This window comes from Magnolia sinica, chromosome 7, assembly GCF_029962835.1.
Source record: "Magnolia sinica isolate HGM2019 chromosome 7, MsV1, whole genome shotgun sequence".
Classification (NCBI taxonomy): domain Eukaryota; kingdom Viridiplantae; phylum Streptophyta; class Magnoliopsida; order Magnoliales; family Magnoliaceae; genus Magnolia; species Magnolia sinica.
Window position 1 is genome coordinate 43,566,165 of NC_080579.1, and position 72,089 is coordinate 43,638,253.

The 72,089-nt window shown below is 39.6% G+C and overlaps 1 protein-coding gene and 1 long non-coding RNA gene across 17 annotated transcripts; both read left to right on the plus strand.

Annotated features, from left to right (window-relative positions):
• Positions 1-8,140: 8,140 nt before the first annotated feature.
• LOC131251312 (uncharacterized) lies at positions 8,141-43,625 on the plus strand. Of its 16 annotated transcripts, none has more exons than XR_009173738.1 (8): positions 37,613-37,745; positions 40,541-40,647; positions 41,997-42,084; positions 42,340-42,479; positions 42,563-42,623; positions 42,731-42,891; positions 43,284-43,382; positions 43,509-43,625. XR_009173738.1 is itself a non-coding variant. In XM_058251963.1 (4 exons), the coding sequence occupies exons 1-3, from the start codon at positions 8,267-8,269 to the stop codon at positions 42,868-42,870; spliced, it is 309 nt and encodes a 102-aa protein (XP_058107946.1). In that variant the 5' UTR covers positions 8,141-8,266; the 3' UTR covers positions 42,871-42,891; positions 43,286-43,499. The 16 variants fall into 16 exon arrangements, 3 of the variants coding, with proteins under 3 accessions (XP_058107946.1, XP_058107944.1, XP_058107945.1); XR_009173736.1 differs by lacking the exon at positions 37,613-37,745 and adding an exon at positions 39,184-39,980; XR_009173730.1 differs by lacking the exon at positions 37,613-37,745 and adding an exon at positions 39,198-39,976 and having other exon boundaries at positions 42,782-42,891.
• On the plus strand, positions 37,672-41,367 carry LOC131251313 (uncharacterized). Its single transcript, XR_009173742.1, has 2 exons — positions 37,672-37,749; positions 41,209-41,367. It is a non-coding gene; the product is annotated as an uncharacterized LOC131251313 (long non-coding RNA).
• Positions 43,626-72,089: the final 28,464 nt, after the last annotated feature.

The window sequence follows — 72,089 nt, forward strand, 5'->3', positions numbered from 1 at the left end:
TAAAAAAAAATTAGGATTAGGATTTCTTTTCCAAATCAAAATCAAAACAGGTTGAGTAGCATAGTAGAGAGGCAAATCGGTTTGTAGAGTTGTGGGAAAAGATCCTAACAACGATCCCCAAGAATCCCTCCTCCTTCCTTCTTCTTTTCTCTCCCCTTTCTCTCTCTCTCTCTCTCTCTCTCTCTCTCTCTCTCTCTCCTAGGATTTTTTTAGGAAATTCGTATGAGGGAGAGAAGGGGTGATTTAAGGGTTTTATATAGGCCCAGAATTGGTGTAAATGGCCCCAAGGCCATGGTATACTTAGGTTATAGCCAAAGGGAGTCTGTTTCTGATAAACGGAGCCCATCTGGAGGTCCATTACTTACCTACGGCGTAGGGTAAGTTCCCTGGCAATAGATCTAGGCCAGGTTAAGATTTCGGTCCGATCGGATTTATAGATCGACTGTGGAGGACTAGTTTCAATTCAACGGCTATTGTCGCTCGATCAGGGCCACAAGTACACTGATCTGTGTAGGAAAATTTTCTTGATCCAAGGGTGTAGTTGGGTCAGAATCTAACGGTCTGAAACCTTAAATTTGGCCCGCAAGCGAACAACCCAAATCACTCAAATCTGAGTTCATTTTCTAAAGATATTCGCGTTTCCCACACACTTCGCTCCGGGCTCAAGTTGTGCATTTCTAGATACTATTTGTACTCAATTCCCGTGATGGTTGTCAAGCCCAGTAAGGTGGTCATAACCTTATAGTTTCACGGTCATTGGACTTTTGACAAGCGGTCCAGGTCCAATATGGAGTTCCAATGTGCTCCTGTGAGCAATTGGGTTTTGAGATTGCTTCTAGGTTTTCAAGTAATGTTGAGTTAGTGATTTTAATGGTTTTGAGTCTTGTAGTTTGTATAGAAAGCGATTCAAGTTAGTTTAGTACTTAACTATGTGTCATCCAATTACAACAGACTAGGTTGCTCTATCAAAATCACCTATTTATTTTGTCAGATTCCATAAGACTAATGGCCCAAAACCCATTTTTATTTATATATTTACTATTATAGTAAATTTAAGTATTATTCTCTATCATTTAAATGTTAGGATTTGCATCTACTATGAAAGTACTTAGAAAAATGTGAAGAATAAGGTGGTGAAAGGTGAGATTTGTGAAGGAAATGGAAAAGGGGATTTGAGATTCTGGGATTGAGTTTTGAGAAGTCGATAAGGTTTTATGATAGACCCATTGCCCAAGGACGTCTAACTCCAAGTTGGCAAAAATCTGGGACGTTACATCCATGATGACCTAGAAGAAGAGATCTACATGCACCAACCAGAGGGGTTCGAAGTCAAAGGCAAAGTACATATGGTGTGTAGACTGAGGAAGAGCTTGTATGGGCTGAAACAAGCTCCACGGCAATGGTACAAGAAGTTTGACTCGTTTATGTTGAAGCATGGGTATGACAGAATGGAATCGGACCACTGTGTGTTCACGCGTAAGTTCTCAAATGGTGATTTCTTAGTTCTTCTGTTATACATTGATGATATGCTCATCATGGGAAAAGACATCAAGAAGATTGACAGACTAAAACAGGAGTTAGGCAAGTCGTTCACAATGAAAGATTTAGGCCCAGCTAAACAGATCCTAGGAATAGAGATAACCCATGACAGAAGCAGTAGGAGGCTTTGGCTGTCACAAAAGTGGTATATTAAGAAAGTCCTAGAGTGGTTCAATATGAATACTGCAAAGTCGGTCAGTACTCCACTAGATGGTCACTTCAGATTGAGCAACAAGCAGTGTCCCAAGATGAAGGCAGAGGTGGAAGAGATGCAGAAGATACCCTACACATTAGCTATAGGAAGTTTGATGTATGTTATGGTTTGTACACGCCCAAACATAGCATATGCGGTTGGTGTAGTCAGCCGGTATCTTGCCAATCCTGGCAAAGAGCATTGGGCAGTGGTAAAATGGATACTGCGGTATCTAAGAGGCTCATCCAGGTTGAGCCTATGCTATGGTGACGGAAAACCTGCGTTAGAGGACTAAACAGATGCAGATATGGCAGGCGACATAGATTCCAGGAAGTCTACATCGGGGTTTATGTTCACATTTGCAGGGGGAGCTGTTTTTTGGCAGAGCAAGCTACAGAAGGTCGTAGCATTGTCGATGACATAGGCCGGGTATATTGTAGTCATAAAGGCATGTAAAGAGATGCTTTAGATGAAGAGGTTCCTAAAGGAACTTAGCCCGAAGCAGGAGCAGTACGTGGTCTATTGAGATAGTCAAAGTGTTATACACTTGAGCAATAATCCAAGTCAGCACTCCAAGTCAAAGCACATAAAGATTCGGTATTAGTGGATCAGGGATACTTTGGAACAGAAGGTGTTACAGCTTGAGAAGGTCCACACGGACGTAATGGGTTAGACATGATGACCAAGGCTTTGCTCAAGGGCAAATTTGAGGTTTATAGAAACTAGGCTTGCTTGAGGAATGTGAATCCCTCTTAGGTCAGAAAGGGAAAATTTTGATGGGATTTCCTCCCAGGACTCGACCGGTCGTGAGCCTCGCTCGACCTGTCGTGGGTGGCACTCGACCGGTCGTGAGTGGCGCTCGACTCAAAGTCCAGCGACCATCTTATTATTTTCTCTGAGGCGATCGACCAGTCGAGGGAGGTGCTTAACCGGTCGAGTGGGCCGCTCGACCGGTTAAGGACCCTACTCGACCAATCGAGGTTACGCAAATTCGTTCTGCGATTTTATGCGGATTGTAGAATTTTGAGGCCCTTTCGTAAGGGATGCGAAAATGAGTTTCCTAAACTATAAATAGGAGGTGCCTAGGGCTTTCTAGGTAAGGCAAGAGGGTTTCCTAAAGCTTTGCAAGGGTTTACTAAAGGGTTTAGGGTTATCAAAGGTGTGAGAGAGAGAGAGAAAGAGAGAGAGAGGAAGCTTGTGGAAGGGAGGTTATGCTCGTAGAGGTGATCTACTATATCTTAGTGCTTCCACGTCCTCGTAATTAGTGAGATCTCTCCATTTTTCTTTTATTCTCTTATTGTTTATCCACTCCTGTGTGAGTGAAGAAGGTTGTAACATTCTACTCATAATGGATTGTTGATCTAAATGAGGTCCCATGGTTTTTACCTGTTTGAGGGTTTTCCAAATAAAAATCTCTTGTGTCATGTGGTTTATGCTTTGATTTATTTCCTTGCTTTATTATCCCATAATTCTGGTTTGTTTTGGAAGGCTAGATCCTAAGGTTTTGTGCAAGGCTCCCAACACATTCAACCAATACAAAAGCTAGAGATCAAAAGGATATAATCTTCCAATATGGGGGATATTGGTTGTATAGACCATCCACATAGGGACCAATCAAATCAATAGCTTGGGTAATTGAAACACAGGCCTCACGATGCATACAAGCCACACCTACACCAAAAGGGGGTCCTAAGATGGGCCGTACAAGTCACAATTGGCCAGTGGAAGGTCAGATCGAAATTAGTCATCTGACTACACTGCAGTGAGGCCTACAAATCCAATTGAATCACCAAAAGCAGCGATTGATTGGACTTTTTATGGCAATGTATGAACCATATGAGTGAAAGAGGGCTTTTGTACAAACAATACATTCCTAGGGCCATGCACTTGTAAAATTGGTCTTTGAGTAGTATTTGGACTCTTTTATTAGGTTTCGTTGTTTAAGCTTCTTCCCTTCTTTTTTGCATCTTTAAATAGGTTAAATGAGTGAAGGGAGTATGTGTGTCGACCAATAGGATTAGAGTATTCATTTTCACTTGTGTTTCTTGTATGAGTTATATGATACTAAGTGACACTCAAGTTAGCTGCCCAAATAGCTTATGAATGATTTGGATGGCAAATGAAGTCATTCTATTAAAAATTTTGTGGGCCACGAAATTTTTGGCTATGCCGATATTTGTGTTTTCCCTTGATATAGGTCTATGTGACCATATCAACAGGTTGATATCAAATAATCATTATAGTTGACCATATGAATCTTTTAATCATGGGCGTTCAATGACCCTTGTTTCTTGTGGTGTGGTTTATATATTGTGTTTGCTTCATTTTTGGGCTCATACCATAAAATTAGTTGGCAATGCATACAACATTGAGGTGGGCCCCATTGTCAGGGTACTAACCACCTCGCTGGTTCTAAGTCTTAACCGAATCAAGCCCATCTCCATCCACCCAAGTGGTGGTTTGGTGTTGTGTGGGGGCATTGTGGGGCTTCCCGTGATGTCTGTGTTTTATGTCCGCGTCGTCCATTTGTTATGCCAGCTCATTTTAGGGCATGAACCCAGAAATGAAGCAGATCCAAAGGTCAAGTGGACCGCACCACAAGAAACAGTGGGATATTGACGTTGACCATAGAAACCTTCCTAGCAGCGTAATGTTTATTTGCCATCCAACCTGTTGATAAGGTCACACCTAGATGACAAGAAAACACAAATATCAGCATGATCCAAAACTTGTGACCCCCATGAAGTTTTTAATGGTGGGCATTCAATCCCTGCTGTGTGGTCCACTTGAGATTTGGATTTACTTCATTTTTGGGACCATGCCCTAAAAGGAGCTGGAAAAACTGATGGATGACATGGATATACAACATACATCAAGGTGGGCCTTGCGATGCCTAACAAATCACCATACCACCGGGCAGGCTAAGCTTTGTCCAAGCCTAGCTCTCATTGTTAAATGAAGACTAGCCTGGAGATGTGATGGCAAAAATAATCCAACCCGAGTCTGGCCTTAACTCTTTTTTGTTAGCGAGAACCCCAGGGATAAAAATATTAGTTGGACACGTTAGGCCTACCATCATGATTATATGATGTCCGCTCTAATCAATAGACTCCAGACCAATATTTAGGTAAAAGGCCCAAAAGTCAAACCAACTTGTGATTCAAATGGGCTACACCAAGGGAAACAATTTGGAGGGTGGGGTTGCTTTGGACATTGTTTTCAATCATGTGGTCCAACTGAATCATAGATGGGGCTGGTTTTTGGGCCCTAGGCTTAAAATGAGTTGATGAGTGTATTTCACATAAACATTGCGGTCGATCCCACCCTTTTTGAAAGAGGTATCTATAAATATCATATTAATAATTATTTTGTAAAATTTCCTTTTTTAATTAAAGCTCGTGTGTATGATACGGGGCGTGCTTAGGCTTAAAATGCAGGCCCGTTTCCCAATCAGTTAGGACGTGGAACGTGTACTGTACAACCCAGCCCGAATGTGGCCCAACCCGCCTATGACCATGGTAAGGAGAGATCATATGATACAAAAGAAACTTATACCTGGGAGGGCCCCACCATGTTGTTTATGTTAAATCCACCCTAACCACCAAATGTGTCATCCTATTTTAGGTCCACGAACCAAAAATCAGCTCCATTCATTGTTAAGGTAAAACCACACAATTAGAGAAACAATATACAGGGCAACTTTCACCCTTCAAACTGTTTCTCTTGGTGTGGCCCCACCTAAATGACATGGGCCTAAATTTGGGTCAAAGGTCTAAGTTTTGGTGTAGCATCTAAATGGCTAGAATGGATTTTATATAATCATCATAGTGGCCCTATAAAAATCAAGGGTGGATGTCTCTCCCAACTCTTTCCGTGTGTGCCCTACCTTGGTTACAAGCCACCCTACTTTTTTAGCTCCATGCTTAAACGTGAGATTACATATCTAATGGTTTTCACGTATAACATAGTAGGCCTCGTCAGATATCAAGGATTACGTCTTGGCTATGACCCCAAACCAGCAATATGGGTGTGACCATGACTCTAGGGTCCTCCTAGATGTATTCAATACTATATCTAAGCCGTCCATCAGTTTGAAAGCTTATTTGAGGGCATGGTCCCAAAATTCAAGACGATACAAATTTCATGTAGACACACTGCAACCCCCCACCCCCCCAAAAAAAAAAAAAAAAATCTACTTAAAGCACTCTCCCACTCCGATTCCGAAGACCTTGATCCATATCAGTTTTGGATCAAGCTTATATTTGTTTTTCCCTTTTATCCAGGCTTGTGACCCTAGGAAAATTTTACAACTGTTCAATGACCACTATATCCTGTGGTGTGGTCTTCAAATTTGTATCCACTTCATTTTTGGGACCATGCCCTAAAATAACAAAGCAATGGACGACATGGATATACATCAAGGTGGGCCTACAGTTAGGGTCGCACCCACATAGCTGGTTCGAGGGGTTGCAGCCTGGTGGTGCTCAAAGTGAAGGTTGGCATAAGTAAAATTCCTTTTTAAGGGTTGTGGGGTTATGGTCCACCTAGTGGATAACTTCTAATTTATTAAGTGAATGGATCTCCTTGGATGTTGAACCAATGGTAAGTTTTTTTATGTATGAAAATCATACATATTCACTCATCAATGGCTATACATTGTTTTCTATGGTGATGGTCACTTTAGTGGATAGGTTGCCTCATGGTGGGGCAACTTATGGAGGATTGGGATTTGGCAAGCACTTAATTGGTAGGAGCTGTCTGCTTGGTGGACCTTAAACTATGGTCCAACCAATTGGACTCAAGACATTCTCTTTTTAATATATTAGTATAAACCACTATGGGACAAACACTCACCCTTGATTTCTTAGTGTCCGAGTACAATTAAGCAAAAATGAAGGTCCGTTAGACCCAGGTGCAAGGGATAGCTTGTGGCTGCTTCTTGAGGCAAAGGCCCACCTTTGGATGATGTCTACATCGGACTATCCTAACCACGGAATTGAGTCTAGTTAATTGGCATTTTGTTAGAGGAACAGGTTGTTCAAATGGGGAGAAATTCGGCATGGCCGATGTGATATGTCTCAACGGAGTAGTGAACATTAATTTATGATAGTTTCCTTGGTGCATAAGCCATTGCTAGACTTCTCACAAACATAACAGTGGGCCCACCTAGGTTCCAACACAGGGCGCACCTATTTTGTGAGCTCAGTTTAGGACATAAAGCCCAAAATGAGTCGAATTCAATACTCCAGTGGGCTGAAAGAGTGAGGATTGAACGTCCACCGTTGAAATATTTGTGGGGCTTCAGAAGATTTAAATAAGGCTAATATTTGTGTTTTCAGTTCATCCCAGTAGGAATGACGTTATGAATGGTATGGATGGCATGTAAACATTATTGACGACCTAGGGAGTTTCAACGGTAGGAATTTCCCTACCCACCTTTTCCTTTAGTGCGGCCTACTTGAGACTTGGATCCTATTCGATTTTGGTCTCAAGACCTAAAATGAGCCCACAAAACGGATGGATGGGGTGGATTTCCAACAAACATCGTGGTGGGCCCCACCTACGTTTCCAGCGCAGGAACTTCGTGGCTTTAGCCGGAAATCCGCGGAAGCGGATTACGTCCTACCCCGCTCGGACCAAAATCATTCAGGTTGGGGCTCTGTGGCCCCAAAGTGACGTAATGGTTTTATCCACGCTGTCCATCCATATTTGGAGATAATTTTACAGTATGAAACCAAAATTGAGGTGGAACCAAGGCTTAAGTGGACCACTAAGTGGGGAATGAATGTCCACCATTAAAAACTTCCTGGGTCTGCATAAGTTTCGGATCAAGCTGATTTTTTTATTTTTTTTCACTTCATCCAGGTCTACATGACCTTATGAGTACGTTAGATGGTAAAAACATGACCGTATGAGTAGGTTGGATGGTAAAAAAACATCACGTTGGCCCTTAGAGATGTTTCAACGGTGAGTGTCATTATAACTGCTGCTTCTTTTCGTGTAGTTCACTGGAGAATTATACCTTCCTCAATTTTTGGATAGTGTCATAAATTGATCTGAGAAAATATATGAACGGCTTGGATAAAAGTATTACGTCACGGTGGGCCCCACAGAGCCCTGCCCAGATGGATTATTGTCCGGGCAGGGTAGGACGCAATCCGCTTTCCAAATCCGCGTCCCTTACATCTCCATAAATGACGAAAATACGCTTAACGGTCATTTTCGCTTTTGCTTGCCGACTAAGCAACCTCTCTCTCTCTCTCTCTCTCTCTCTCTGAAAGCCACTCCTCTCTCTCCCTCTTTGAAAACCTCTCCTTCAATCTCTCTCTCTGAGAACCTCTCCTTCACTCTCTCTCTCTCTGAGAACCTTTCCTTCCTTCCCCCCCTGCTCTCTCTCCAAACCTCTCTCTCTCTCCCTCTGCCATGACTGCCGGCAACCTCGACGACGCGGGATGAAAAGGTGATGGCTCCAGCGTCATTGGAAATCCAAGGCTTCGGCCGTCAGCGATAGGATGCGAGTACAAGACGTCGATAATGGCTGATGGGCAAGAAAGAACGAGATGCAAGCCATCACCGACGCCTGCATCATCGAAAGATGATAATAGCTGCCGGCCTCTAACAATCACAGGTAAGACGAAGTAAAATTCCTAATGGGACTGAAATCCCCAAATATTCTGGATTTTAGGATTCAAATCCCCAATCTCCGATTTTGGGAATCGAAATTCCCATGGCCTGATTTGGGAATAATTAATCCGGAATTCCCAATTCTTAGATTTGAGATTCGATATTCCAATTCCTAAATTTAGAGTTTCGAAAATCTCTGATTTGGGGATCAAGGTCCCTGGTGTCTGAATTTGGAGATTAGAATCCCTAAAGTCTGGATTTAGGGATCGAAAACCCTAATTTATATTCTGGATGCCGAATTCCAGATGTGGGATTCAAAATCTCAGTTGTCTGTTTTGGGAGTGAAAATCCCTATGGCTGGATTTGAGATCCGAAATCCCAGTGTCTGGATTGGCTGGATTCGATCATCCATACCTATTGCACAGTGGCTCTGAAACCAACTGTAATATTTTCTTAATGCGGAATTGCCGATGGATCTTGCTGTGCATTAGATTTGGAGATCTGAGTGAATGGCTTACCTTGCTGTGATGCCATTGCTATAGATAGGGATGCTGAGGTCTTCCTTTCCTAACACCCTTTAGAGAAGATATGATAGGGCTCAACCTTCTGTCAATAGTGTTGGATTGGTTAGAGGGGTGAGGAGTTTGAAACCCATCAGAACTTCTCTCCCAAAGGCTCCACACGAATTGGTAATTCCTGTTCCTCTAAAACACTGTGTGTGTATCACAGTTGTAGCACTCCACCCCTTACATGAATTTCTGGATGTATCACAACGTAGTGGGGTCCGCTGGTGCACCCGATCACATTATCCAACCCTTAGGACAATCTAGACCGTTGATCAATAAGGCCCACCTTATAGAGTTCTTACAGGCCACACTGATTAGACCTGTTTCAAAGAGATGGCTAAAGCCTCTTTTTAGTTTTTTGTTTGTCCGTGTACCCCTTCATTGATTCTGTCTATGGTATGCTTTTAAGAATCGGATGAGTCTGATACGACTTGTATGAATCGACTCGGTCTCTGTCAGACCCGATCCGGTTTGATACCACGAGTCAGCCCCCATGAGTCACCCCTGACTTGGGTGAGTTAGGCCTATTTAGCCCAGACTCAGATGAGTGGCGACTTCACTTCGGGCTGAACGGGTCAGGTTAATTCACTAAGTCTTTTAACCATGCTCTGTGGCCTACTTGAGTGAAACAACCAGATGTTTAGGTAATGTTATCTAAACCGTGTGGCCCACCTGAGTTGATGGGAATCTCGCATGCCATACACATGTGCCATATTTGCTCGTGCATGAAAACAATGGTCGGTTTAAAAATACTTGTCAACAGTACATAGTCTAATGTACATTGTGTCCATTTTGTATGGTCCTAATTTTTGGCACAAGGTCAGCTCCATAGTGAGGGCAATGGCTCAAAAGTTACACCATTTGGCATACTGTCCTATCCATGACCTTTTTTGGATGGTCAATATATCTAGAGAAATGGTTCTCAAAATTGTTTATGGATTGAATAGTTGTGAAAACACCCATTTGCTGCATTTTTTTTTCGAGAAACGGACCTTCATGAGGTGGATTGAATTGGTTTGTCCAACAGTTTAGAGTCTAATGTACATGTGTCTCCATTTTTAGGAGTGTATGGTCCTGCTTTTTGGCACCAAGTCATCTCCATAGAGAGGGCTATGACCCAAAACTTACACCATTTGGCATGCTATCCTATATATGGCCTTTTTTGGATGGTCAATAAATCTATAGAAAAGGTCTTGAAAATTATTTATGGATTGAGTGGTTAGAAACACCCATCCCCTGCATTTTTTGAGAAATGGACCATCCATAGGTGGCCTATGAATCGGTTAGTCCAACGGTCAGTCTAATGTACATGTCTGTCCATTTGGAGGAGTGTACAGTCCTATTTTTGGCACCAGGCCATCAGCATAGCGAGGGCCATGGCCTAAAAGTCACACCATTTGGCATACTATCCTACTCATCACCTTTTTTTTTTTTTTAAATGTCAATAAATTTAGAGAAATGGTCCTGAAAGTTGTTTATGGATTGAATGGTTAGAAACACCCATTTGATGCTCTTTTTTTTTTTTCAATGGATTGATCAGTCTAGATTGATTCACTTATTTTGCCCTTATTGGTTATAAGGCCGGCACCATTTATTAAATGGTGCTCGATGTACATACAATGGATCTGCCTCAAAAGATTTATAGGAATAGATTTATTAAATGGTGCTCAATGAAATCTTACAAGGCGCATGAGATCTTTGCAACAAACAAGTTGTTCTCTTGTGTTGGATGTATATCGCCACGGAGTGATTATTCAGAAAACTGGTTTCACCGTGATTCAAAATTCACTAAATTATAGATTTTCTTCTACTCCTAGTAATAGAAGTATCAGCGATACAGGAGAATATATTTGCAAATTTGCTCGCTTTTGCTACTATATGCGGTGCTACTAGTTTTATACTTTACTTTCTTTGTTGTTGCCTTTGTGAAACCAATGTTTAGTGGTTCATTCACTTATTGCATTTTTTTCCTTTACTTTTTGTTTTTTTTTTTTCCGGTTCAGTGTTACATCTTTTAAGCAAACAGGTGGTACTCTTTGCTGGATGTATATGTCGCCATGGATTAACCGCTCAAAAAGGTTAGTTTCTACATGATTTAGAATTCATTACATTACAGGCTTTTATTTGCCTCTAATAATGAAAATATCATCCAGATGATTAAGATTATATTAGCAACATTTTGCTTGTGTTCTGCTAGTGTTTCCGTTATTCTTCTGCTTTTGGTTGCCTTTGGGCATATGGAATGATTTTCAATCATATGAACCTGTCATATGATTGGGACCCTTTTTCAATGATCTAGATCCTTCATGTGATTGTGATAATTTTCAGTGATACGAAGCACTGCCATTCTACAATGTTCTTTCATCAATCTAATCAACAGGTGTTTACAATGATGCCACATGCACCAAAAATCAATAGTTTGGGTAAGTTCTTAGGGATCAAACATTGAAATGATAGGTTGGAGCACATGCACCACTCATATGGATAGGCTTGTATTAAGTGATAGAAATCGTTAATAATATTCTTCGCTCATCAAAGTCGTTCATATGATTTGGCCAATCATATGTTCGGACTCGTATTTAGGGATCTAAATTAGGAATATGGCTGGGCCAACTTCCAATGCTCCAACCTAACGGCATGGTTCGGCCTACTTTTAGTGATCCATATTGTTCAGATGTCTCGACTTGTTTTCTACATTCCAATTCTTTTGTTTGGTTGAGTTTCTTACCAGAACCATTCATATGACTAGGCCCATACTCAATGATACAAATCAGTAATGTGGAGGGCTACTTTTCAGGGATTCATACCATTCTTATGATTGGGATCCTAATTATTCGTATGACTTAACCCATTTTCTGTGACTAAAATTGTTTATATGAATGAGCTAATTTTAATGATCTAAACCATTATAGGATTAGGTTCATATCTTGAAAAAAAAAGGAGCCAAATTGTTAATATGGTTGATCAATTTTCCTTCATCCAAGCCTTTCATATGATTGGGCTAGTCATATACTCAGATGCGTATTAAGGTGTCTACGTCATCAATATGGTAATGTGGACGACTTCTTTTAATCATTGAGATTGGGATCTTATTTGGATAGTTTTCGGTGATCTATACCATTGATATGATTGGGATCTTAATTGGAATCGGCTTCTTTTAATCATCCAAGCCATTCACATCAATAAACCTATACTTTGTGATCCAAATTGGTAATGTGGACGGCCAATCATTAGTTTTCCATAGCATTCACATGACTTGGCCCGCTTCTATTGATCCAAACCTTTGACATGGACCATTTCAATGGATAAAAAACATTGACCTAGTTGGGCCATTTAGTGGATCCAAATTGTTCATATAATTCGGCTTATTCGGTGATCCAAACTCATAATACGATTGAAGCTGCTTTTCACGATCCAAACTCATCGTATGATTGAAGCTGCGTTTCATGATCCAAACTCATCATATGATTAAAGCGGCTTTTCATGATTCTTTGCAATGGATATGTTAAGTTGATCCATGCCCAAAATTTTGTATGACCCTCTCCAGCTTTACTAATAATGATCCAAACTGTTCATATCATCTGGCCCATATCTAGTGATCCAAACCTTTGACATGCTTGGGCCATTTCAATAGATGAAAACCTTTAACGTGCTTAGGCAATTTAGTGGATTTGAACTTCTTATATGACTCGGCTCATTTTGCGATCCAAATGTATCATATGATTCGTGCTGCTGTTAGTGATCTAAACTTTTCATATGATTGAAGCCTCTTTCCATGACCCATCCCAATGGATATGCTAAGTTGAACCATCTATTAGTAATACTTGAGGCTGTTTCTCAGTGATCCACTTCGTTAATTTTGTAAGACTCTCTGCAGTTCTATACACAATTCAAAGAATCAAGTTTCTTTTTACAACGATCCAAATTCATATAATTTGGCCAATTTCTATTGATCCAAACCTTCGACATGGGCCATTTCGATAGATAAAAAACATTGACATGCTTGGGCCATCCAATAGATCCAAATTGTTCATATACTTTGGCTCATTCAGCGATCCAAACTCATCCTACGATTGAAGTTGCTTTTCATGATCCAAACTCATCATATGGTTGAAGCTATTTTTCATGATCCAAACTCATCATATGATTAAAGCTTCTTTTCATGATCCATGGCAATGGATATGCTAAGTTGATCCATGCCCTAAATTTTGTTGGACTCTCTTCTGCTTTACCAATGGTCCAAACCGTTCATATGATTTGGCCATTTCTAGTGATCCAAACCTTTGACATGCTTGGGCCATTTCAATGGATCAAAACCTTTGACGTGCTTGTGCCAATTCAGCGGATTTGACTTCTTATATCATTCGGCCCCTTCAGCAATCCAAATGCATTATGTGATTCATGCTGCTTTTAGTGATCTAAACTCATCATATGATTGAAGTCTCTTTCCATGACCCATCCCAATAGATATGTTAAGTTGATCCATCTATTCATAATATTTGAGGTTGGTTCTCATTGATCCACATCGTTAATTTGTAGGACCCTCTTACTCCGGTGGTAGACTCTCAAGAGTTTCAACACCTGGTTGAGGGTTCGAGTACCCATGGGTGGTGAAATTCCACTACGGCGTGAGTGTGTGGTGGTGTGCGTGCATGTGTAAAAATAAAAAAAAATAAAAAATTTGTAGGACCCTCTTTAGTTCTATACACAATTCAAACAATTAGGTTTTTCCTTACAGTGATCCAATTTCATATGATTTGGCCCATTTTTATTGATCCAAACCTTTGACATGGGCCATTTCGATGGATAAAAAACATTTGCATGCTTGGGCCATTTCAATGGATAAAAAACATTTGCATGCTTGGGCCATTTCGATGGATAAAAAACATTTGCATGCTTGGGCCATTTAGTGGATCCAAATTGTTCACATAAATCGGCTTATTCGGCGATCCAAACTCATCATACGAATGAAGCTGCTTTTCATTATCCAAACTCACCATATGATTGAAGCTGCTTTTCATGATCCAAATTCACCATATGATTAAAGCGGCTTTTCATGATCCAAACTCATCATGCGATTAAAGCGGCTTTTCATGATCCAAACTCATCATACGATTAAAGCGGCTTTTCATGATCCAAACTCATCATATGATTGAAGCTGCTTTTCATGATCCAAACTCATCATTTGATTAAAGCGGCTTTTCATGATCCTTGGCAATGGATATGCTAAGTTGATCCATGCCCAAAATTTTGTAGGACCCTCTTCAACATTACTAATGATCCAAATTGTTCATATGACCTGGCCCATTTCTAGTGATCCAAACCTTTTGACGACATGCTTGGGCCATTTCAATAGATCAAAACCATTAACGTGCTTGGGCATTTTAGCGGATTTGAACTTCTTATATGATTCGTCCCATTCAGCGATCCAAATGCATCATATGAATCGTGCTAATATTAGTGATCTAAACTCATCATATGATTGAAACCTCTTTCCATGACCCATCCCAATGGATATGCTAAGTTGAACCATATATTTGTAATATTTGAGGCCGGTCCTCAGTGATCCATTTCATTAATTTTGTAGGACTCTTCAGTTTTATGCAAAATTCAAAGAATCAAATTTCTTTTTACAACAATCCAAATTCATATGATTTGGCCCATTTCTACTAATCCAAACCTTCAACATGCGCCATTTTGATGGATAGAAAACATTGACATGCTTGGGCCATTCAGTGGATCCAAATTGTTCATATAATTCGGCTTTTTCGGCGATCCATACTCATCATACGATTGAAGTTACTTTTCATGATCCAAACTCATCATATGATTGAAGCTGCTTTTCATGATCCAAACTCATCATATGATTAAAGCTGCTTTTCATGATCCTTGGCAATGGATATGCCAAGTTGATCCATGCCCAAAATTTTGTAGACCCTCTTTAACTTTACTAATGATCCAAACTGTTCATATGATTTGGCACATTTCTAATGATCCAAACCTTTTACATGCTTGGGCCATTTCAATGGTTCAAAACCTTTGTCGTGCTTCGGCCAGTTCAACGGATTTGACTTCTCATATCATTCGGCCCTTCAGTGATCCAAATGGATGATATGATTCGTTCAACTTAACATATCCATTGGGATGGGTCATGGAAGTAGGCTTCAATCATATGAAGAGTTTAGCCCAAAATTTTGTAGGACCCTCTTTAGCTTTACTAATGATCCAAATTGTTCATATGATTTGGCACATTTCTAGTGATCCAAACCTTTGACATGCTTGGGCCATTTCAATGGATCAAAACCTTTGTCGTGCTTCGGCCAGTTCAGCAAATTTGATTTCTTATATCATTCAGCCCTTCAGTGATCAAAATGCATGATATGATTTGTGCTGCTGTTAGTGACCTAAACTCATCATATGATTGAAGCCTACTTCCATGACCCATCCCAATGGATATGTTAAGTTGAACCATCTATTCGTAATATTTGAGGTTGATTCTCAGTGATACACTTCGTTAATTTTGTAGGACCCTCTTCATTTTTATACACAATTCAAACAATGAAGTTTCTTTTTACAATGATCCAAATTCCTATGATTTCGCTCATTTATAGTGATCTAAACCTTTGACATGGGCCATTTCGATGGATAAAAAACATTGACATGCTTCGACCATTCAGTGGATCCAAATTGTTCATATGATTCGACTCATTCAGCGATCCAAGTTCATCATATAATTAAAGTTGCTTTTCATGATCCAAACTCATCATATAATTAAAGCGGCTTTTCATGATCCTTGGCAATGGATATGCTAAGTTGATCCATGCCCAAAATTTTGTAGGACCCTCTTCAACATTACTAATGATTCAAACTGTTCATATGATCTGGCCCATTTCTATTGATCCAAACCTTTGACATGCTTAGGCCATTTCAATGGATCAAAACCATTAACGTGCTTGGGCATTTTAGCGGATTTGAACTTCTTATATGATTCAGCCCATTCAGTGATCCAAATGGATCATATGAATCGTGCTATTGTTAGTGATCTAAACTCATCATATGATTGAAGCTTCTTTCCATGACCCATCCCAATGGATATGCTAAGTTGAACCATCTATTTGTAATATTTGAGGCTAGTTCTCAGTGATCTACTTCGTTAATTTTGTAGGACTCTTCAGTTCTATACACAGAATCAAGCTTCTTTTTACAACGATCCAAATTCATATGATTTGACCCATTTCTACTAATCCAAACCTTCAACATGGACCATTTCGATGAATAGAAAACATTGGCATGCTTAGGCCATTTAGTGGATCCAAATTGTCCATATAATTCGGCTTATTTGGCGATCCATACTCATCATACGATCGAAGTTGCTTTTCTTGATCCAAACTTAGCATATGATCGAAGCTGCTTTTCTTGATCCAAACTTTGCATATGATCGAAGCTGCTTTTCATGATCCAAACTCATCATATGATTGAAACTGCTTTTCATGATCCAAACTCATCATATGATTGAAGATGTTGTTCATGATCCATGGCAATGAATATGCTAAGTTAATCTATGCCCTAAATTTTGTAGATCCCTCTTCAGGATAACAAATAATCCAAACTGTTCATATGATTTGGCCCATTTCTAGTGATCCAAACCTTTGACAATGCTTGGGCCATTTCAATGGATCAAAACCTTTGACGTGCTTTAGCCAATTTAGTGGATTTGATTTCTTATATTATTCGGCCCTTCAGTGATCCAAATGCATGATATGATTCATGTTGCTGTTAGTGATCTTAACTCATCATATGATTGAAGCCTCCTTCCATGACCCATCCCAATGGATATGTTAAGTTGAACCATCTATTCGTAATATTTGAGGCTGATTCTCAATGATGCCATTCGTTAATTTTGTAGGACCCCTCTTCAGTTTTATACACAATTCAAACATCGAAGTTTCTTTTTACAATGATCCAAATTCCTATGATTTCGCTCATTTATAGTGATTCAAACCTTTGACATGGCCCATTTCGATGGATAAAAAACATTGACATGCTTTCGACCATTCAGTGGAACCAAATTGTTCATATGATTCGGCTCATTCAGTGATCTAGACAAATCGTATAATTAAAGCTGCTTTTCATGATCCAAATCTTTGACATGGGCCATTTTGATGGATGAAAAACATTGGCATGCTTGGGTCATTTGGTGGATCCAAATTGTTCGCATAATTCAGCTTATTCGGTGATCCAAACGCATCATACGATTGAAGCTGCTTTTCATGATCCAAACTCATCATATGATTGAAGCTACTTTTCATGATCCGACTTAATCATATGTTTAAAGCGGCTTTTCATGATCCAAACTCATCATATGATTTAACCTGCTTTTCATGATCCAAACTCATCATATGATTAAAGCGGCTTTTCATGATCCTTGGCAATGGATATGCTAAGTTGATCCATGCCCAAAATTTTGTAGGACCCTCTTCTGTCCCATTCCTAGTGATCCAAACCTTTGATATGCTTGGGCCATTAAAATAGATCATAACATTTAACATGCTTGGGCAATTTAGCGGATTTGAACTTCTTATACGAATTGGCCCATTCAACGATCCAAATGCATCATATGATTTGTTCTGCTGTTAGTGATCTAAACTCATCCATGTTATCCATGACCCATCCCAATGGATATGCTTAGTTGAACCATCTATTCGTAATATTTGAGGCTGATTCTTAGTGATCCACTTCGTTAATTTTGTAGGACCCTCTTCAATTTTATACACAATTCAAACAATTAAGTTTCTTTTTACAATGATCTAAATTTCTATGATTTCGCTCGTTTATACTGATCCAAACCTTTGACATGGGCCATTTCGATGGATAAAAAACATTCACATGCTTGGATCATTCAGTGGATCCAAATTGTTCATATGATTCGGCTCATTCAATGATCCAAACTAATAATAGGATTGAAGTTGCTTTTCATGATCCAAACTCATCATATGATTAAAGCTGTTTTTCATGATGTAAACTCATCATATGATTGGAGCTACTTTTCATGATGCAAACTCATCATATGATTAGAGCTACTTTTCATGATCCTTGGCAATGGATATGCTAAGTAGATCCATGCACAAAATTTTTTAGGACCCTCTTCAGCATTACCAATGATCTAAATTGTTCATATGATCTGGCCCATTTCTAGTGATCCAAACCTTTGACATGCTTAGGCCATTTCAATGGATCAAAGCCTTTAACGTGCTTGGGCAATTTATCGGATTTGAACTTATTATATGATTCGGCCCATTCAACGATCCAAATGCATCATATGATTCATGCTAGTGTAAGTGATCTAAACTCATCTTATGATTGAAGCCTCTTTTCATGACCCATCCCAATGGATATGCTAAGTTGAACCATCCATTTCTTTTGAGGCTGGTTCTCAGTGATCCACTTAGTTAATTTTATAGGACTCTTCAATTATGTACACATTCAAAGAATCAAGTTTCTTTTTACAATGATCCAAATTCATATGATTTGGTCCATTTCTATTGATCCAAATCTTCAACATGGGCCATTTCGATGGATAAAAAACATAGGCATGCTTGGGCCATTCAGTGGATCCAAGTTGCTCATATAATTTGGCTTATTCGGCGATCCAAACTCATCATACGATTGAAGCTCCCATTTCTACTGATCCAAACCTTCAACATGGGCCATTTCGATGGATAAAAAACGTTGGCATGCTTGGGCCATTAAGTGGTTCCAAATTGTTCATATAATTCGGCTTATTCGACGATCCAAACTCATCATATGATTGAAGCTGCTTTTCATGATCCAAACTCATCATATGATTAAAGCTGCTTTTCATGATCCTTGGCAATGGATATGCTAAGTTGATCCATGTCCAAAATTTTGTAGTGCCGTCTTTAGCTTTACTAATGATTCAAACTGTTCATATGATTTGGCCCATTTCTTGTGATCCAAACCTTTGACATTCTTGGGCCATTTCGATGGATCAAAACCTTTAATGTGCTTCGGCCAATTCAGCGGATTTGACTTCTCATATCATTCGGCGCTTCAGCGATCCAAATGGATGATATGATTTGTCCCGCTGTTAGTGAACTAAACTCATCATATGATTGAAGCCTCTTTCCATGACCCATCCCAATCGTTATGTTAAGTTGATTCATCTATTCGTAATATTTGAGATTGGTTCTCAGTTATCCACATCTTAATTTCATAGGGACCCTCTTCAATTTTATACCCAATTCAAACAATCAAGTTTCTTTTTACACACGTTTCTATTGATACAAACCTTTGACATGGGACATTCGGTGGATCCAAATTGTTCATATAATTTAGATTATTCAGTGATCCAAACTCGTCATAGGATTGAAGCTGTTTTTCATGATCCAAACTCATCATATGATTAAAGCTGCTTATCATGATCCTTGGCAATGGATATGGTAAATTGATCCATGCACAAAATTTTGTAGGACCCTCTTCAACTATACCAATGATCCAAACTGTTAATATGATTTGCTTGGGCCATTTCAATGGATATAAACCTTTGACCTGCTTGGGACATTTCATCGGATTTGAACTTATTATATGATTCGGCCCCCTTCAACGATCCAAATGCATCATATGATTCGTGCCGTTATTAGTGATCTAAACTCATCATATGGTAGAAGCCTCTTTCCATGAGCCATCCCAATGGATATGTTAATTTGATCCATCTATTCATAATATTTGAGGTTGGTTCTCAGTGATCCACATCATTAATTGTGTAGGACCCTCCTTAGTTCTATACACAATTCAAACAGTGAAGTTTGTTTTCACAACGATCCAAATTAATATTATTTGGCCCATTTCTAGTGATCCAAACCTTTGACATGGGCCATTTCAATGGATAAAAAATATTGTCATGCTTGGGCCATTCAGTGGATTCCAATTGTTCATATGATTCTGCTCATTCGGCGGTCCAAACACATCAAACGATTGAAGCTGCTTTTCATGATCCAAACTCATCATATGATTAAAGCCGCGTTTCATGATCCATGGCAATGGATATGCTAAGTTGATCCATGCCCTAAATTTTGTAGGACCATCTTCAGCTTTACGAATGATCCATACTCTTCATATGATTTGGCCCGTTTCTGTTATCCAACCCTTTGACATGCTTGGGTCATTTCAATGGATCAAAACATTGACATGATTAGTCCATTTTGGCGGATTTGAACTACTTATATGATTCAGCCCATTCAACGATCCAAATGCATCATATGATTTGTGCTACTATTTGTGATCTAAACTCATTATATAATGGAAGCCTCTTTCCATGACCCATCCCAATGGATATTTTTAAGTTTGATCGATCTATTCATAATATTTGAGTTTGGTTCTCAATGATCCACATCGTTAATTTTTTAGGACCCTCTTCAGTTCGATATGCAATTCAAACAATCAGGTTTCTTTTTACAATGATCCAAATTCATATGATTCCAAATCTTTAACATGGGCCATTTCGATGGATAAAAAACATTGACATGCTTGGGCCATTCGGTGGATCCAAATCGTTTATATGATTCAGCTCATTTGGCGATCGACACTCATTATACGATTGAAGCTGCTTTTAATGATCCTAACTCATCATATGATTAAAGTTGCTTTTCATGATCCAAACTCATCATATGATTGAAGCTGCTTTTCATGATCTAAACTCATCATATGATTAAAGCTGCCTTTCATGATCTAAACTCATCATATGATTGGCAATGTATATGCTAAGTTGATCCATTCCCTAAATTTTGTAGATCCCTCTTCAGGTTTACAAATCATCCAAATTGTTCATATGATTTGGCCCATTTCAATGGATCAAAACCTTTGAGGTGCTTGCGCCATTTCAACGGATTTGAACTTCTTATATGATTCGGCCCATTCAGCGATCCAAATGCATCATATGATTTGTGCTGCTGTTAGCGATCTAAACTCATCATATGATCTCATCATATGATTGAAGCTGCTTTACATGATCCATGGCAATGTAAATGCTAAGTCAATCCATGCCCTAAATTTCATAGATCCCTCTTCAAGTTTACAAATGATCCAAACCGTTCATATGATTTGGCCCATTTCAATAGATCAAAACCTTTAATGTGCTTGGGCCATTTCAACGTATTTGAATTTCTTATATGATTCAGCCCATTCAGCGATCCAAATGCATCATATGATTCGTGCTGCTGTTAGTAATCCAACTAATCATATTATTGAAGCCTCTTTCCATGACCCATCCCAATGGATATGTTAAGTTAGATCAATCTATTCATAATATTTGACGTTAGTTCTCAGTGATTCATTTTGTAGGACCCACATCAGTACGATAAAAAATTCAAACAATTAGGTTTCTTTTTTCAATGATCCAAATTCATATGATTTGGCCCATTTCTAGTGATCTAAATCTTTGACATAGGCTATTTCAAGGGATAAAAAATATTGACATGCATGGGCTATTCAGTGGATCCAAATAGTTCATATGGTTCGGCTCATTCGGCGATTGACACTCATTATACGATTGAAGCTGCTTTTCATGATCCAAACTCATCATATGATTAAAGCTACCTTTCATGATCCATGGCAACGGATATGCCAAGTCGATCCATGTCTTAAATTTTGTAGGACCCTCTGCCGCTTTACAAATGATCCAAAATGTTCATATGATTTGTCCCGAATCTAGTGATCTAAACCTTTGACCTACTTGGGCCATTTCAATGGATCAAAACCGTTGATGTGCATGGCCATTTCAATGGTCATGCACATCTCAATGGATTTGAACTTCTTAAATGATTCAGCCCATTTAGTAATCCAAATGCATCATATGATTCGTGTTGCTTTTAGTGATCTAAACTCATCATATGATTGAAGCCTCTTTCCATGACCTATCCGAATGGATATGTTAAGTTAAATCCATCTATTTATAGTATTTGAGGTTGATTCTTAGTGATCCACATCGTTAATTTTTGAGGACCCTCTTTAGTTTGATACGCAATTCAAACAATCAGGTTTATTTTTACAACAATCCAAATTCATATGATTTAGCCCATTTCTAGTGATCCAATTCTTTTTTATGGGCCATTACAATGGATGAAAGACATTGACATGCTTGGGCCATTTAGTGGATCCAAATAGTTCATATGATTTGACTCATTCGACGAATGGCACTCATCATATGATTGAAGCTGTATCCAAACTCATCATATGATTAAAGCTGCTTTTCATCATCCAAACTCATCTTATGATTGAAGTTGCTTTTCATGATCCAAACTCATCATATGATTAAAGTTGCTTTTCATTATCCAAACTCATCGTATGATTGATGCTGCTTTTTCATTATCCAAACTTCATCATATGATTGAGGGCCGCTTTTCTGATCCATGACAATGCATGTTAAGTTAATCCATGCCTAAATTTTGTAGATCGCTTCTTCATCTTTACAACTGATCAAATCTGTCATATGATTTGGGCTACTTAGTGATCCAAACCTTGACATGCTTGGGCCATTTCAATGGATCAAAACCTTTGACATGCTTGGGTGATTTCAATGTGATTTGAACTTTATATGATTCGGCCCATTCAATGAGATTCATGCATCATATGATTCGGTGGTATTAGCACGATCTAAACTCATCATAATATCAGCTTCTTTCCAAGACTCATCCTAATGGAAATGTTATGTTAGGATCTTAATTATCTATGATATTTTAGGTTTGTTCTCATGATCCACATAGTTAATTTTGTAGACTCTCTTCAGCTTATGCGCTCAAACAATCGTGTTTTTATACACCGATCCAAATTCATGTTTATTTAGCCCATTTCCTATGATCCAAATCTTTACATGTGCCATTTCGATGGATAAAAACATTTACATGCTTGGGCAATTGATGGATTCATACTGCTCATATGATTCGCTCATTCGATTACCCACTCATCATAATGAATAGTTGCTTTTCATGATCCAAATCATCATATGATTAAAGTCATTTTCATGATCCAAACTCACTGCATGATTAAAGTTGTTTTTATTGACATGCTGGGTCATTCAGTGTATCCAAGTTGTGCATATGATTCCGCTCATTCGGCGATCCAAACTCATCATACGATTGAAGCTTCTTTTCATGATCCAAACTCATCATATGATTGAAGCTGCTTTTCCTGATCCATGTCAATGGATATGCTAAGTTGATCCATGCCATAAATTTTGTAGGACCCTCTTATGCTTTACCAGTGATCCAAACTGTTCATCTACTCTGGTCTATTTCTAGTGATCCAAACCTTTGACATGCTTGGGCCATTTCAATGGATCAAAACCTTTGACGTGCTTTGCCCAATTTAGTGGATTTGACTTCTTTATATCATTCGGCCCCTTCAATGATCCAAATGCATGATATGATTCGTGCTGCTGTTAGTGATTTAAACTCATCATATGATTGAAGTCTCTTTCCATGACCCATCCCAATGGATATGTTAAGTCGATCCATCTATTCATAATATTTGAGGTTGGTTCTCAGTGATCCACATCGTTAATTTTGTAGAACCCTCTTCAGTTCTTTAAACAATTCAAATAATAAGGTTTCTTTTTACAGCGATCCAAATTCATATGATTTGGCCCGTTTCTATTGATCCAAACCTTTGACATGGGCCATTTCGATGGATAAAAAACATTGACATGCTTGGGCCATTCAGTGGATCGGAATTGTTCATATAACTCGGCTTATTCGGCAATTCCAACTCATCATACGATTGAAGCTGCTTTTCAAGATCCAAACTCATCATATGATTGAAGCTACTTTTTATGATCCTTGGCAATGGATCTGCTATGTTGATCCATGTCCAAAATTCCATAGGACCCTCTTTAGCTTTACAAATGATTCATACTATTCATATGATTTGGCCCATCTTTATTGATCCTAACCTTTGACATGCTTGGGCCACTTCAATGGATCAAAACCTTTCATGTGTTGGGCCATTTGGCGGATCTGAACTTCTTATATGATTCGGCCCATTCAGCCATCCAAATGCATCATATGATTCGTAGTGCTGTTAATGGTCTAAACTCGTCATATGATTGTGGCCTCTTTCCACAACCCATCCCATTTCAAGATCCAAACTCATCATACGATTGAAGCTGTTTTTCATGATCCTTGGCAATGGATCTGCTATGTTGATCCTAGCCCAAAATTCTGTAGGACCCTCTTCAGCTTTACAAATGATTCAAACTATTCATATGATTTGGCCCATCTCTATTGATCCTAACCTTTTGACATGCTTGGGCCACTTCGATGGATCAAAACCTTTCATGTGTTGGGCCATTTTGCAGATTTGAACTTCTTGTATGATTCGGCCCATTCAGCCATCCAAGTGCATCATATGATTCGTACTGTTGGTAGTGATCTAAACTTTGTCATATGATTGAAGCCTCTTTCCATGACCCATCCCCATGGATATGTTAAGTTGAACCATCTATTCTTAATTTTTGAGGTTGGTTCTCATTGATCCACTCGTTAATTTTGTAGGATCCTCTTTAGTTTTATACACAATTCAAAGAATCAACATTGTTTTTAGAACGATCCAAATTCATATGATTTAACCCATTTATAGTGTTCCAAACCTTTGTCATGGGCCATTTTGATGGATAAAAAACATTGACATGCTGGGTCATTCAGTGTATCCAAATTGTTCATATGATTCGGCTCATTAGGCGATCCAAACTCATCATACGATTGAAGCTTCTTTTCATGATCCAAACTCATCAAATGATTGAAGTTGCTTTTCATGATCCATGGCAATGGATATGCTAAGGTGATCCATGCCCTAAATTTTGTAGGACCCTCCTCTCCTTTACCAATGATCTAATCTGTTCATCTGATCTGGCCTATTTCTAGAGATCCAAACCTTTGACATGCTTGGGCCATTTCAATGGATCAAAACCTTTGACGTGCTTTGGCCAATTTAGCGGATTTGACTTCTTATATCATTCGGCCCCTTCAGCGATCCAAATGCATGATATGATTCGTGCTACTGTCAGTGATTTAAATTCATCATATGATTGAAGACTCTTTCCGTGACCCATCCTAATGGATATGTTAAATTGATCCATCTATTCGTAATATTTGAGGTTGGTTCTCAGTGATCCACATCGTTAATATTGTAGAACCCTATTCAGTTCTATAAACAATTCAAATAATAAGGTTTCTTTTTACAGCGATCCAAATTCATATGATTTGGCCCGTTTCTATTGATCCAAACCTTTGACATGGGCCATTTTGATGGAAAACAAACATTGACATGCTTGGGCCATTTAGTGGATCCAAATCGTTCATATAATTCGGCGTATTCGGCAATTCCAACTCATCATACGATTGAAGCTGCTTTTCAAGATCCAAACTCATCATATGATTGAAGCTGCTTTTCAAGAACCTTGGCAATGGATCTGCTATGTTGATCCATGCCCAAAATTTTGTAGGACCCTCTTCTGCTTTACAAATGATTCAAACTATTCATATGATTTGGCCCATCTCTATTGATCCTAACCTTTGACATGCTTGGGCCACTTCAATGGATCAAAACCTTTCATGTGTTGGGCCATTTTATGGATCTGAACTTCTTATATGATTCGGCCCATTCAGCCATCCAAATGTATCATATCATTCGTATTGTTGTTAGTGATCTAAACTCGTCATATGATTGAAGCCTCTTTCCACGACCCATCTCAATGGATATGTTAAGTTGAACCATCTATTCGTATTATTTGATTTTGGTTCTCACTGATCCACTTCGTAATTTTGTAGGATCCTCTTTAGTTTTATACACAGTTCAAAGAATCAAGTTTCTTTTTGGAACGATACAAATTCATATGATTTGGCCCATTTATAGTGATCCAAACCTCTGACATGGACCATTTTGATGGATAAAAAACATTGACATTCAAGGTCATTCCGTGGATCCAAATTATTCATTTGATTCGGCTCATTTGGCAATCCAAACTCATCATACGATTGAAGCTTCTTTTCATGATCCAAACTCATCATATGATTAAAGCTCCTTTTCATGATCCATGGCAATGGATATGCTAAGTTGATCCATGCCCTAAATTTTGTAGGACCCTCGTCTGCTTTACCAATGATCCAAACTGTTCATCTAATCTGGCCTATTTCTAGTGATCCAAACATTTGACATGCTTGGACTATTTCAATGGACCAAAACCTTTGACGTGCTTTGGCCCATTTAGCGGATTTGACTTCTTATATCATTCGGCCCCTTTAGTGATCCAAATGCATGATATGATTCGTGCTGCTGTTAGTGATTTAAACTCATCATATGATTGAAGACTCTTTACATGACATATCCCAATGGATATGTTAATTTGATCCATCTATTCATAATATTTGAGGTTGGTTCTCAATGATCCACATCGTTAGTTTTGTAGAACCCTCTTTAGTTCTATAAACAATTCAAATAATAAGGTTTCTTTTTACAGCGATCCAAATTCATACTGTTTGGCCCGTTTCTATTGATCCAAACCTTTGACATGGGCCATTTCGATGGATAAAGGTGATTGACATGCTTGGGCCATTCAGTGGATCCAAATTGTTCATATAACTTAGCTTATTCGACAATTCCAACTCATCATACGATTGAAGCTGCTTTTCAAGATCTAAACTCATCATATGATTGAAGCTGCTTTTCTTGATCGTTGGCAATGGATCTGCTAAGTTGATCCATGCCCAAAATTCTATAGGACCCTCTTTCTTCAGCTTTACAAATGATTTAAACTGTTCATATGATTTGGCCCATCTCTACTGATCCTAACCTTTGACATGCTTGGGCCACTTCAATGGATCAAAACCTTTCATGTGTTGGGCCATTTAGAGGATTTGAACTTCTTATATGATTTGGCCCATTCGGCCATCCAAATGCATCATATGATTTATGCCGTTGTTAGTGATCTAAACTTATCATATGATTGAAGACTCTTTCCATGACCCATCCCAATCGATATGTTAAGTTGATCCATCTATTCATAATATTTGAGGTTGGTTCTCAGTGATGCACATCGTTAATTTTGTAGGACTCTCCTCAGTTTGATACACAATTCAAATAGTCAGGTTTCTTTTTACAACAATCCAAATTCATATGATTTGGCCCATTTCTAGTGATCTAAACCTTTGACATGGGCCATTTAGATGGATAAAAAACATTGACGTGCTTGGGCCATTAGGTGGATCCAAATTGTTCATATGATTCGGCTCCTTCGATGATCCAAATGCATCATATGATTGCAGTTGCTTTTCTTGGATGGGCCATTTCGGCAGATTTGAACTTCTTGTATGATTCGTCCCATTCAACGATTCAAATGCATCATATGATTCGTGTTGCTTGTAGTTTTCTAAACTCATCATATGATTGAAGCGAAGCCTCTTTCCATGACCCATCCCAATAGATATGTTAAGTTGATTCATCAATTCGTAATATTTGAGGTTGGTTCTCTGTGATACACATCTTTAATTTTGTAGGGCCCTCTTCAGTTTGATACAGAATTCAAACAATTATGTTTCTTTATACAACGATCCAAATTCATATGATTTGGCCCATTTCTAGTGATCCAAACCTTTTGACATGGGCCATTTCGATGGATAAAGTGATAGCTTCAATTGAAATCCCTTTTTTATTTTAATTTTTAATTTTAATTTTTTTTGTCTTGGGAAATGCCATCGAACTAAATAGGTGTTGATTGTATGGCGAGAATTTTGTATGTTTATGAGAAGTGAGGGATTGTATGATCCCCTGCCTTATATGTATTATCTCTCGGAGTCTTTAGTTTAGAGATGTGGGCCTGACATTTTGATGATTTTAAAGCATTGGTTTTATTGTCCCAATCATGTTGAAAAGTTCGTCAGCAGAATATAAAAAAGTTTCACAAAGTGAAAACTCCTAGCAACCAATCTTTCAAGTATGAATGTTTGCCATGCTATTCTCTTGATTGTCCATTTAATGGCCACCATTCGAAGGCTTAACATTGTCCCATCTGGGCAATTTTTGTGGCCCCATATTTAGCGATCAACAGGTTGTATTATTGAGCCATGGGTCTCACTTGTATGGGCGCGGGGCCTGATGCCGCTAACCTTCTTTGTGCTTATATAAGCATCGATCTCTATATGGCATTGGAAATAATTGGTAACTAGCTTTAACCATTGATTGTGTTCGACATCCTAAAAATTGTTTTGAGTGGAGGAATTTATTCATAGAATATTTTGACCTTTTGCCATTGAATGCAGACCGTTGAGGTATTTCCCTTTGTAACTGTCTATTTGTTAGCTTCTAAGTTTAGACTTGCAATCTTTTCTTGTTCAAGATATTTTGTGCCTAGGTCAATTGCAATTGGCCTATTTTCAAGTGTCCAATCCATTCATAGGGTAGACATAGTATTCAATGATCTAAACTATTTATACGATTGAGCTAATTTTTAGTGATCCTTAGTGGTGTCTTATAATAGGGCGCTTATTTTGTATTCCAAATTTTTTCCACAATTGGGCTTGTTTTCAATGATCCAAACCTTAATATCATGTAGACCATTTCCAGTGGTAAAAACTATATGCATAAGTGTCCAATTTGAATGATCTAAGCCATTGATATGATTGGGCTCATTTTCTCCAATTCCGACTGTTCATATGGCTGACCCAACCCATAATATGGTTAGGTCTATTTACAATGATCTAAATTGCTCATATGATTTGGCCTATCTCTAGTGATCCAAACCTATGATATGATTGGGCCATTTCAGCGGATCCAAACTATTCATATGATCGGGCTCATATTTGTTAATCAACATGCTTGATATGTTAAGTTTATACATATCTTTCATTTGATCGAGTTGGTTCACAATGGTTAATATTTCTATATTCTAGGGCCCTTATTCATTGCTTTAAAATTTTCAAATGATTAGACTTGTTTTCAACATGCTTGATTAGGGCTCATTGGTCATGACCTTAAGTGTGTCGGATTTTCTAATGCACGTGGTTGGCTGGTGATTGCATGCATATGTAGGAAATGGTCTCACCTTAAAGGGACGAAAAAAAAAATATATCCCCAAACCCGTCACGAGTTTGGGCGAATGGCTTTGGTCTTAGGTTTGCTCCCCACAGACATGAGTTTGTTTCCCCTCTCCGTGGGTTACCAGTCACGAGTTTGGGCGACTTTGGTCGTGGGTTTGCTCCCCGCAAACACGAGTTCGGGAGAATGGCTTTGGTCGTGGGTTTGCTCCCCACAAATAGGAGTTCAATTCCCCTCCTCGTGGTTTACTTGATGCACGTGGAGTAATAGGGGATTTTTTTTCTTAATCCTCACATCTGGAGACTCCCGAAACCCTCAATTCTGCGTTCACTATTAAGCTTACGCCCGTCCATTCCTTTCAAACTTCATCCCGCCCTTATAGGGGTAAGCTAGTGATTCTTAACAACTGAATGAGAGCTTCGTCTGTCGATGAATAACGGATTAACTCCGTTGTTGGCATTGCTTTGTTTTTCTCTCCTTTCCTATTAGTGAATTCTGATGCACACTGTCACTAATCGGGGGACGTCATATCTGCTGAAAAACGGAGCCCCAACCTAGTAAGGCGCACTATAGCGCACTCCGGGCGGCCTTGGTTTCTATCTCTCTTGATTAGGTCGTCGTATTTTGCAGTGACAGCTACCGAAGCATGAGTGCTACTCTTAAACCAACATAATTACATAAATAGTATGGCGTTTCCAGTCAAAGCCTTCGGCCTGAACTTAAATATATAGACATCTTTTTTCTTCAAAGTGGATCTATCAGGGGCCAGGCTAGCCCAAACCCCCGAAGGGGCTAATCATCGGGTGTTGGTTGACCGACTTTGATTGCCTATAAGTTGTTCGCTCGACTGAAAAGTCCATCTACATCCCCTATTCAAATTAGAAACCCTACCTTACCTCTTATCACTTCACTCCTTCCCTGTGATCATTTTCAGGTTTTGGTTTGTCCTAATCGTTGGGGTAAGGTCCCATGAATGTGCACATAACTTACTTTTTATTGGACTATCTTTAATAGGCAAAATCTCACACCACTTTACACAAGGGTTGATTAGCCGTGGAATCAAACTAATAACTGTCGATCTTTAATTAGGATCCGGACAAATAAGAACAGTTAGAATCTTGCCGGAAGATGGGACACTACTTGGATTAAGAAGTCACTCATAACAAAATGTTTTTTGAGCTAAAAATATTAGGGCATCATTTAAAATAGACACATTTTATACATCATTTTCAAAAGGATTTTGCGCTAGAATGAAGCACTAGGAACATTTTAATGATTAAGAAATAAATTGATAAGAAGAATACCAAAGGACGATCTACGCTAAAATAAAATCAATACATCAAAGCCTTTGATCCTTACATTCCAATCTATACTTTCTATAGTCAAAGCGGCTAGGGGAAAAAAATTTAGAATTCAAGTAGGAGGATTGTGGTGTCTATCAATAGTGGATCAAATGTTAAACTCTAGAATTGTATGAGCAAATTTAAATCAAATTAGTTAAAACCTAGCTATTATCGAAGTCCTCATATGGGTAGACGGTATTACCTTGTATAAAAATTGCTTACTCTAAGTTTGATTCCCCTCCCTATGGATTACCCGTCACGAGTTTGGGAGTATGGCTTTGGTTGTGGGTTTGCTCCCCTAAACCACGAGTTCGGTTCGGTTCGGTTCCCCTTCCCGTGGATTACCTGATGCATGTGGTTAGTAGGTGATTGTGCGCATTCGCAGGGTACAGTGGGTTTGCTCCCCTAAAACACGAGTTAGGTTCTGTTCCCCTTCCCGTGGATTACCCTATGCACGTGGTTGGCAGGTGATTGTGTGCATTCGCAGGGAATAGTCTGGCCTTAAAGGGGCGGGGACACCATGTAGTTATAAAACAAAAGAAAATTCAAAGTTTACAAGTGTAGTGTTTGTCATCGTTGCTATATCAAAATTAGAACAGTAAGACAGAGTACAAAAAAGAGAAGAAAATACTTGAAGGAGCTTAGAAAATGAAGAGAGCTAAATGGGAAGGTTTTAGATGCTGAACTTCACATAGAGGTTAACTTTGAACAGAGCTTAGCAAATATATTACTTTTGAAACTAAGGAATCCAATGGTTTGTTATTATTTCACATCATAATGATGTTTTTTTTTGGGCCAATTAACTTGAAGGATGTCTAGTTCTAATAGTAAGGGTGCTTTTTTGAACTCCTTTGAAAGTTATTCTCTTTGAGAAGTCCTTAGGGCTCATTGGTAGTGACCTTAAGTGTGTTAGATTTTCTGATGCACGTGGTTGGCGGGTGATTGCATGCATCTGTAGGGAATGGTCTCACCTTAAAGGGACGGAAAAAAAATCCCAAAACCCATCACGAGCTTGGGCAAATGGCTTTGGTCTTGGGTTTGCTCCACACAGACATTAGTTCGTTTCCCCTCTCCATGGGTTACCAGTCACGAGTTTGGGTGAACGACTTTGGTCGTGAGTTTGCTCCTCACAGACAAGAGTTCAGGAGAATGGCTTTGGTCGTGGGTTTGCTCTCCACAGATACAAGTTTGATTCCCTTTCCTGTGGATTACCCGTCATGAGTTTGGGCGAACGACTTTGGTCATGGGGTTGCTCCCCACAGACAGGAGTTCAATTCCCCTTCTCATGGTTTACTCGATGCACGTGGTGTAATAGGGGATTTTTTATTTTTATTTTCTATTATTTTATTTATTTATTTTTAATCCTCACATCTGGAGTCTCCTGAAACCCTCAATTCTACGTTCACTATTAAGCCTATGCTTGTCCATTCCTTTCAAATTTCATCCCGCCCTTGCTGGGGTAAGCTAGTGATGCTTAACAATTGAATGAGAGCTTCGTCTGTCGATGAATAACGGATTGACTCCGTAGTTGGCATTGCTTTGTTTTTCTCTCCTTTCCTATTTGTGAGTTCAGATACACGCTGTCACTAAGAGGGGGACGTCATATCTGCTGAAAAACGATGCCCCAACCTAGTAAGGCGCACTATAGCGCACTCCGGGTGGCCTTGGCTTCTAGCTCTCTTGATTAGGTCGTTGTATTTTGCCATGGCAACTACCGAAGCATGGGTGCTACTCTTAGACCAGCAAAATTACATAAATGGCATGGCGTCTCCAGTCAAATCCTTCTACCCGAACTTCAATATATAGATCTCTTTTTTTCTTCAAAGTTGATCTATCAGGGGCCAGGATAGCCTGAACCCGCAAGGGGCTAATCATTGGATGTTGGTTGACTGACTTTGATTGCTTATAAGTTGTTCGCTCGATCGATAAGTCCATCTACATCCCCTATTCAAATTAGAAACCCTACCTTTCCTCTTATCACTTCACTCCTTCCCCGTGATCATTTTCAGGTTTTGGTTTGTCCTAATCGTTGGGGTAAGGTCCCATGAATGTGCACATGACTTACTTTTTATTGGACTTTCTTTAATAGGCAAAATCTCACACCAGTTTACACAGGGGTTGATTAGCCGTGGAATCAAAGTAGTAATTGTCAATCTTTAATTAGGATCCGGACAAATAAGAACAGTCAGACTCTTGCCCGAAGAAGAAGTTAGGGTTGGATAAGGACACTACTTGGATTAGGAAGTCAATCATAACAAAATGTTTTTTTAGCTACAAATATTAGGGCATCATTTAAAATAGACACATTTTATACATCATTTTTAAAAGGATTTTGCGCCAGAATCAAACACTAGGAAAATTTTAATGATTAAGAAATAAATTGATAAGAAGAACACCAAAGGATGATCTATGCTAAAATAAAATCAATACATTAAAGCCTTTGATCCTTACATTCCAATCTATACTTTCTATAGTCTAAGCGGCCATAGGAAAAAATTTAGAATTCAAGTAGGAGGATTGTGGTGTCTATCAATAGTGGATCAAATGTTAAACTCTAGAATTCTATGAGCAAATTTAGATCAAATTAGCTAAAACCTAGCTATTATCGAAGTCCTCATATGGGTAGACGGTATTGCCTTGTATAAAAATTCCTTACTCCAAGTTTGATTCCCCTCCCTATGGATTACCTGTCACGAATTTGGGAGTACGGCTTTGGTTGTGGGTTTGCTCCCCTAAACCACGAGTTCGGTTCAGTTCCACTTCCCGTGGATTACCCGATGTACGTGGTTTGCAGGTGATTGTGCACATTCGCAGGGAACATTGGGTTTGCTTCCCTAAAACACGAGTTTGGTTCTGTTCCCCTTCCCCTGGATTACCCTATGCACATGGTTGGCAAGTGATTGTGTGCATTCTCAGGGAATAGTCTCGCCTTAGAGTGGCGGGGACACCATGTAGTAATAAAACAAAAGAAAAATTCAAAATTTACAAGTGTGGTGTTTGTCATCGTTGCTATAGCAAAATTAGAACGGCAAGACAGAGTACAAAAAAGAGAAGAAAATACTTGAAGGAGCTTAGAAAATGAAGAGAGCTTAACGGGAAGGTTTTAGATGCTGAACTTTACATAGAGCTTAACTTTGAACAGAGCTTAGCAAATATATTACTTTTGAAACTAAGGAATCCAATGGTTTGTTGGTTATTTCACATCATAATGATGTTTTTTTTTTGGCCAATTAACTTGAAGGATGTCTAGTTCTATTAGTAAGGGTGCTTTTTTGAACTCCTTTGAAAGTTATTCTCTTTGAGAAGTCCTTAGGGCTCATTGGTAGTGACCTTAAGTATGTCGGATTTTTTGATGCACGTGGTTGGCGGGTGATTGCGTGCATCTATAGGGAATGGTCTCCCCTTAAAGGGATGAAAAAAAAAATCCCAAAACCCGTCACGAGTTTAGGCGAATGACTTTGGTTTTGGGTTGACATTAGTACGTTTCCCCTCTCCATGGGTTACCAGTCACGAGTTTGGGTGAACGACTTTGGTCGTGGGCTTGCTCCCCACAGACACGAGTTCAGGAGAATGACTTTGGTTTGCTCCCCACAAATACAAGTTCGATTCCCTTTCCTGTGGATTACCCGTCATGAGTTTGGGCGAACGACTTTTGTCGTGGGTTTGCTCCCCACAGACAGGAGTTCGATTCCCCTGCTCGTGGTTTACTCGATGCACGTGGTGTAATAGGGGATTTATTTATTTATTTTTTAAATCGTCACATCTGGAGTCTCCTGAAACCCTCAATTCTACATTCACTATTAAGCCTATGCCTGTCCATTCCTTTCAAACTTCATCCCGCCCTTGCAGGGTTAAGCTAGTGATGCTTAACAACTGAATGAGAGCTTCGTTTGTCGATGAATAACGGATTGACTCTGTAGTTGGCATTGCTTTGTTTTTCTCTCCTTTCCTATTAGTGAGTTCAGATGCACGCTGTCACTAGGAGGGGGACGTCATATCTACTGAAAAACGAAGCCCCAACCTAGTAAGGTGCACTATAGCGCACTCCGGGCGGCCTTGGCTTCTAGCTCTCTTCATTAGGTCGTTATATATTGCGGTGGCAACTACCAAAGCATGGGTGCTACTCTTAGACTAGCAGAATTACATAAACGGCATGGCGTCTTTAGTCAAATTCTTCGGCTCGAACTTCAATATATAGATCTCTTTTTTCTTCAAAGTGGATCTATCAAGGGTTAATCATCGGGTGTTGGTTGACCGACTTTGATTGCTTATAAGTTGTTCGCTCGACCGATAAGTCCATTTACATCCCCTATTCAAATTAGAAATCCTACCTTACCTCTTATCACTTCACTCCTTCCCTGTGATCATTTTCAGGTTTTGGTTTGTCCTAATCATTAGGATAAGGTTCCATGAATGTGCACATGACTTACTTTTTATTGGATTATCTTTAATAGGCAAAATCTCACACCACTTTACACAAGGGTTGATTTGCTGTGGAATCAAAGTAATAACGGTCGATCTTTAATTAGGATCAAGACAAATAAGAATAGTCAGACTCTTACCCAAAGATGAAGTTAGGCTTGGATAAGGACACTACTTGGATTAGGAAGTCACTCATTACAAAATGTTTTTTTAGCTGAAAATATTGGTGCATCATTTAAAATAGACACATTTTATGCATCATTTTCAAAAGGATTTTGTGCCAGAATCAAACACTAGGAAAATTTTAATGATTAAGAAATAAATTGATACGAAGAATACCAAAGAACCATCTATGCTAAAACAAAATCAATACATCAAAGCCTTTGATCCTTACATTCCAATCTATACTTTTTATTGTCAAAGTGGCTAGGGGAAGAAATTTAGAATTCGAGTAAGAGGATTGTGGTATCTATCAATAGTGGATCAAATGTTAAACTCTAGAATTCTATGAGCAAATTTATATCAAATTAGTTAAAACCTTGCTATTATCGAAGTCCTCATATGGGTAGACGGTATTGCCTTGTATAAAAATTGCTTACTCCAAGTTTGATTCCCCTCCCTGTGGATTTCCCGTCACGAGTTTGGGAGTATGGCTTTGGTTGTGGGTTTACTCCCCTAAAATACGAGTTCGGTTCGGTTCCCCTTCTAGTGGATTACCCGATGGACGTGGTTGGTAGGTGATTGTGTGCATTCGCAGGGAACAGTGGGTTTGCTCCCCTAAAACATGAGTTTAGTTCTGTTCCCCTTCTTATGGATTACCCGATGCACGTGGTTGGCAGGTGATTGTGTGCATTCGCAGGGAATAGTCTCGCCTTAAAGGGTCGGGGACACCTTATAAAACAAAAGAAAATTCAAAATTTACAAGTGTGGTGTTTTGTCATCGTTGCTATAGCAAAATTAGAACGGCAAGAAAGAGTACAAAAAAGAGAAGAAAATAGTTGAAGGAGCTTAGAAAATGAAGAGAGCATAACGGGAAGTTTTTGGATGCTGAACTTTACATAGAGCTTAACTTTGATGAGAGCTTAGAAAATATATTACTTTTGAAACTAAGGAATCCAATGGTTTGTTGGTTATTTCACATCATAATGATGTTTTTTTTTTGGCCAATTAACTTGAAGGATGTCTAGTTCTAATAGTAAGGGTGCTTTTTTGAACTCCTTTGAAAGTTATTCTCTTTGAGAAGTCCTTAGGGCTCATTGGTAGTGACCTTAAGTGTGTTGGATTTTCTGATGCACGTGGTTAGTGGGTGATTGCGTGCATCTGTAGGGAATGGTCTCACCTTAAAAGGATGAAAAAAAATAATAATAATAAAAAATCCCAAAACCCATCACAAGTTTGGGCGAATGACTCTCGAAATCTTGATGTTTCGTCACTGCTCCTCACTAATGGTGTGCTAAAATCATCTTATGGCTTGTATCACTTAGTATTTGCTTCTATATAGTAAGGGTACTTTTCTGAACTCCTCACTAATGGTGTGTTAGAATCTCATCAAGAAATATTTTCGATTTCAAGGTCAAATCATGACGGTGTCCAATCTAACTTTGATGGTGTCACCTTGCTTCATAAACTATATGTGCACATGATAGCAGTCCTGCTCTTGTTAAGCAATTGTTCGTTTTTTGAACTCTTCCGTTTAAAATACTTTTTTTTCATGCGCGCTCATGCTTTTGATGTTTGTGAAAACAACTAACATCGTACAACTTGTATCGTTGAGAAATTGTTTCTATTTCGTTTATGCATGTGTATCGTTTTGTTTGTTTGACCCAAATATCAAGAAGAACCAGTGCCATTGGAGCCTTTGATTCTTATGTGGTGTTTTCAAATACTGGACTTTACATAGAGCTTAACTTTCAAGAGAGCTTAGAAAATATTTTACTTTTGAAACTATGGAATCCAATAGTTTGTTGGTTTTTTCACATCATAATGATTTTTTTGTTTTTGTTTTGTCTGGCCAATTAACATGAAGGAGTTCTAATAGTATGGGTACTTCTCTGAACTCCTTTGAAATTTATTCCCTTTGTAAAGTTGAGGATTTGAAAGTAAGACCATGACCAATCCAACGTTGATATTGTCACCTTGCTGCATAAACTTTTTATAGAATTAGGGTAATTTTCTTTTTTCAGTTAAATTATTTTTTTTCCGGGCCCTTTTGTGCTCATAATGCCCGTGAAACTATCATCACAACTATGATCACCCATCCATGATCATATGGCATCTTCAACAATTGCTCCTACTATAACTCATCCCTAAGCAATTTGATCTTTGTATTGTCTTTGCTTGTCTGAGACAAATTGAGAGAAGAAATAACACTGTTGGAGCCTTTAACATTTCTGGAGTGTTTTCAAATGCTATAGTCTACATAGAGCATTACTCTCAAGATTGCTTAAAGAGTATCTTACTTTTGAAACTATGGAACTCGAATGGAATTTTGGTTATTTCACATCGTAATGTTGTTATTTTTATTATTCAATTAACCATAAGGATGTCTAGTTCCAAAAGTTTACTTTTTCTATACTCCTTTGGAAGTTTCTCTATTAGAAGTCCGTGAGCAAAAGGCATTCCATTCATTTTGTTCGTGAATCTTTATCCTAAATGTTGAGAGAGTATCATTTGTTTTAATGGCATACGATAACTATCCATAGTGATAGAAAGAAATTGAGTAAGAAATACTAGTTATACATGCAAGGTTTGTGATTTAATGGATGAATAATGTATAAAACATTGTGCTATTGTGGATATGGGTGTCTCCCTTACAATGCCTGGTTTTATGTATTTACCATTATATGCCATCTCTTCGTATGCATTCTTTTGTTTTTGCACTAGTATTTGCGATTGCTGGAAAGGCCTCTTGATCTAACTTGCAAACATGGTGTCATCGACCAAGGGACTTCAACTGTAAGTGAATGCACTCAAGGATTTTTTTATATTTTATTTTACTTAAATTTTTTCATTTTTAATGCTTGGGTTGAATTTCAAAGCCAATGCTCTTTGCTAGTAGCCTCATTATGTCAATTGTGTTTTATTGTAGCAATTTCTCACCATCACTTATAACGACTTGTCATTCATATCCTTGTGTTCGATAGTTTCTATTTATTTGTTACTATGAATAATTAGACTTCATTAAAGAAGAGGAATCACTTTAGAGAGTATGAAGAAACCCACAACCAATAGAGGGCAATATGCCCCTTCTTGGCAAGCAAAAAGTCTACGCCATTTAGATGTTATTTACCAAGCATGTTGTCTCTTTAGTTCATAAAGATAACCCCAAATAAAATGTTTCTAATCCACAAAAGTCAAATGAAGTATGTAAAAAAGTAGCAACATGTTTTTCAAAACATCCTTGAGGCAAGATAAGTTTTTTTGGAATGAGCATAAAGCAAGAGGAAAGAGCGATGGCTTCTACTTATGCAAATGAAACACATTAGCTAAATTGGAGAAAGTGGTTATGGTTACATGATTTGATCATTTCCCTCAAATTGGGACCCGAGGTTTGCAAAGCCCATGTGTGTCTTACTGTTAGGATATTCTAATAGGTACCCTAAGAGATACCTAAACTTGATTGGATTTGGTTCTGGGTATTCAAAACTAGACTTGAACCTGGAAAGAACCGATCTGTGTTAGCTAGGCCTAGGTACGGGGGTACTAGGAAACACGAACTCAACCCCTTAACAACCCTTTCAACAAAGTTCTCTAAGAGTTATGTGAAGCCCACTCAGGTATAAGGCATGATGTCTATAAGGCATTGGATGTGCAGACTAGTCGAATATGTAAGTTGTCCATTAAGTAGTCCAAAAGGCATTGATGGGCTCATTAAGTAGTCCAAAAGGCATTGATGTGCAGACTATAAGGCATGATGTCTATAAGGCATAGGTAAGTTGATGGGACCATTAAGTACTAGTGGAATAAAGTTGATGATCAAATAGGTAAGTTGATGGGCTCATTAAGTAGGTGATGGTTGCATGCTGAGCGATAATTTTATAAAGATGCTCACCAAGTAGTCCAAAATGCATTGGGACCTCTCCAAAAGAACCATGTTGCCAAGATCTTGCACTCATTGATGAGTTGGAACAATTTTGCAGCCATGGAGACAACGACCCTGAGATAACAATAGACCCATTAAGAAAACTAAAAAAATGCAAAATGTATATAACAAAAAACAACATAACAAAATAGTAGTAACCAAAACATAGTAGCCACATATATATACCCGCTTGGTAGAGAAACTGGAAGCAATTCTAAAACTATGAAAGAAGTAAAGTGAAAGTCATAGCAAGCAAAAGGTGGTATATGCAAAACATTTGGCCCAACCAATTAATAATCTATGTGGGCAGGTAGGGTTTTAACAGTTAAAACATCAATTTGTTTTATTTTTTTTGATATTTTGAAATAGGTTTAAACATTCTTGAGCCCTCCAGATTAGTAAAGTGAGACAACAATAGTCATCTAGTAAAATAGGGAGTGCAAATGGTTGGGTTAGGTTGGGCCGAGGGGTGCCCTATACTCGACCCATTTAAGAATACAGCTGTTGTTTTAGACCTAGACATTAAAAAAAAAAAAATGGGTTTGGTCTAAGTCATGTTAAAATCGAAAGCAGCCGACCCATTAATTTAATGAATTAATACTGGCCCCCTGACCCAAATTTGACTCGTTTATCAAACGGGTCACACTAGGGCTTGTAGGGTTGTCAATGGGTTTCCAAAGCTAGGGGTACTTGATGGATCCGACCCAGGAATATGACTTGATTTTAACAAGATTAAGGCCAAGAAATTGGACCCATTTAAAATTCAGGTTATGTTACCATAAAACAAGACCGGTATGAGAAGAACATCCTAAACAAGTTGCTTGAGATACGTGACAATGCCATATGGCTTAAGAAATGGTTTTTTTTTTTTCCCTAAATATTAAATGTGTTTGGTTCCTACAGTTCCATACCTGGTTAATTGTGTAGGATCTCATGAGTTTCCGAGTCCTTTTGGGTCCGGGTCTAGTTCTTGAAGACTCGGACCCGTAATTGATTATAAATATAGAATTTGATAGTTGATTTTGCCTCTTTCTATTTCTTTCAATCTTGTTATAGGTCCAAGTAGTTGCATAGGATCGACTTATGTCTCACTGATTGGGTTCTGGTTGGTATTCGCTCTAATCTCGATTTCCCCACCCAAATCATCTTTTTTTTCCCAATCAACTTCCAAATCCTCTTAGGAATCTAAAAAAAATGAATTTTTAGCATTTTTTCTGTTATTTTTTCATAAAGGGCATTATTCTCTCAGTATCGTTGATACACACACACACACACACACACACATAGAGAGAGAGAGAGAGAGAGAGAGAGAGAGAGAGAGTCACACTTCTTGAAGAGTATGCATGCTTTTTGGTTAAGGCTTGTGCATGGGAACTTCATTCTAGATTGGGAACTGGGATGTGAGAATCCCATTGTAGAGCAACATGTTAAACAACTCTAAAGATAAATTTCATGCTAAAAAATTTAGGTAGATCTTGAAGTCTATCAGTGCACAAATTCGACTTTCGAGCTCACTATATATCAAGTGTACACATTTGTTAACATCGTATCTATTTGCTTCAATTTTATTTTCACCCGATAATCTTTTGGCTTCATCTACAATTTCTGTCTTTTTTTAGGTTCTTGTCATACTGAACTAATTTATTTTGATATTCTTGCCTACATTTAGGTTTAATAATGTTGAAGAACAACCCAACATACCTTGTCTAAAGAGGCATATTCCAATTACTAAAATAGAGCAACGTAAAGAGGTGCAATGATTTGGAAGCTTATGTGGTATTTTACTATCTCACTCATATTTTTGTCATCCTAGTTGTAAATGTACTTGGGGCAAGTAGCATCATATCATGTTGTGGCTTTCTCCTGATTTCTAGAGTTCCCATAATCTACGGTCTATGTAGATGACCTGGATCCTAAATTGGACTGTTAACAATTCAGGTTCTTGATGCATTTATGGATCCTAGATTTCTCTATGTAAAAATTCCATATTGTAAAACAACATTCCTAGCTAATTATCTAATTTCGGTTTCTGGAGCATTCATCTATGTGAAAGTGTCTGCAACTTCATATAGCATATCAAATCTTGTCATTTCTCAATTTAGTTCTAAAAATTCAGTTTCTCTCATTTAAGTATGCTCAGTTTGAAAATTACTCTGTTTGTTGAAAGATGCAACTCGTCTTTCGCATTCGTTTTGGCACAGGTCCTCGATGCCTGCCATGTGCTCTTACGTTACTCATCTGCACAAAGATTGGACTGCTCTAACCACCCATTTATGGCAAGTTTCGCCTGTTGAATGTGGATGGATGTTTGTATTTTGAGTTAACTGTACCTTGCAGGCCATTGACCGGATGGCCACCCTTTCAGATTGCCTTGCATTTTGGGTATGGGCAGTCCACCTGGTGACCACAAAGCAATTGTCCCGATCATTGTACACATGTACCACACGTACAAGAAAGGCTTTTCACTTTGCACCCGATGAAACTCAATGGTGTCTATCTTTGTTGCATTCTACCTTTGTCTAATTTTATTTTTGTTGATGTTTTTATTGTGGGTTTTGCCTCTTGTTGGGCTGGTAATGATGAGATGGGCTTATGGTTTTACATTGTGGAAACTATTGTTGCTAAGTTACAGTCCGAAAATCAGATTAGTTGAGCAGTCCTAGCCCCTGTTTCGTTGATGCTTGTTTGTTAAAACCATTGGAATTCATGGTTCTTTAAGTTTCCTACATTGTCTAAATATTACTTTAGCATTAAAATGTTGTTTTTCTCTGTAGGAATTTATCTTACCTTTAGCATTATGTTATTTCTCTAACTATTGGATTTGTTCTGAAAATTTCCTACGGGGAATTGTTTTCACAGTCAGAATTGTCTAATCAACACTATTCATTTTCTTGAAAATTTTCTCAACAGGTCCTACTAACTCTACCTGTAATTTGACATAAGCTATTATGTAAAAACTTATGAATTAGATCATATCAGTAGTTATCGTATCAATCCTTTGAGATTCCATTAGCATGAATGATTTTGCATTGTGCAGCTTGCTTCTTTCTGCATACTGAGCAAAAATTCATTGTGTGAAGAGATAGGGCCTTCTAATTGTAACTGGTTGTGATGCTTGTGTATAGGTCCGCACCGTGAGAGCAGAGAAGCGCCTGAATGAGATAGTGAATAGGTTGAACAAGACAAAAGTCAAAAGGAAGCCTGACTTGAAAGGTATGATGGTCTATCCTAGATTTCATGTTCGAAGATCATATAAAGATTGTCTCTTAATTCTTGACCTTCCAGTTGATGATGCTTGCATTTATGAGTCCATCCTGAAAATTTTAGTTTGTAATGTTTTGAAGGGTGTAAACCTTTTTGTTGGCTTTCTTTCATGGTCATGTTAGGAAGGCTGTAAATTGCTAAACAGACTTGTTTACTTCTGAAATATTTCATGTGGTATTTCCTTCGACCATTCCATTTCTGAAGTTCACTGGGACTGAATAGACCTCTTCTAAGTTCTCAACTTATGGCTTCTGCAAGCTTCCTGGAATGTCCTGTACTCTATATGGGGTTATAAGCCACTCATGTTAGGTGTTGTTTATGCAGCTGAGCAGGAAGCAGTGAATGTAAATCCCTCTCCATCTCTGTTTATTTGTTGTTTTCCTTTTGCATCTTTGAGTTTTCTATTGAAATTCTGGATTTCCTGCAGTACAAGGATATCGATGAGGAATTCCTATAAAGGGTTACGGAGAATACTTGTCAATATCTGGGTATTTTCTTTCTACATGCAGTTCTTGTCAATTTTGGTTTCAAAGAAAGTTTCATGCCCTTGGAAACTTGTTTATTGTAAATAACACCTTCGGAAATGTGATTTCAGTGAAGATCTTATCGAAAAGTTCTAAATCTGAGGAACCTTGTATTGCTTCAGCTGAGGTTTTGGCAAGATCAGCGTCATGGCTTGGAAGAGGCCTTTCTTGTGTTTGTGCTCAAAGAGGAGAGAATGATGCCTGTTCATAGTTTGAACTAACCCATTTGCAGGTAATTTCATATTTTTATGCAACTATTTTTTGGAAATAATATCAGCAATGAATAATTAATTGCTGATTTTAACACTGTAAATAACAGCCGATGAATTTATTAATCATATAGTTTTATTGCCGGAGAGATTCTTTTGTGTTTGTTTCCATGCACCTTAGAGTACTGAGCTTGTTTACTAGGAGCTTGATCTTATCATGTGATGCCGCTTTCTGCTTCATATTACCCTGGAACAGATGGCCTACTTCCTCAACATCTTTTGTTTCCTTCAATCATGGAAGTGATTAGATTTGAATTCAGTAGTAGTTGAAAATAAATTCTATCCCTTTATGTTATAACCTTGAATTTTTTTATGTTTCTAATTCTTCTATTTTGTCTTCCAATTTTCCTTGTAGAGGCCACAGCTAGTGAAGGGGAATATGTAGCTTTTTTCTGTGGATCAGCAGCGTAGTTAAGCTCTTGAAGCACATGCTGCATCATTTGCTTCACTAAAGGTGTGGGCCTTTCCTTCATTTTGTTTATCATCTTGCATACCAACATATCCTACCCATATATTGTTCAGTTTGCTGTTGTTTGACTTGGTTTGATACTTTTTTTGATGATCTTCATGGCTTAAACAGGTTGCTGGAAATGAAAACCCTTTCATTCTTCATTCTTATTGCCTTTGCCTCAAGGACCACCAATGCAGGACATATTACATCAAAGTTACATGTGATTGAACTTGGTGCTCAGCCAGGTTTGCTCCTTGTATTGATCACATTTATATATTTTATGCCATTGGCTGTCTTTCTCTTTTAAAACTACAAATGGCACAGATGGTTTTCAATGCGGCTAACACTTGGTCTGACCCCTCATCCAAGTGGGACACATACAATAGATGGGCTAGATTTGTGAACCACATATAGCCCATGAAATGCAAATCAAGGGAGGAAACCATTTTCATTTTTCATAGCCCACCAATGTTTTGGATCAAACTAAATATTGGGCCCTGGGGTTTCATCAGGTGTTGCTTCACGTGGACCGTTCAGATTGTGGAGTCACATCACATTTGATGAGTTCTCAAAAATGTTCACAAGAGTTCCGTGTGAATTGGTGCACAACGGAGCATTCGACATATAAAGTCATGCTCACCTGCACACACGTACGCACCTTTGAACACATATCATGGGTGTCTAATCCGAACTGTCCATGTGATGCGGAATCCCATTAATCCCTAAGGGTAGAATTGTCACCATGATCTAAAATTCTGGTGGGCCATAGCAAAGTGAAATGCAAATCAAGGGAGGAAACTGTTTTCATTTTGCATTGCTTACCAAAGTTTTGGATCAAAGTAAAAATTGGGCCTAGGGGGTTTCATGAGGTGCTGCTTCATGTGGACTGTTTAGATTTTGGAGTCACATCATGTATGATGACGAGTTCTTACATGAGTTCCGTGCGAATTGGTGCGCAGCTGAGCATTCGGCATATAGAGTCACGTTCGCCTACGCACTTGGTTACCTTTGTACATGTGTCATGGGCATCTAATCCGAATGGTCCATGTGACACAGAATCCCATGAAACCCTTAAGGGAAAAATTTCACCCTGATCTAAAATTCTAGTGGGCCATAACAAAGAGAATGCAAATTAGGGGAGGAAACTGTTTTCATTTTTCATGGCCTATCGAAGTTTTGGATCGAAGTAAAAATTGGGCCTAGGGGGTTTTATGAGTCACTACTTCATGAGGACCGTTCAGATTCTGGAGTCACACCATGTATAATGTTTTTCTCAAAAAAGTTCGCACGGGTTCCGTTCGAACTGGTGCGTAGCTAAGCATTCAGCATATTTGGACCATGTTCAGTAGCATCAATACTAAACCACCTACTTGTAAATTGTAATAGCTAGTAATTGACCAATGTTTGATTATTATTTTTTAAATCTTTAGTAGACTTTTTGTACTTCAACTGTTGGTGAATTTGGGGATCATCTCTTATATGAGAAGCAATAAAAGATAAATGTGATTTTAATGGCTGCTTTTTAAGACCATTTGTGCAAGTGTAAAAGGGGAACCGACTTTTTTTTTTTCCATATGGGATGTCACCATAATTGACCATTTGTTTTAAAATGGATTAATGGTTTAATTGACTTGTAGCACCCATAGTCAATCGTATTGCTGAAAATGACTATCAGTTCAACAGTGCAGCCCACATATACTTGTTTTTTCTTGAAAAAAAAGAAAAGAAAGAGAAAAATGACCACTAGTAGGATTGATATTTGAGTATCATCATTTTTTGCTCTTTCCTCGGCTTCTTCTTCTTGTTGTTCTTGTCTTTCTTTTCGTGATAATTTGATCTTATAAATAACATAACACTATCAATGATAAAACATACTTTTAGTTCATTGTGCTTGTCTTCAAGATGAGTAAATAACGCTAACATCAGTGCTAGGATGGAGTTATAACGCTACAATTTATGAAGCTTGTGATGGCATTTTGAGCATTGCACATAAATTAACTTTTTGATGGTATTTTAAGCATTGCACATAAATTAACTTTTGATGGCATTTTAAGCATTGCACATATGGGAAATTAACTTTGATGCCATTTTAAGCATTACCTTCAATAATTAATTCTATTTTATGTTGTTGGTCTCACTAAGAATAGCTATTATTTTCTACCAGATGACATATTGATATCTCCAATACCCACATTTGGAAGAAAAAAAAAACATTTCCAATAAATATTTCATTAAATATTTTAGGAGTCATTAGCTAGTAGTTGCCTTTCCTAGTAGTTGCCTTTCCCAATAGTTGCATGGCTTTTATCTACCTTTCGAAATAAGGGTTCAAAACCGTTCCTAAATAAGAAACAATATTGTTTCTAAATTGAAAATTTGCGACGGTCCCTAATTTTTTGCAACGCCCTATTTAACCACGGTTGAAAACCATTTATAAATGGTTTAGGAACAGTTTTCCACCGTTCCTAAATATGGATTTTGGTGTAGTGTGTATTTTGGGATATGGCCCATTCATGGTAGGACCTACTTGATGGTTGGTACAGATCTCATTTACATTTGCCACTTGTACGAAAAGTGAGTTCCTATATAAAATGTCCTTGCTTCTTTAATGCAGGTAAGATTTCTGTTGTTGGCAATGAATAGAATGAGGATAACAAACCCTCATAACCTGACAGTCGAATATCAAAACATCAAGCAGAAAGAGAAATAGTAAAGAATCACCTCAATTCAAGAGGAAGCAAGCCGCATCTATTACTAGAGCAGAAGAGGATGGTATACTTGTGGGGGATGGTATTGATTATGAGGTTCAAGTGCTGAAATTAGCCGATATGTGTGGCTAGATTGAATCTCACTAAGGTCTTTCTTATCAGTATTTTGTTCAGAGCTTAATACCTATAAACTTTAGTCATACTTCTTTATTCTAATACAACATAAATTTATAGAAAGAATTTAATAATTGATTTTACATCTTTGTAGTTCTCTTGATCTTATTACAGGTCCAAGCAGTTGCATTAAATCAACATGCGACATTCTTCTTAATGGGCCTTTTCATCACTCGATGGTCATGGTAAGAGAACACCATCTCACTTGTGAACTTTTCCTGCTACCTATTTACCTTACAAGAATTGTACTTTGCATTAGGCAACAAATAGGCCAGATTGGCTTGTGGGTTTGAGACCTAACCTGAATGAGTCGGACTTGAGCCTAATATAGACCCACTCACGGGCGTAGCCCTAATTTAAAATGGGTGGCCTTAAGCGCAGGTTGGGTCAGTCTACAGTTTAGCTAACTCAACCTACTTTTGAGGTGGGTTTGGAGTTCATATGGTACCTATGGCTTCGGGTACCCATTGACATTCCTACTAACCTTAATGCAAACCATGTAATAAATGGGTTAGATTTGGATCAAGGGGCCAATATCGACCCATTAAATTAATGGGTCGGTTGATTTTAATTTCAGCATGACCTAAAGTGGTCCCGAATTTTAATGGGTTGGGTCTTAAGTCCAAAACTCTAACTAGATTCCTACTAAATTCTTAAATGGATCAAGTACGAGGCGCCCCTAGAACCAACCTGACCCAACCCAACCTATCTCAATATCGTGCATTTCATGGGTCCACTTTAGGTTATGGGATATATAAAAAAATTGGCCATATAAAGGAACTTAGGTGGGCCATACCATCTAAAACCATGTGAAGACATGCTTAAAACATATAAACGCACTTTGTGGGGCCCACCTGAGTTTTCAATGCGGCTGACACTTGGTCTGACCCCTCATCCAAGTGGGACACATACAATAGATGGGCTAGATTTGTGAACCACATCTTGCCCATGAAATGCAAATCAAGGGAGGAAACTGTTTTCATTTTTCATAGCCCACCAATGTTTTGGATCAAACTAAATATTGGGCCTTGGGGTTTCATTAGGTGTTGCTTCACGTGGACCGTTCAGATTGTGAAGTCACATCACGTATGATGAGTTCTCAAAAATGTTCACAAGAGTTCCATGCGAACTGGTGCACAACGGAATCCCATTAATCCCCAAGGGTAGAATTGTCACCATGATCTAAAATTCTGGTGGGCCATAGAAAAGAGAAATGCAAATCAAGGGAGGAAATTGTTTTCATTTTGCATTGCTTACCAGAGTTTTGGTTCAAAGTAAATATTGGGCCCAAGGGGTTTTATGAGTAGCTACTTCACGAGGACCGTTCAAATTCTGGAGTCACACCACGTATGATGTTTTCTCAAAAAAGTTCGCACGAGTTCCGTCTGAACTGGTGTGTAGTCGAGCATTTGGCATATTAAGTCATGCTTACCTACGCACAAGCGCACTTTTGCACACGTGTCATGGGCGTTTAATCCGAATAGACCATGTGATGTGGAATCCCATGAATCCCCAAGGGAAAAATTTTCACCTTGATCTAAAATTCTGGTGGGCCATAGCAAAAGAGAAATGCAAATTAGGGAAGGAAATTGTTTTCATTTTTCCTGGCCCACCAAAGTTTTGAATCAAAGTAAAAATTGGGCCCAAGGGGGTTTTATGAGTCGCTACTTCACGAGGACCGTTCAGATTCTAAAGTCACATCACATGATGTTTTCTAAAAAACAGATTGCACTCGTTCCGTGTCAACTAGTGCGCAACTGAGCATTCGGCTTATTGAGTCATGCTCACCTATGTACGGGCGCACCTTTGCACACGTGTCATGGGCGTCTAATCTAAACGGTCCACGTGATGCGGGAATACCATGTATCCCCATGGGAAAAAATTTCACCCTAATCTAAAATTCTTGTGAGCCATAGCAAAGAGAAATGCAAATCAAGAGAGGAAATTGTTTTCATTTTTCATGGCCTGCGAAAGTTTTGGATCAAAGTAAAAATTGGGCCCAACTAGTTTCATGAGGTGATGCTTCACATGGACTGTTTAGATTCTGGAGTCACCAAGGTGTCCCGTATCCGTTACAATACAGCCGTATTGGCCGATATGTAACAGTAACGGCCTACACCGTTACGCGATATGGGGTTGAAACGGGCACACAAACCCTGACCTTGATAAAGCCGATACCGAAAAACTATTCCGGGAGCATGTAAAAGTATTATACGAGGTAATTTGCTGCCCTTCTTCTTTGATAATGATAAGCATGCTTCACAAATGGCAACCTGGCTTCTTCTTCTTCTTCCTCTCTCTCTCTCTCTCTCTCTCTCTCTCTCTCTCTCTCTCTCTCTCTCTTCTTTCCTTTTTTCCCTCTTTTTTCTTTTCTCTCTTCTTTCCCTCTTTTTTCTTTTCGGTTTCCCTCTCTCCTTTTTTTTGTAGGTGTACCACACACCAGCTAGCTGCTGTAGGTACGTGTCAAGCTAAGACAAGCGCTGACACTCCTCGAGCTCCGAGTTGTACAAACGGTTCAAAGGAGATCAAAGTTACATGGGCTCCATAGTGATGTATTTATTATATCTACACCGTTCATCTATTTTCAGAGATCATTTTAGTGCACTACCAAAAAAATGAATTATATCCAAAGATCATCTGGACCACACCAAAAATAGCAACGGAGATAATGATTTTCACCGTTAAACAATTTGTAGGGCCAACCGTAACATTTATTTTCCATCCAATCTATTCATAAGGTCAAAAAGACCTGAATGAAGAGGAAAAACAAATTTCATATTGATCCAATATTTCTGTAATCCTAAGAGGGGTTTCAATGGTAGACGTTCAATCCCCCACTACTTTTTGTAGTGTGGTCTACTTGATAATTAGATTTGTATTATTGTTCATGTCAAGCCTTAAGACGAGCACGTCAAATGAATGGACGGTTTAGATAAACACATACCTCATGATCAGACCCGAGTAGGCCCCACCATGATGTATATATTTTATCCATGTCGTCCATCCATTTTGCCATGTCATTTTAGGTCAGGATCCAAAAAATTAGTAATATCCAAATCTTAGGTGGACCATACTATAGGAAACAGTGGTTATAGAATGCTCACCATTAAAAATTTCTTATGGTTCACTGTAATGTTTATTTTCAATCTAACCTATTAATTGGGTCACACTGACGTGGATGAAGGGAAAACACATATGTCAGCTTGATCTAAAACTTTTGTAGCCCCCAATAAATTTTTAATGGTGAACGTTTAATTATTGTTGTTTCTTATGGTGCAGTCCACTTGAGCTTTGGATGTGCCTCATTTTTGGGCTCATGCCCTAAAATTATTTGGCAAAATGGATGGATGATGTGGATATAACACATTCATCAAGGGTGGGGCCCAAAAAACTTTGACACGTGTGCTACACTTCACAATCCGAGTCCCGCCTAATTCGGGCCCTTAAAAAATTGTACACGAGACATATATTAACTTAAAATTTACCAATTAAATTATGGACTGAAATTCCAAAATCAAATTGTTTGAATAGTTTTAATTGTTAATTTGTGGACTTTTATTTTTTAAAATAAGGCCTTTTGATTTTTTTCATGATTCACTATCCAATAAATGTCACCAATTCATAAGTGGGATAATGGCAATAAATTGCATGCATTTGAGGCTGATTTGGAGCATAAATTGGTCCTCCAAGTCAGCCCCAAATTAGCAACCTCCATTTACCTAAATTTAATTTCATTTTTTTAAAAGAACTATTAGGAGAAATGATATCAAGTTGTTAAGTATATAAATTAGTATTTAGAAAATTAAATATATGAATTTTGTAGTCAAATTCAGGTTACCTAGTTCAAAAATTAATCAGACAGTCCGATACAACTCCTCACCAAAGAGTGGGCCGTTACACCACCATAAACAAGTTCCAATTTATAAATGAATGCATATTTGGAATGCTTAGAATATCCTGGATTTAATCCATATTTTTTCATATTTTTTTGGCAAAAAAATTACACCATTATGGGCCGTTACACCCTCGTATCGCCATTACACCCCTGTATCCGTATCAGTATCGGAAGGCACCATTACGCCAACCGATACCGATACGGGATACCTTAGGAGTCACATCACGTATGATGTTTTCTCACAAAAGTTTGCCCGAGTTCCATGCGAACTAGTGCATATCTGAGCATTCGGCATATAGAGTCATGTCACCTACACACATACGCACCTTTACACATGCGTCATGGGCATCTAATCCGAACGGGCCATGTAATGCGGAATCCTATGAAAAGTCCATGGGAAAAATTTTCACCCTGATATAAAATTTTGGTGGGCCATAGTAAAGTGAAATACAAATCAAGAGAGGAAACTGCTTTCATTTTTCATGGCCCACCAATTTTTGTATCTAAGTAAAAATTGGACCCTGGGGTTTTCATGAGGTGTTGCTTCACATGGACCAATCAAGAGAGGAAACTGTTTTCATTTTTCATGGCCCACCAATGTTTTGTATCTAAGTAAAAATTGGACCCTGGGGGTTTCATGAGGTGTTGCTTCACGTGGACCGTTCAAATTGTGGAGTCATATCACGTATAATGACTTCTCAAAATTGTTCGCACGAGTTCCGTTCGAACTGGTGCGTAGCTGAGCGTTCAACATATAAGGTCATGCTCACCAACGCACATTTGCACGTGTTGCGGGCGTCTAATCCTTATGGTCCATGTGATGCAGAAGCCTACGAAACCCAAAGGGAAAGATTTTCACCCTAATCTAAAATTCTGGTGGGCCATAGCAAAGAGAAATGCAAAACAAGGGAGGAAACTGTTTTCATTTTTCATAGCCCACCAAAGTTTTGGATCAAAATAAAAAAATTGGGACCAGGGGGTTTCATGAGCTGCTCCTTCACGTGGACTGTTCAGATTTTGAGGTTACATCACGTATGATGAGTTTTCAAAAAAGTTCGCACGAGTTTTGTTTGAACTGTTTAGGCCCAATGGGCTTCATGAAGTGCTGCGTAGCTGAGAATTCGGTATATAGCGTCATGCTCACCTGCTCACGCGGACTGTTTTCATTTTCATGGCCCACCAAAGTTTTCGATCAAAGTAAAAATGGCCCCTGGGGGTTTCATGAGTTGCTGCTTCACGAGGACCGTTCAGATTCTGGAGTGACATCACGTATGATGTTTTGTCAGAAAAGTTCATACGAGTTCCCTGCGAACTAGTGCGCAGTTGGGCATTCGGCATATTGAGTCATGATCACCTATGCATGAGCGCACCTTTGCACATGTGTCATGGGCATCTGTGTCTGATCCAAACGGTCCATGTGATGCGAAATCCCATGAATCACCAAGGAAGAAATTTTCACCCAATTTAAAATTCTGGTGAGCCATATCAAAGAGAAATGCAAATCAAGAGAGGAAACTATTTTCATTTGTCATGGCCCGCCAAAGTTTTGGTTCAAAGTAAAAATTTGGCCCAAGTGCTGCTTCACCTGAACCGTTCAAATTTTGGAGTCACATCAAGTATAATGAGTTTTCAAAAAAGTTCGCACGAGTTCCGTCCGAACTGGTGCGTAGCTGAGCATTTGACATATAGAGCCATGCTCACCTACCCACATTTGCACGTGTTGTGGGCATCTAATCCTAACGGTCCATGTGATGCGGAATCCCAAGAAAGCCAAAGGAAAAATTTTTCACCTTGATATAAAATTCTGGTGGGCCATAGTAAAGAGAAATGCTTACCAGAGTTTTGAATCAAAGTAAAAATTGGGCCCAGGGGGTTTCATGAGGTGCTGCTTCACTTGTACCATTCAAATTTTGGAGTCACATCGCATATGATGACGAGTTCTTAAAAAACTTCACACGAGTTCCCAAGAAAGCCAAAGGGAAAATTTTTCACCTTGATATAAAATTCTGGTGGGCCATAGCAAAGAGAAATGCAAATCAAGGGAGGAAACTGTTTTCATTTTGCATTGCTTACCAGAGTTTTGAATCAAAGTAAAATTTGGGCCCAGGAGGTTTCATGAGGTGTTGCTTCGCGTGTACCGTTCAGATTTTGGAGTCACATCACATATGATGACGAGTTCTTAAAAAACTTCACACGAGTTCTGTGTGAAATGGTGTGCAGCTGAGCATTCGGCATATAGAGTCATGCACGCCTGCGCACCTACGCACTTACACACCTTTGTACACATGTCATGGGCATCTAATCTGAATGGTCCATGTGATGTGGAATCCCATGAAACCTAAAGTGAAAAAATTTCACCTTGATCTAAAATTTTAGTGGGCCATAACAAAGAGAATGCAAATCAGGGGAGGAAACTGTTTTCATTTTTCATGGCCCACTAAAGTTTTGGATCAAAGTAAAAATTGGGCCCAAGGGGTTTTATGAGTCACTGCTTCACGAGGACCGTTCAGATTCTGGAGTCATACCACGTATGATGTTTTCTCAAAAAAGTTCGCACGAGTTCTATCTAAACTAGTGCACAGTTGAGCATTCGGCATATTGAGTCATGCTCACCTATGCACGAGCACACCTTTGCACACGTGTCGTGGGCGTTTAATCCAAACGGATCATGTGATGCAGAATCCCATGAATCCCCTAGGGAAAAATTTTCACCTTGATCTAAAATTCTGGTGGGCCATAGCAAAGGGATGCAAATTAGGGGAGGAAACTGTTTTCATTTTTCATGGCCCACCAAAGTTTTGAAGCAAAGTAAATATTGGGCCCAGGGGGTTAATTGAGTCGCTACTTAATGAGGACTGTTCAGATTCTAAAGTCACATCACGTTTATGTTTTCTCAAAAAAGATTGCACTCGTTCCGTGCCAACTAGTGCACAGCTAAGCATTCAGCATATTGAGTCATGCTCACTTACGCACGAGTGCACCTTTGCACACGTGTCATGGGTGTCTAATCTGAACGGTCCATATGATGCAGAATCCCATGAATCCCCAATGGAAAATTTTTCACCCTGATCTAAAATTCTGGTGGCCCATAGCAAAGAGAAATGCAAATCAAGAGAGGAAACTATTTTCAATTTTCATGGCCCGTGAAAGTTTTGGATCAAAGTAAAAATTGGGCCCAGGTGGTTTCATGAGGTGATGCTTCACATAGACTGTTCAGATTCTGGAGTCACTTCACGTATGATGTTTTCTCAAAAAAGTTCGCCCGAGTTCCGTGTGAACTGGTGCACATCTGAGCATTCAGCATATAGAGTCATGTCACTTACCCAGCTATGCACGTGCGCACCTTCACACAATCGTCATGGGCGTGTAATCTGATGAAAAACCCATGGAAAAAATTTTCACCCTAAATTAAAATTCTGGTGGGCCATAACAAAGTGAAATACAAATCTAGAGAGGAAACTGTTTTCATTTTTCATGGCCTGCGAAAGTTTTGGATCAAAGTAAAAATTGGGCCCATCTAGTTTCATGAGGTGATGCTTCACATGGACTGTTCAGATTCTAGAGTCACATCACGTATGATGTTTTCTCAAAAAAGTTCACCTAAGTTCCATGTGAACTGGTGCACATTTGAGCATTCGGCATATAGAGTCATGTCACTTACACACCTATGCACGTGCGCACCTTTACAAACTCGTCATGGGCATCTAATCCGAACGGTCCATGTAATGCGGAATCCTATGAAAAACCCGTAGGAAAAATTTTCACCATGATATAAAATTCTGGTGGGCCATGGCAAAGTGAAATAGAAATCAAGAGAGGAAACTGTTTTCATTTTTCATGGCCCGCGAAAGTTTTGGATCAAAGTAAAAATTAGGCCTTGCTGGTTTCATGAGTTGATGCTTCACATGGAGTGTTCATATTCTGGAGTCACATCACGTATGATGTTTTCTCAAAAAAGTTCGCCTGAGTTCCGTGCCAACTGGTGCACATCTGAGCATTCGACATATAGAGTCATGTCACCTGTGCACCTACGCACGTGCGCACCTTTACACACACGTCATGGGCGTCTAATCCGAACGGTTTATGTAATGTGGAATCCTATGAAAAACCCATAGAAACCCCAAGGGAAAGATATTCACCTTGATCTAAAATTCTGGTGTGCTATAGCAAAGAGAAATGCAAAATAAGGGAGGAAACCGTTTTCATTTTTCATAGCCCACCAAAGTTTTGGATCAAAGTAAAAAATTGGGACCATGGGGTTTCATGAGGTGCTACTTCACGTGGACCGTTCAGATTTTAAGGTTACATCACGTATAATGAGTTCTCAAAAAAGTTCGCACGAGTTTTGTTCGAATTGTTTAGGCCCAGGGGGTTTCATGAGGTGCTGCGCAGCTAAAAATTCGGCATATAGAGTCATATCCTCACCTGCGCACCTACGCACATGCGAACCTTTGTACGAGCGTCATGGGCATCTAATCCGAATGGTTCATGTGATGCGGAATCCCATGAAAACCCATTGGAAAACTTTTCACCCTGATATAAAGTAAAAATTGAGCCATTGGGGTTTCATCACGTATGATAAATTCTCAAAAATGTTTGTACAAGTTCCATAGGTGTGCAGGTGAGCATGACCTTAAATGCCAAATGCTCAGCTGAAGAGCAGTTCGCACGTGCGGAATTTTTTGAGAACTCATTATACGTAATGTGTCTCTAAAATCCAAATGGTCCATGTGAAGCAGCACCCCATGAAACTCCCTTAGGCCTAATTTTTATTTTGATCCAAAACTTTGGTGGGCCATGAAAAATGAAAACAGTTTCGTTCCTTCCTTATAGCCCACCAGAATTTTAGATCAGGGTGAAAATTTTTGCCTTTGGGTTTCATGGGTTTCCGCAAAACATGGACGTTTCGGATTAGACGCCAATCACACGTGTACAAAGGTGAGCACGTGCATATGTGAGCATGACTATATATGCCGAATGCTTTGGTGCGCATCAGTTCCCACGATACTCGCGTGAACTTTTTTCAGAACTCCTACGTAATGGGACTCCAAAATCTAAATAGTTCACATAAAGCAACACCTCATGAAACACCCTGGAACCGATTTTTACTTTGATCCAAAACTTTGGTAGGCCGTGAAAAATGAAAGTAGTTTCCTCCCTTGATTTGCATTTTTTGTTATGGCCCACCAACATTTTAGATCAGGGTGAAAAATTTTCCCTATGGGTTTCATGGGTTTCTGCATCACATGGATGATTCAGATTATATGCCCATGACACGTGTGCAAAGGTGCATACATGCATAACGCACGAACTTTTTTGAGAACTCATCATACGTGATGTGGCTCCAAAATCTGAACTGTTCACCTGGAGCAACACTTCATGAAACCTCATGGGCCCAATTTTTACTTTGATCCTAAACTTTGGTGGCAATGAAAAATGAAAACCGTTTCCTCCCTCTATTTGCATTTCTGTATGTTATGGCCCACCAAAATTTTGGATTAGTGTGAAAAATTTTCCCTCAAGGTTTCAATGTTTTCCGCATCACATGGACGGTGCAGATTAGACGCCCATGACACATGTACAAAGGTGTGTGGGTAAGCATGACTGTATGTGCCAAATACTCCGTTGCGCACCAGTTCGCACATGCGAACTTTTTTGAGAACTCATCATGTCACGCCCCAAACTCGGAGACCGGGCTCACAAAATTCCCGATCGCCGAATCCGGCGCCGACAGACTCCGTAGAACCCCATTCTCGGCTCCCAGCGCCCATTCGCCAGGTTCCGATCCTGGGATGCTACAAGGAGGATTTTCAACTTCAGTTTGATTCGTAATAAGCATAACCAAAGGCATAACCCACAAACAACAACCAAAAACTCCATCACATTTCCACTATAATAAAAAAACTTTACAAGTACAATGAGCATAAGGGAAATACAATGAAGATAGACCAAAACTCCAAAAGAAGATCAGCCACGCGTCCAAGCCTCAGCGCTGCTGTGATCCAACGTCACCTGCACGCAACGGTCGTGCATAAGCTTAGAGGGTGGTGAAAGTGTATGCTGGTGATAATGTAGTCATGCGGTATCAGAGTAGCGGAACATGTTGATGAATGCTAAGAATCCCATTAGCCGTACGAGGCCATGCGGCGCAAAGACTGAAGGCGGCCATACCAAGGCCATGCAATGCACACTGCAACGCAACCATACAACTCCTCATCTAAGTCCACATGTCACTACGGCTCAAAACGGGAATATCACCGGGGTCTAGTACACTCCAAGCCAGATTGCCGCCCCATCGCGCGCAATAAGGTGAGTGGAAAAGACCTCACTATCCGCCGGCCAATATCGGGCTCGGCTCGTCAATACCCATTCCTCGAGCTGGTCAGACTCAGCCTAGCATTGCCCCCTACTCTCGGGCGGGTAAGGCCACACCCCCTTCCAACCGACCACGACACAGTGGAAATCGGCACCCAGCGCTCATGCACCCACTCGGTCAGACGTTGGAGCAACCTCCTGGTACCATAAGGGTTTAGGGACTTTCACCCGGGGATATCTATCGCACCCCATATGTAGATTTTATCCAATCCGCCAACCACGATACGTGCGTGGAGGCTACGATGTCGCTAGGGCGTAACCATACCACACAATGCGAATGCATGAATCACATTATTCAGTCATGCAGAAATCCTGCGCGTATCGTGCGCTCATGTAGGCAACACCCCCTGTACGGGAACCCCAAGGCATATGCTATGATCGGTCATTTCTCATATCAAGCATACGTATGATGCATATGATCATGAATCATGGAATTAAATATGTTATATGGGGTGGATGATGTTCATAATGAAGATGGGCCTAGACGGCCTACACACTACACATATGGGCCTAACAGTGGGCCCAAGGGAAAGTCATAATGCGGACATTTAACCACACTACACTTACAATGTGGACGTCAAACCAACATTGCTCCCAAGGCACGATTGCCACAAATATCATTTCATAAGTTATTTTGGGATCACACATTGCAATGGACCTTAGGTACATCCATTGGGCCCTTAAATACATCAAATTAGCCAAGTCACATGGGCCTTATATTCATTAAGTGGGCCACATCAATGGGCCGCACCAATGGGCCTTATGTGCATTGCAATGGACTATAAACTGTGGGCTTTAGAACGTATCAAATGGGCCTAATCTTATGGGCCTTACATGTGTCAAATGGGCCTCGACAGTTGGGCCCCATATATGCATCAAATGGGCCTACTCACATTAGCCACATTTCATCTTAATGGGCCTCGACCCATGGGCCCCTAATACATTAAATGGGCCTCGACCCATGGGCTCTATATATACATTAAAGTGGGCCTCAACCATGGGCCACACGTACTGAGGTGGGCCTTACCTATATATCAAGGTGGGCCTCAATCATGGGCCTCAACATTAGTAAAAATATATACATAAAATATAGTATATAATATATATAGTATATAATATATATATACATAATACATATAATATTATATGAAATATAATATTATATATATATATTTATATATATATATATATATATATATATATATATATATATATATATATATATACACACACACACACACACGCACACATCACAGTGGGCCCACACACTCATCACAGTGGCTCCACGTCCACCGTCCAGGCGGACGGTGAGACTAAAACACTTACATCACTGTGGGCTCCATGTGGGGCCCACCATAATGTTTATATTCCATCCAGGCCGTTGATAAGGTCACCTGGACCCAGGTGAAGGGTGGAAACAAATTTCACCTTGATCCCAAACTTCTGTGGGCCCAGAAAAGGTTTCAAAGGTAGAGGTTCAATCCCACTGTTCCATACGGTGTGGGCCACCTGAGTCTTGGATCATGCTGGTTTTTGGGGTGGGCCCAGCGCTGCTGCACCTCTGACGCAGCAGCAGCAGCTGTTATTTTTTTTTTTTTGATTTTTGATTTTTTTAAGGATTTTGCAGGTGGGGTCCATATCCAGGGAATCCACGCCATCCAGTGCTCTTCCATGGCTCACCACGAGCAGTTCAAGTCCAATATCGGACATGTTTTGGCGTATAGGAAGTTAGGGAAGGTTTCAATGGTGAAAACCGCCATTTGGTATGGTATGGCCCGCCCGAAGGTCCGATTAACCCCATCTTTTGGCTCAACGCCTAAAACAGGTTTGGGAAAAGAATGGACGGCATGGATTTAATACATACATCAAGGTGGAGCCTACACAAGTGGGCCATCCCCAAACCAAGCTAACATTTACATTTCCCCTGAAACGTCCAGCGTCCCTGGACGCTGGACTCTATAAATACACTAGAGGTGGGCCTTGCTTATGTGGGCCACCTCATGGAGGATGGCGTGGATACTACACACAAAGTGGGCCCACTTGTAGATGGCTTGGAAAGGATGCATGTTTCAGGGTGGGATCCATCCAAGTGGGCCATACAACCCTGTTATGATCACACATATAAAAAGAAAAGGAAATAGAGAGGGAGAGAGAGAGATAGAGAGTGAGACCCGCGTGATGGAGGGACCCACTATGGGCCCTCCCTTGCACTAAATCATACATCAAGTGGGTCCCATTACATGTGGGGTCCATGGAATTGAAATCCAACGGTGGAGATCCTTTCTCCACTAAAATAGATGGTCTAGATGACCCTAAGCATACAAGAAAATAAACATCATGATGGGGTCCATGGAGAATGGCCCCATCATGGAATGATCATGATGATCCAAGTGGGCCATCGGCCACATCTTAGGGTCCAAAGTGAGATCCAAACCATTGATCGGTTGGCCTCACTTGGCCCATCTTAAAAATATGAAAATCTACCCTATCAAGGCACCCACCACTTGATCTTCTTGCTCCCTTGGCTTCCTTAGCTCCTTGTGCTTCTCTTTGATGGAGGAAGATGAAAAATGGATGGTTGAGATGAGAGATGAAGGGGTAGGAAAGGTGGACCTCACAAATGAAGTTTTCTCACCATGGGGGACTCATACGTATGGTGCTCTCTCTTGGATTTGGATTTTTGAAAAAAATGAATAAGAGAGATAGTTGTAAAGGGAGAGAGAGAGAGAGAGAGAAAGAGATGGGTGATGGAGTGATGGGGGATGGTTTGGGTTGAAAATTGTAAAAGGAGGTATGGTTGATGTTGAAAATGGGAAAAAGAGGAGTGGTGAGGTGGAAAGAGGGTAGACTTTTGTAAAAGGTGGAGATGGGTTGTTGTACTTGAGGTATGGGATGCTTTAATGGTTGATTGATGGGACTAATTGTAGAGATTCCCTCGAAATCCGTAACGCGCGGTGTTTCTTCGGAATAAACGCTGATCGGCATCTTCTTGCCTGGGTATCGGTTCGGTGCGCAAGTCACGGCGTTGGAACCGCGGCGATGACGCGGTCGCTTTGCCGGAATTTGACCGGAAGGACCACGGAAGCTAACGGAACAGTACGGATTAGGACACGGGTCTTACACATCATACGTGATGTGACTCCAAAATCTGAGCGGTCCATGCAAAGCAGCACCACATGAAACCCCATGGGCTCAATTTTTACTTTGATCCAAAACTTTGGTGGGCAATGAAAAATGAAAACAATTTCCTTCCTTTATTTGCATTTCTATTTGCTATGGCCCACCAAAATTTTAGATTAGGGTGAAAATTTTTCCCTTTAGGTTTCATGGGATTCCACATAACATGGACGGTTTGGATTAAATGCTCATGACACATGTGCAAAGGTGAACACATGCGTAGGTGAGCATGACTCTATATGCCGAATGCTCAGTTGTACATTAGTTCGCATGGAACTCCTGTGAACTTTTTTGACAAGTCTTCATACATGATGTGACTCCAAAATCTGAAAAGTCCACATATGCACCACCGCATGAAACACCCTGGGCCAATTTTTATATTGATCTAAAACTTTGGTGGGCCATGAAAAATGAAAACATTTCTCTTCCTTAATTTGTATTTCTCTTTGCTATGGCCCACCAAAATTTTACGTAAGGGTGAAAATTTTTCCCTTGGGGTTTTATATCCGCATCATATGAACCGTTCGAATTTAACACCCATGACACGTTTGCAAAAGTGCGCAGGTGAGCATGACTCTATATGCCCAATGCTCAGCTGCGAACCAATTCACATGGAACTCGTGCAAACCTTTTCGAGATCTCATCATACGTGATGTGACACCAAAATCCCACTGGGCCTAATTTTTACTTTGATCTAAAACTTTGGTGGGCCCATGAAAAATGAAAACAATTTCCTCCCTTGATTTGCATTTCTCTTTGCTATGGCCCACCAGCATTTTTAATCAAGGTGAAAATCTTTCCCCTGGGGTTTCATGGGTTTCCACATCACATGGACCGTTTAGATTACACGCCCATGACACGTGTAAAGTTCGCACGTGCATACGTGTGCGAGTGAGCATGACTCTATATACCGAATGCTCAGCTGCGCACTAGTTCGCATGGAACTCGTGTGAACTTTTTTGAGAACTCATCATACATGATGTGACTCGAATATTTGAACGGTCCATGTTAAGCAACGCCACATGAAACCCCTAGGCCCAATATTTACTTTGATCCAAAACTTTGGTGGGTCATTAAAAATGAAAACAGTTTCCTCCATGATTTGCATTTCTCTTTGCTATGGCCCACCAGAATTTTATATCAAGGCGAAATTTTTTCCCTTTGGATTTCTTGGGATTCCGCATCACATGGATTGTTCGGATTAGATGCTCATGACACGTGTGCAAAGGTGCGCATGTGCGTAGGTGAGCGTGACTCTATATGTTGAATGCTCGGTGGTGCACCAGTTCGCATGGAACTCATGCGAACTTTTTTGAGAACTCATGATACGTGATGTGACTCGAAAATCTGAAGGGTCCATGTGAAGCAGCACCCCATTAAACCCCTTGGGCCTAATTTATACTTTAATCCAAAACTTTGGTGGGTAATGATAAATGGAAATAGTTTCCTACCTTGATTTGCATTTCTCTTTGCTATGGCCTGCTAAAATTTTAAAACGAGGTGTAAATTTTACCCTTGGTGTCTAATGGGATTCTGCATCACATCTACGGTTCGAATGAGATGCCCATGACACATGTGAAAAGGTGCGCGCAAGTAGATAGCATGCGCACATACATAGGTGCGCAGGTGAGCATGACTCTAAATGTCGAATGCTCAGCTACGCACCAGTTCGCATGTGCGAACATTTTTGAGAACTCATCATAATTGATGTGACTCGAAAATCTAAACGGTCCATGTGAAGCACCACCTCATGAAACACCCTTGGCCCAATTTTTACTTTGATCCAAAACTATGGTGGGACATGAAATATGAAAACAGTTTCTTCCCTTGATTTGCATTTCTCTTTGTTATGTCCCACAAGAATTTAAGATTAGGGTGAAAATTTATCCCTTAGGGTTTCATGGGATGTCGCATCACATGGACCATTCGGATTAGACGTTAATGACTTTGCGCACGTGTGTTGGTGAGCATGATATATGCCGAATGCACAGCTGCGAACTAGGTCGCACGAAATTCATGCGAACTTTTTTGAAAACTCATCATACGTGATGTGGTGCCAAAATCTGAATGGTCCACTTGAAGTAGCACCTCATGAAACCCGATGAGTCCAATTTTTACTTTGATTCAAAACTTTGGTGGCCAATGAAAAATGAAAGTAGTTTCCTCCCTCGATTTGCATTTCTCTTTGCTATGGCCCATCAGAATATTAGATCAAGGTGAAAAATTTTCCATTGTGGTTTCATGGGTTTTCGCATCACATGGACGGTTCGGATTAGACGCCCATGCCACCACATGTGCAAAGGTGCGCATGTGAGCATGACTCTATATGCTGAATGCTTAGCTGCGTACCAGTTAGCAGGAACTCGTGCGAACTTTTTTGAGAACTCATCATACGTGATGTGACTCGAAAATCTGTACAGTCCATGTGAAGAAGCACTGCATGAAACTCCCTTGGCCCAATTTATACTTTGATCCAAAACTTTGGTGGGCAATGATAAATCAAAACAGTTTCCTCCCTTGATTTGCATTTCTCTTTGATATGGCCCACTAGAATTTTAGTTCGAGGTGGAAAATTTTCCCTAGGGGTTTCATGGGATTTCACATCACATGGACGGTTCGGATGAGACACGTGTGAAAAGTCCCGAATGTGCGTAGGCGAGCATGACTCTATATGCTGAATGAGCACCACTTCGCATGAGCGAACTTTTTTGAGAACTCATCATACGTGATGTGACTTCAAATTTTAAACAGTCCACGTGAAGCACCACCTCATGAAACTCTCTAGGCCTAATTTTTACTTTGATCCAAAACTATGGTGTGCCAAGAAAAATGAAAACAGTTTCCTCCCTTGATTTGCATTTCTCTTTGCTATGGCCCACTAGAACTTTAGATCGAGGTGGAAATTTTTCCTCAGGGGTTTCATGGGATTCCGCATCACATGGACGGTTCGGATGAGACGCCCATAACACATGTGAAACATGATGAACGTGCGTAGGTGAGCATGACTCTATATGCCGAATGCTCAGCTAAGCACCAGTTCGTATGTGCGAACTTTTTTGAGAACTCATCATACGTGATGTGACACCAAAATCTGCACGGTCCATGTGAAGCACCACCTCATGAAACTCCCAAGGCCCAATTTTTACTTTGATCCAAAACTACGGTGCACCATGATAAATGAAAACAGTTTCCTCCCTTGATTTACACTTCTCTTTCTTATGGACCACCAGAATTTAAGATTAGGGTGAAATTTTTTCCCTTGGGGTTTCAGCGGATTCTGCATCGCATGGACCGTTCGGATTCGATCGTCATTTTTCAATATGGATTGTTAAGATTTCCAAATTGCACGACCCAACGGTGACGCCTATAACTCCATCCTTTGATGTCAGATTGGGTCTATTATTGGTCATCTGAATGGTAAGAGACCGTTCATTCCAAAAGCACGTTGGAACTCTTCGATTGTCATTTTTCATTAAGGATTGTTTTGATTTCCAAATTGCGCGATCCAACGGAGACGCCTATAACTTCATCCTTTAATGTCAGATTGGGTTGATTATTGGTCATCTGAATGGTACTTTATTGCTTCTTCATTCTTGATTGGAATCGTTGTATTCCGAGACCATTTGGGGATCCGTAAGTGGGATCGCAGTTGTAGGTCTTGAATGTTTCCTTTAACTCCTTGGCCAATAGTAACCCTCATAACTCTCTCTTCAGAGGTCGAATTTAGACAATTTCAGGGCATTGGAATGGTAACTTCTCAAGCTTCCAAATGGGACTAGAATTGCTTAATTAAGAGACTGTTCATCCCAAAAGCACGTTGGAACTCTTCAATCGTCATTTTTCAGTATGGATTATTAAGATTTCCAAATTGCGCAATCAAACAGAGACGCCTATAACTCCATCCATTATTGTCAAATTGAGTCAATTATTGGTCATCTGAATGGTACTTTAGTGCTCTTTTATTCCTGCCTGGAATCGTCATATTCCGAGACCATGTGAGCATCCGTAAGTGGGATCGCAGTCGTCGGTCCTGAATGTTTCCTTCTACTCCTTGGCTAATAGTAACCATAATAACTCTCTCTTTAGAGGTCGAATTTACACAATTTCATGTCATTGAAATAGTAACTTCTCAAGCATCAAAATGGGACCAGAATTGCTTAATTCAGAGATCGTTCATCCCAAAAGCACCTTGGAACTCTTCGATCATCATTTTTCACTATGGATTGTTAAGATTTTCAAATTGCGCGATCCAACAGAGACGCCTAGAACTCCATCCTTAGTTGTCAGATTGGGTCGATTATTTGTCATCTGAATGGTACTTTAGTGCTCTTTCATTCTTGACTGGAATTGTCGTATTGCGAGACCATTTGGGCATCCATAATTGGGATCGCAGTCGTCGGTCCTGAATGTTTCCTTCAACTCCTTGGCCAATTATAACCCTCATAACTCTCTCTTCAGATGTCGAATTTTGACAATTTCAGGTAATTGGAATGGTAACTTCTTAAGCTTCCAAATGGGACCAAAATTGCATAATTCAGAGGCCGTTCATCTCAAAAGCACGTTGGAATTCTTTGATCGTCATTTTTCAATATGGATTGTTAAGATCTCCAAATTGCGTGATCCAATGTAGAAGCCTATAACACCATCCATTGATGTCAGATTGAGTCGATTATTGGTCATCTGAATGGTACTATAGTGTTATGTCATTCCTGACTGAAATCATCATATTACGAGACCCTTTGGGCATCCGTAAGTGGGATCGCAGTCGTCGGTCCTGAATGTTTCCTTCAACTCCTTGGCCAATAGTAACCCTCATAACTCTCTCTTAAAGGTCAAATTTAGACAATTTATGGGCATTCGAATGGTAACTTCTCAAGCTTCCAAATGGGACCAGAATTGCTTAATTGAGAGACTGTTCATCTCAAAAGCACGTTGGAACTCTTCGATCGTCATTTTTCAATATGGATTGTTAAGATTTCCAAACTGCGTGATCCAACGGAGACGCCTATAACTCCATCCTTTGATGTCAGATTGGGTCGATTATTGGTCATCTGAATGGAACTTTAGTGCTCTTTCATTCCTGATTGGAATCGTCGGATTCCGAGACCATTTGGGCATCCGTAAGTGGGATCGCAGTCGTCGGTCCTAAATGTTTCCTTCAACTCCATGGCCAATAGTAACCCTCATAACTCTCTCTTCAGAGGTCGAATTCAGACGATTTCAGGGCATTGGAATGGTAACTTCTCAAGCTTCCAAATGGGACAAGAATTTCTAAATTTAGAGACCGTTCATCCCAAAAGCATGTTGGAACTCTTCGATCGTCATTTTTCACTATGGGTTGTTAAGATTTCCAAATTGCGCGATCCAGCGAAGGCGCCTATAACTCCATCCTTTGATGTTAGATTGGGTCGATTATTGGTCATTTGAATGGTACTTTAGTGCTCTTTCATTCCTGACTGGAATCATCGTATTCCATGACCATTTGTGCATTCGTAAGTGGGATCACAGTCGTCGGTCCTGAATGTTTCCTTCAACTCCTTGGCCAATAGTAACCCTCATAACTCTCTCTTTAGGGGTGGAATTTAGACAATTTCAGGACATTGGAATGGTAACTTCTCAAGCTTCCAAATGGGACTAGAATTGCATAATTCAGAGACTCTTCATCCCAAAAGCACGTTAGAACTCTTCGATCGTCATTTTTCATTATGGATTATTAAGATTTCCAAATTGCGTAATCCAACAGTGATGCCTATAACTCCATCCTTTGTTGTTAAATTGGGTCAGTTATTGGTCATCTGAATGGTACTTTAGTGCTCTTTCATTCCTTCCTGGAATCGTCGTATTCCGAGACCATGTGAGCATTTGTAAGTGGGATCGCAGTCGTCGGTCCTGAATGTTTCCTTCAACTCCTTGGCCAATAGTAACCATAATAACTCTCTCTTCAAAGGTTGAATTTAGATAATTTCAGGTCATTGGAATGGTAACTTCTCAAGCATCAAAATGGGACTGGAATTGCTTAATTCAGAGACTGTTCATCCTAAAAGCACCTCAGAACTCTTCGATCGTCATTTTTCACTATGGATTGTTAAGATTTTCAAATTGCGTAATCCAACAGAGATGCCTATAACTCCATCCTTTGATGTTAGATTGGGTCGATTATTTGTCATCTGAATGGTACTTTAGTGCTCTTTGATTCCTAATTGGAATCGTGATATTCCGAGACCATTTGGGCATCCGTAAGTGGGATCGCAGTCGTCAGCCCTGAATGTTTCCTTCAACTCCTTGGCGAATGATAACCCTCATAACTCTCTCTTCAGATGTCGAATTTAGACAATTTCAGGTAATTGGAATGGTAACTTCTCAAGCTTCCAAATGGGACCAAATTTGCTTAATTCAGAGGCCGTTCATCCCAAAAGCACGTTGGAACTCTTCGATCATCATTTTTTAATATGGATTGTTAAGATCTCCAAATTATGTGATCCAATGTAGACACCTATAACACCATCCCTTGATGTCAAATTGAGTCGATTATTGGTCATCTGAATGGTACTATAGTGCTATTTCATTCCTAACTGGAATCGTCGTATTACGAGACCATTTGGGCATCCGTAAGTAGGATGGCAGTCGTCGGTCTTGAATGTTTCCTTCAACTCCATGGCCAATAGTAACCCTCATAACTCTCTCTTAGAGGTTGAATTTAGACAATTTATGAGCATTAGAATGATAACTTCTCAAGCTTCCAAATGGGACTAGAATTGCTTAATTCAAAGACCGTTCATCCCAAAAGCACGTTGGAACTCTTCGATCGTCATTTTTCAATATGGATTGTTAAGATTTCCAAATTGCGTGATCCAACGGAGACGCCTATAACTCCATCCTTTGATGTCAGATTGGGTCGATTATAGGTCATTGAATGGTACTTTGTGCTCTTTCATTCCTGACTAGAATTGTCAGATTCTGAGACCATTTGGGCATCCGTAAGTGGGATCGCAGTCGTCGGACCTGAATGTTTTCTTCAACACCATGGCCAATAGTAACCCTCATAACTCTCTCTTCAGAGTTCGAATTCAGACGATTTCAGGGCATTGGAATGGTAACTTCTCAAGCTTCCAAATGGGACAAGAATTGCTTAATTCAGAGACCGTTCATCCCAAAAGCACGTTGGAACTCTTCATTCATCATTTTTCACTATGGATTGTTAAGATTTCCAAATTGCGCGATCTAGTGGAGGCGCCTATAACTCCATCCTTTGATGTCAGATTGGGTCGATTATTGGTCATCTGAATGGTACTTTAGTTCTCTTTCATTCCTGACTGGAATCGTTGTATTCCGAGACCATTTGGGAATCCGTAAGTGGGATCGCAATCGTCGGTCCTAAATGTGTCCTTTAACTCCTTGGCCAATAGTAACCCTCATAACTCTCTTTTCAGAGGTTGAATTTAGATAATTTCTAGGCATTAGAATGGTAACTTCTCAAGCTTCCAAATGGGACCAGAATTGCTTAATTCAGAGACTGTTCATCCCAAAAGCACGTTGGAACTCTTCGATCGTCATTTTTTAATATGGATTGTTAAGATTTCCAAACTGCGTGATCCAACGGAGATGCCTATAACTCCATCCTTTGATGTCAGATTGGGTCGATTATTGGTCATCTGAATGGTACTTTAGTGCTCTGTCATTCCTGACTGGAATCGTCGGATTCTGAGACCATTTGGGCATCCGTAAGTGGGATCGCATTCGTCGGTCCTGAATGTTTCCTTCAACTCCATGGCCAATAGTAACCCTCACAACTCTCTCTTCAGAGTTCGAATTCAGACGATTTTAGGGCATTGGAATGGTAACTTCTCAAGCTTCCAAATGGGATAAGAATTGCTTTATTCAGAGACCGTTCATCCCAAAAGCACGTTGGAACTCTTCGATCGTCATTTTTCACTATGGATTGTTAAGATTTCCAAATTGCGCGATCCAGCGAAGGCGCCTATAACTCCATCCTTTGATGTCAGATTAGGTCGATTATTGGTTATCTGAATGGTACTTTAGTGCTCTTTCATTCTTGACTGGAATCGTTGTATTCTGAGACCATTTGGGCATCCGTAAGTGGGATCGCAGTCGCCGGTCCTAAATGTTTCCTTCAACTTCTTGGCCAATAGTAACCCTCATAACTCTTTCTTCAGAGGTCGAATTTAGACAATTTCAGTGCATTGGAATGGTAACTTCTCAAGCTTCTAAATGGGATTAGAATTACTTAATTCAAAGACCGTTCACCCCAAAAGCACGTTGGAACTCTTCGATCGTCATTTTTCATTATGCATTGTTAAGATTTCCAAATTGCACGATTTAACGAAGACGCCTATTCCTCCATCCTTTGATGTCAGATTGGGTCAATTATTGGTCATCTGAATGGTACTTTAGTGCTCTTTCATTCCTGAATAGAGTCGTCGTATTTCGAGACCATTTGTGCATCCGTAAGTGGGATCGCAGTCGTCGGTCCTGAATGTTTCCTTTAACTCCATGGCCAATAGTAACCCTCATAACTCTCTCTTCAGAGGTGGAATTTAGACCATTTCAGGGCAATGGAATGGTAAGTTCTCAAGCTTCCAAATGGCTAGAATTGCTTAATTCAGAGACCGTTCATCCCAAAAGCACGTTGGAACTCTTCGATCGTCATTTTTCACTATGGATTGTTACGATTTCCAAATTGTTCGATCCAACGGAGACGCCGATTCCTCCATTCTTTGATGTTAGATTGGGTCGATTATTGGTCATCTGAATGGTACTTTAGTGCTTTTTCATTTCTGGCTGGAATCATCATATGCCGAGACCATTTGGGCATCCGTAAGTGGGTTCGAAGTTGTCGATCCTGAATGTTTCCTTCAACTCCTTGGCCAATAGTAACCCTCATAACTCTCTCTTTAGAGGTGGAATTTAGACAATTTCAGGGCATTGGAATGGTAACTTCTCAAGTTTCCAAATGGGAATAGAATTGCCTAATTCAGAGAATATTCATCCCAAAAGGACGTTGGAACTCTTCGATCGTCATTTTTCAGTATGGATTATTAAGATTTCCAAATTGCGTGATCCAACGGAGACGCCAATAACTCCATCCTTTGTTGTCACATTGGGCCAATATTGGTCATATGAATGGTACTTTAGTGCTCTTTCATTCTTGACTGGAATCGTCGTCTTCTGAGACCATGTGGGCATCCGTAAGTGGGATTGCAGTCGTCGGTCCTGAATGTTTCCTTCAACTCCTTGGCCAATATTAACCATCATAACTCTCTCTTTAAAGGTTGAATTTAGACAATTTCAGGTCATTGGAATGGTAACTTCTCAAGCATCTAAATGGGACCAGAATTGCTTAATTGAGAGACCGTTCATCCCAAACGTAGGTTGGAACTCTTCGATCGTCATTTTTCAATATGGATAATTAAGATTTCCAAATTACGCGATCCAATGAAGACGTTTATCACTCCATCCTTTGATGTCAGATTTGGTCGATTATTGGTCATCTGAATGGTACTTTAGTGCTCTTTCATTCATGACTAGAATCGTCGTATTACGAGACCATTTGGGAATCCGTAAGTGGGGTCGCCGTCGTTGGTCTTGAATGTTTCCTTCAACTCGCTCAATAGTAACCCTCATAACTCTCTCTTCAGAGGTTGAATTTAGATAATTTCAGGGCATTGGAATGGCAACTTCTCAAGCTTCCAAATGGGACCAGAATTGCTTAATTAAGAGACCGTTCATCCTAAAAGCACGTTGGAACTCTTCGATCACCATTTTTTAATATGGATTGTTATGATTTTCAAATTGCGCGATCTAACAGAGTCACCTATAATTTCATCCTTTGATGTCAGATTGGGTTGATTATCGGTCATCTGAATGGTACTTTATTGCTCTTTCATTCTCGATTGGAATCGTTGAATTCCGAGACCATTTGGGCATCCGTAAGTGGGATCGCAGTAGTAGGTCTTGAATTTTCCTTCAACTCCTTGGCCATTAGTAACCCTCATAACTCTCTCTTTAGAGGTCGAATTTAGGCAATTTCAGGGCATTGGAATGGTAACTTCTCAAGCTTCCAAATGGGACCAAAATTGCTTAATTTAGAGACCGTTCATCCCAAAAGCATGTTGGAACTCTTCAATCGTCATTTTTCACTACGAATTGTTAAGATTTCCAAATTGCGCGATCTAACGGAGACGCCTATTCCTCCATCCTTTGATGTCAGATTTGGTCGATTATTGGTCATCTGAATGGTAGTTTAGTGCCCTTTCATTCCTGACTAGAATCATTGTATTTTGAGAACATTTGTGCATCCGTAAGTGGGATCGCAGTCGTCGGTCCTGAATGTTTCCTTCAACTCCTTGGCCAATAGTAACCCTCATAACTCTCTCTTCAGAGGTGGAATTTAGACATTTTCAGGGCATTGGAATGGTAACTTCTCAATCTTCCAAATGGGAGTAGAGTTGCTTAATTCAGAGACTGTTCATCCCAAAAGCACGTTGGAACTCTTCGATCATCATTTTTCAGTATGGATTATTAAGATTTCCAAATTGCGCAATCCAACGGAGACGCCTATAACTCCATCCTTAATTGTCAAATTGGGTCAATTATTGGTCATTTGAATGGTACTTTAGTGCTCTTTCATTCCTGCTTGGAATTGTCATTTTTCGAGACCATTTGAGCATCCGTAAGTGGGATCGCAGTCGTTGGTCTTGAATGTTTCCTTCAACTCCTTGTCCAATAGTAACCATAATAACTCTCTCTTCAGAGGTCGAATTTAGATAATTTCAGGTCATTGGAATCGTAACTTCTCAAGCATCAAAATGGGACCGGAATTGCTTAATTCAGAGACCGTTCATCCTAAAAGCACCTTGGAACTCTTTGATCCTCATTTTTCATTATGGATTGTTAAGATTTTCAAATTGTGTGATCCAACAGAGATGCCTATAACTCCATCCTTTGATGTCTGATTGGGTCGATTATTGGTCATCTGAATGGTACTTTAGTGCTCTTTCATTCCTAACTGGAATCGTCGTATTCCGAGACCATTTGGGCATCTGTAAGTGGGATTGCAGTCGTCGGTCCTGAATGTTTCCTTCAACTCCTTGGCCAATGATAACCCTCATAACTCTCTCTTCAGAGGTCGAATTTAGACAATTTTAGGTAATTGGAATGGTAACTTCTCAAGCTTCCAAATGGGACAAGAATTGCTTAATTTAAAGGCTGTTCATCCGAGAAGTACGTTTGAACTCTTTGATCTTCATTTTTCAATATTGATTGTTAAGATCTCCAAATAGCGTGATCCAATGTAGATGCCTATAACACCATCCATTGATGTTAGGTTGAGTTGATTATTGGTCATCTGAATGGTACTATAGTGCTATTTCATTCCTGACTAGAATTGTCGTATTGTGAGACCATTTGGGCATCCATAAGTGGGATCGCAGTCGTCGGTCCTGAATGTTTCTTTCAACTCCTTGGCCAATAGTAACCCTCATAACTCTCTCTTAGAGGTCAAATTTAGACAATTTATGGACATTAGAATGGTAACTTCTCAAGCTTCCAAATGGGACCAGAATTGCTTAATTGAGAGACTGTTCATCCCAAAAGCACGTTAGAACTCTTCGATCGTCATTTTTCAATATGGATTGTTAAGATTTCTAAATTGCGTGATCCAACGGAGATGCTTATAACACTATCCTTTGATGTCAGATTGGGTCGATTATTGGTCATCTGAATGGTACTTTAGTGCACTTTTATTCCTGACTAGAATCGTCGTATTCCGAGACCATTTGGGCATCCGTAAGTGGGATCACAGTCGTCAGTCCTGAATGTTTCCTTCAACTCCATGGCCAATAGTAACCCTCATAACTCTCTCTTCAGAGGTCGAATTTAGACGATTTCAGGGCATTGGAATGTTTACTTCTCAAGCTTCCAAATGGGACAAGAATTGCTTAATTCAAAGACCGTTCATCCCAAAAGCACGTTGGAACTCTTCGATCGTCATTTTTCACTATGGATTGTTAAGATTTCCAAATTGCAGGATCCAACGAAGGTGAATATTCCTCCATCCTTTGATATCAGATTAGGTCAATTATTGGTCATCTGAATGATACTTTAGTGCTCTTTCATTCCTGACTGGAATCGTCGTATTCCGAGACCATTTGGGCATCCGTAAGTGGGATCGCAATCGTCGGTCCTAAATGTTTCCTTCAACTCCTTGGCCAATAGTAACCCTCATAACTCTCTCTTCAGAGGTCGAATTTAGACAATTTCTGGGCATTGGAATGGTAACTTCTCAAGCTTCCAAAGGGGACCAGAATTGCTTAATTCAGAGACCGTTCATCCCAAAAGCATGTTGGAACTCTTCGATCGTCA

Coding starts and splice junctions, on each gene's coding strand:
- LOC131251312 (XM_058251963.1), top strand. CDS start 8,267: ATGGCTGATGGGCAAGAAAGAACGAGATGCAAGCCATCACCGACGCCT. Junction 8,361..10,925: donor CCGGCCTCTAACAATCACAG/GTAAGACGAAGT, acceptor TTTCCGGTTCAG/TGTTACATCTTTTAAGCAAA. Junction 11,001..42,730: donor TGGATTAACCGCTCAAAAAG/GTTAGTTTCTAC, acceptor ATGTGATTTCAG/TGAAGATCTTATCGAAAAGT.